Here is a 72,089-nt window from a genome sequence, read left to right as displayed (position 1 = left end):
GGTCCATAGGAATCTTAATTTAAAATTTCAAAAAAATCTTGATACTCAGGATAATGCCTCTTGAACAGATTATACTTAATTTCTAATGCACCTTCGGAAGATCTTTTTGAACATCTGTTTCAAGAAAACTTATTTTAATAAGATGAGATATTTTTCTATCTAAAATATTTAAAATCTGAATACTCTCTCTCTAGAACATTTTCTCTCTCTAGGCCAAAACTGGTAGAAAGAAGATCTTTTATATTTTTGAAGAGGGATTTGATTATAGGGGAAGATGCTGGACATCTTGAGAGGCTGGGGAGGAATCTTACATTCTCTCCCACTTGAAAAACGCGAGATGCCCTCATCTCGCAAATTGGGGGCAATCCATTCTCCCAGGTGGCATCTTCAAAAGGATAGAACTTCCATTTTACCAATAATTCTCTGAGAATTCTATTCTTGAGAATTTTTTCTCGAACATCAAGAATTTGTTCAGGTTGGAGTTCCATCTGCCCTTGGGTTGAAGAGGTTAGGATTTCATCATCAAGTACATGATTTGGGCTTGGCACATATTTCTTTAGAAGGCTTACATGAAATACATTATGAACTTTGAGATAAGGAGGCAGAAGAAGCTCGTAGGCTAAGTCACCTACTTTTTTTGTAATCAGATATGGCCCACAATATCTGGGGGATAACTTCTTATACTTCCCAAGAGATAGAGAACTTCTTTTGGGCCGTACTCTAATGAAGACCATATCTGCTTCTTCAAACTTTCTGTCTGTCCTCTTCTTATTTGCATACTGCTTCTGTTGATCCTGGGCAATTTTAATATCTTTACGAATTGACTGCATCTGCTGCTCCATGTCGTCAAGCATCTGTCTGGACATCTCGACCCTAATCAATGGGTCGGACCAAGTTAATGGAGTTAAGCAATCTTGTCCATAGAGCTTTAAAAGGGCTCATCCCGATACTTCGGTGATAAGAAGCATTGTAGGCAAACTCAACTAGGTGCACATATCTTAGCCATTTCTTGGGTTCCTTGCCACACAGCATGACCGAAGTATATCTTCGATTACTTGGTTTACCCTTTCAGTTTGACCATCGGGATGATAAGCTGTGCTGAGATCCAAGAAAGTTCCCACTGCTTCGAAAAATGCAATCCAGAACCTTGAAGTAAACTTGGGATCTCGATCACTTACTATTCTCCTGGGTAGGCCATGCAATCTAAAGATTTCTTTGAGGAACACTCTAGCCACATCCATTGCAGTGTAGGTTTTACTGGGATCAGATGGGCAACTTTGGTTAGTCTATCAACTACCATGAAAATGGAGTTGTAACCTGATTGCACTGAAGGTAATCCAGTAATAAAGTCCATACTGATACATTCCCACTTCATGTGGGGGATGTCCAATGGATGTAACTTCCCAAGCATTTTTACTCTTTCAGCTTTAACTTTGTGGCATGTTAGACATTGACGTACATCCTTTTTCAGACCAGGCCAAAAGAAGGTTTTCTTTACAGACATGTAGGTTTTGATGAAACCTGGATGTCTTGCTATAAGGCTGTCATGGGCTTCATTCAGAATTTGATCCTTGGTTCCCTCATCATTGGGAATGCATAGCCTGCGATTATAATACATAATGCCATCATCCAGGTTGTACCCTTGAACTCTGTTCAAGTCCTGAGGAGTTTTGCTTTCCTGCATAAGTAGGGTAGCAATAGGGCCAAAGAATCTATCCTGCATGATCTTCTCACTTGCTTTAATAATCAAAGGATTTGATACTACAGTAATTGCAAGCAAGGAGGCTTTTCTGCTGAGGGCATCTGCTACCACATTTTCTTTGCCTGGGCGGTACTTGATTTCAAAATCAAATTCTTGCAGGGTCTGCATCCACCTTCTTTGGCGCATGTTGAGATCCTTCAGAGTGAAGATCCACTTTAAACTCAGATGGTCTGTCATCATCAAAGTGAATCTTTTTCCCAATAGGTAATGTCTCCACAACTTTAAGGCATAGACTACTGAAAGTAATTCCAGGTCGTGGACAACATAATTCCTCTCATGCGTTCTGAGTTTTTGGGATTCATAGGCCACTGCATGACCTTCCTGCATGAGTGCACCTCCTAGGGCAAAACCACTTGCATTTGTTACTACCTCAAAGGGTAGAGAGAAATCTGGCAGCTTCAGAACGGGACTGGTTACCAAGGCGGTCTTCAGCTTATCAAAAGCACTCTGGCACCTGACAGACCACTGAAATGGGGTATTCTTTTTGAGAAGGTTAGTCAGGGGGGGAAGCTATGAGAGCATACTTTGGTATAAAAATTCTATACCAACCAATCAATCCCAAGAATCCTTTGACTTCTTTCACTGTCTTTGGTTCAGGCCAATCTATGACTGCTTGGACTTTTGCCACGACGGAATCTAGAGAAATTCCATCTTTGGATACTAGAAAGCCCAAGTATTCAACGTGGTCGGCAGAGAAAGTGCATTTGCTCTTTTTGGCAAAGAGTTGGTGCTTCCTTAGAATCTCAAGGACTTTTCGGACATGAGTCTCATGGTCAGCTACATTCTTTGAGTAAATCAGAATGTCATCAAAGAAAACTAGAACAAAATCATCCAAGTATTCTCTGAGGATATCCTGCATTAGGCAATTGAATGTGTAGCTGGGGCGTTAGTTAATCCAAACGGCATGACAGTAAATTCATAATGCCCATAGCGAGTATTGATGGGTGGCTGTTTTCGGTATATCTTGATCATTGATCCTGATCTAGTAATACCCGGATTTGAGATCTATCTTTGTGAAGATCTGGGCTCCATTTAGCCTGTCCAAAAGCTCATCAATTCTTGGGATAGGATACTTATTCTTAACTGTCAGCTAATTTAGAATTCTGTAGTCCACACAGAGTCTAAGCGTTCCATCTTTTTTTTTCTGAAAGAGAACTGGTGCACCCCAAGGTGAAACACTGGGTACAAACCCTTATTCTAATAGCTGTCTAAGCTGTTTCTTGAGTTTGATGGCTTCAGGAACTGGCCTCTTGCAAAAGCTTAAAAGGATTACCTTGATATTCTCCTAGAGTATGGAATGACTGCTAAGAACTGACGGCTAGGTCCTTGGTTTTCAATTGCAGCAAAGATCTACCCTCTTTCCTCTTCTACTACATCTGAAATTGTGACTGCTCTGGCTGCTGCAGTCTGAGGTGGAACTCTTTCTTTTTGGTTGCCCCAGTTTTGGGAAGGAGTTCTGAGGTTACTCTGGACAGAGGTAGATGGCTGAGCTAGAGTTCTTCTGGGGTTTCCCTAGCTTGGGTGAGACGGACCCTGATTAGATTGGTATGAAGGAGTTGGTCTCTGAATTCGGGATCCTTGACTTCCCTGTCCCCTTGACATGGCAGGAGATGGGCAGTCTTTCAGTTGGTGTGACCAAAACCTTGGCATCCAAAACATCGGTTCTCATTTTTGAGCTCATCCTTTTGATTTCTTGAAAGAGGTGGGGCTCCTGAGAAAGCACTCTGGGGGAAGGGTCTTCCTTCACTTCAGAATCTTCATGCATCCTGATTCGGATTTGGGCCTTGCTGCCTCTTCGGGGGGTGGAAAGTTTGAAGTACTTTCCTGGGCTTGGAATCTTTTAAAGTTAGAGGGTGCAGGCTTTGGCGGGACCTTTACTACAAAGGCTTTGGCAAAATCCTTTGCCATTCTTACTGCTTCAGCCATGGACACTGGCTTGGCATTTTTGACCAGTGTGTCCAAGGTTTGTTCATTCCCCGAGAATGAACCTGGCCATGAGTTATTCTTCATCTAGAGGTGGTGAATATTTGAGTAAGGCCTGGTGATATTCCTCGATGGTTTTGCTCTCCTGCTTTAGCTCTAAGAATTCGTTCATTTTGATTTCCAAAAATCCAGGGAGACAAAATCTCTTTCTTAGATAGGTTTTTAGGTCATTCCAGGACTGAGTATTTTTGTCCAGACGGTTAGTATCACAGTGGTTCTTCCAGGCTACCCTAGCTGTTTCCACTATTTTTAGCCGGGCAAGAGCCATTTTGCTCCGCTCATTGTAGCCTGTGACGTCAAAATATTCTTCCATGTCTTCCACCCATTTCTCTACAGCCTCGCATAGGTTCTCCCCTTCTTCTTTGAAGGGTCCTGGCTGAGTCCTATGAAGAGCCTTACGAACATCAGGGTCAAGCTTGTCATCTTCAGAGAGGGTCTGGCTGACGACCACGATTTCCTCGTCTCATGATTTTGCCAAAAATTTATATATTATTAAATTTTTATTTTGATATCATCCACGAGATCCTAAGACTTAAGAGGTTCGGAAAACAATTTCTTAAACAAGACAATGATCTTATTGGAGATCTATGACATATGTCCAATAACATTTTTTTTAATCAGATCGTCCATAAACAATCACTTATACAACAGGGAATTTTTCTCTGGAAAACATTTCTTTATTTATATAAAAGTTGCAATATGTACATAGAGCAGCTCAGCTCCAAAATCACTGCCTCAGTCGTAATCGTATAAAGAAGCGAAACTGCGAAGAAGACATACCATGGTACACACGATTCATTACACAAAGAGGTGCTGTAATTCTATTCCTAGAGATAAAGCGGCTAAGAAGTCTAAAAAATCGGCATGAAGTTCTGAAGTTCCTAGGTGAATGATCAAAGAGTTGAACATGCTGAACAAGCCCTAGTCTTATCAGAATCATGGCCAAGGAAATATTTTGCCTAAGCCTCCGACGACGCTGACTGGTATTGACATTGATGCACCGTCCTACATTGAACCACATATACCGACGTCGCTCAAGAGGATCAGGAAAGTAAAGACTCTCAAAATGGCGAGCGAGTCTCACTCTACTCATTCGGTTCGTAGAGCAGAGTTGATGAGGTGATCAAACGCAAAAGCTATCATATCCTGACTCTGAGAGAGTCCAGGAATTCTAGATAGGTTCGGGGTGTCCATCTATAAATTTCCAATTCAATTTATAAGTTTTCAATTTTTGAAGTTCATTCATATAGTATTAACAAGTAAAAAACATTTCTTTCCCAGATTTCTATTAAAAATTTAGGCAATTTTTGCTCTGATACCAACTGTGAGATCCCTCTGCCCTCTCGGCGCACCAAACTCCCGGTAGCTCACAGCAGCGGAAACGGTCCCCTCATGCATGGGGCAAGGTTTCTCACTCGGGGCCTCGCCCACCACGAATGTCGGGGCACGAGACTTAGGCTGGTGGTCACTCCGAAAATCAAAACCGGGAAAATTTCCCATGCCCGAAAAGCGGGGATGATTTCACCTTTTTGAATTTTCTTAAACAAATTTTTCTAACGAGATTAAATCTAAACTATCCTTCACCTGAATAAACCAGATAGAAGGAAACTATCACTAATATAATTTGATCATCTGAGCGATTTCCATGCTTTTTTCCTAATCAAGATCAGTCACAGCCGTTGAACCACTCAATTGAGAAAGTTATCATCAGGGAATTAACTAACTACTCCAATCCTAGCGTAATCCTAAAATTTTTCAGTTTGATTATTAAAACTCCACTGATTCCAGCCTAACCCCATCCGGCCCATGGGTTAGCCACCACCCTATCACTGGAATTGGTGGAACCAAACAAGTACTCACCCACCCATAATTTAACTTTAGCTTTAGAAAACAGATACGCACACACTCCTCTTTATAAAAATAATCCATTGACAAAACAAATATGGTCACAAATTTCATAATTCAAAATTTCCATTCAATCCCTTGTTTCACAAAAATAGTACCACTATGGGCTCTCCGTTGGGACCAACTGCAACAATGAGGTTCAGTAAAAACAGGTTACAATAATCATTTTGTCACCATACATATATATATATATATATCTTCCTCGACATACGTATGGGTGTCCTAAGCACCGCGAGCTCGTGCATCGCCTGGTTAGAATCCTCCAGGATCCTCCTTAGGTGTCCTGGCACTTCACTCAAGGACCGCTTCGTCGGCCCTCACCCATTGTACCGGAAGCACACCATTTTTCACCATACCCAGGCTGGTCAAGACCTGGGTAGGTTTTTACCGCGTGAGCTGTCCCTCGAACACTTCCCGTGTGCAACCGAACTTCCCTTAGATAAACATATATGCCAAATGCTCCCTCCACTAGCATTCTGGCGTAAGACAGTCCTTTAAGAAAACAGGGTTTCTATGCAAGTTTTCAGTTTTGATTTTGTTTGAAACCATGAATAATCTTAAATTCGTATCTCAATACTTCTAGATCCAAGTCTGAATTCCAAATAGAATTCCTTGGATTCTGTTAACTTGATCCTCAGATTAAAATCAAAAGTCTTAACTTAGTTTCAGATTCGGTGGGGGATTTGAGTACATTTTTCTTGAACTGGGCACATCCTCATTGATTGAAACTGACGAAGGAATTAGGTCTTGGTCAATAGTCTGAATCAGAGTTTGGGTCTGGAAAGGTTCTTCCTAAACTATCTTTCTTGAAAGGTAATATTTCAATTTCTCTTTTTCTAAATTTCATTCATTGAATATTTGCTTACAGATTTCTAAACTAATCATGAATTCCTAGGAAGAATAAAATAATCATTTATCTCGATCTCTAACTTCGATAGTTTATTTGAATTTTCTCATTCCCATCTTAGTGAATATGAAACGGTAGAATTTTCTCTCACATATTATCTACTTATTCATTTTTCTAATTTTTACGAAAATTAACAGAGAATTAAAGAGAACCCTTATTTAATTATAAAGATTCTATATCCATCTAAATATGCATAAAATCCAATTCTGATGAAAGTCACACTTTTATCATCATAAAAATCATTTATGTTGAAAAATCAATCTTTTATCATGAAAGAATTTCTTTTATGTATAGGTTTATGCATATAAATCATTTATGACGAGAATCACTCTTTTAATATTTAAAAAAATATCTTTTATGCATATGTTTATGCATAAAAATCATTTATGATGAAAATCACACTTTTAATATAAAAAAATATCTTTTATGCATATGTTTATGCATAAAAATCATTTATGATGAAAATCACACTTTTAATATATAAAAAAATATCTTTTATGCATAAAAATCATTTATGATAAAAGTAACACTTTTATAATTAAAAAATATTCTTTTATGTATACTTTTATGCATAGAAATTAATAATAATAAAAGTAACACTTTTATAATAAAAAAATATTCTTTTATGCATACTTTTATGCATAGAAATCAATAATGATGAAACTAACACTTTTATAATAAAAAAATATTCTTTTATGCATACTTTTATGCATAGAAATCAATAATGATAAAAGTAACACTTTTAAAATACAAAAAATATTCTTTTATGCATAGAAATCAATAATGATAAAAGTAACACTTTTATAATAAAAAATATTCTTTTATGCATATTTTTATGCATAGAAATCAATAATGATAAAAGTAACACTTTTATAATAAAAAAATATTCTTTTATACATAGAAATCAATAATGATAAAAGTAACACTTTTTATAATTAAAAAAATATTCTTTTATGCATAAAAATCAATATGATGAAAGTAACTCTTTTGTAATAAAAAAATATACTTCTATGCATTATTTTATGCATAAAAATCAATAATGAAGAAAGTAACACTTTCATAATAAAAATTTATCAATAAGTATCTTTCATAGAATTTAATTCTATTGAAAATCATTCTTTTATAAAAATTAATCAATATGCATCTTTCTATGCATGAATGAAAATGACACTTTTAGAATACTATAACGATGGGGATTACTCTTTTTGATTAATAAAAGATGAAATTTAATTCACAAATTTTTAGAAACTTTCGCCATAACCTCCTTTGTATGGCTGACCATTTTTCAAATTTTAACTCACTAAAATTAATTAGAAGTTCACCAAGAGTATTTAAATCATTCTAATGTAAACATTTTCTACTTATTTAAGAGAAACATTATGAAAAACTTGATTTTATCCAATAATCAATCATCTAGGATAAAGAATGGTTGGATTTATTAAAGAAGAGAGGGGAATGCCTTTTTTCAATGAGACATAACATCATTTCATTTAGAGAAGACAAAAATCATAAAAAACCATAAAAAAGTCATAAAATGAATAGAAAAGAGAAGAATCTCCAACTTATGAAGGAATTTGAGAGCTTTCCTTTGGCTTGATGGTTTGAGGGTTCTACTCTTGTTTGGAAACAAGAGTGGCCACCAATCTTTAGAAGAGGGAAGGTCCAAAAACTAATGAATTATGAGTAAAATTCAGAGTTTTTGGCACTTGGGAGAGGCAGGGTAACAGTGCAAAACACTATTGAGTTTCAACAAAGGGGAAGGCTTCTATTTATAGGAAAAAGTGAGCTTCTAACCAAGCCAACTGATTCTAGAATTTTTCAGATCAGTTTGGTCAATTTTTGACCATTTTTGGGTCAGTTTAGTCCACTTTTTAGATCTAGTTGAAACAGGAGAGAGGAGCAATAAAAATATATCATTATTTGGAAGTTTAAAACTCATTCAAGCATGTGAAATAGGCACCTCCTTCATGAGGGGAATTTCCCCATACTGAGGTGTCAAAAATGCATCATTTCACCTAAATATCTTTCTTTTTTAACTATTAACCTTGTCCTTAGTCAACTCTTCATCTTATGTGAGTATTTACTCATTTTTGGGGGATTTTCCTTTTATTCTTCTATTTATCTCCTCCCTACATTTGGATGAATCTTATTGGTCCATAGGAGCCTTAATTTAAAATTTCGAATCTTGACCCTCAGGATAATGCCTCTTGAACAGATTATACTTAATTTCTAATGCACCTTCTGAAGGTCTTTTTGAACTTCTGTTTCAGGAAAACTTATTTTAATAAGATGAGATATTTTTCCATCCAAAAATATTTACTCTCTCTAGAACATTTTCTCTCTCTAGGCCAAAACTAGTAGAAACAAGATCTTTTATATTTCTGAAGAGGGATTTGATTACAGGGGAAGATGCTAGACATCTTGAGAGGCTGGGGAGGAATCTTACATCCCTATACAGCCTTTGTCTGTATGGGTAGCATAGAAGGGACTGTAACACAAGGCCGTACCAACAACGGTCAACGCCTTTGAAGATGGCAAAAACAGAAACGATATATTTCCCGACGAAATGTCCTACTATGAAGAAAACCCACGAATGCCTAGTGGCTGAGATACCTCGAAGCCACTAAGGTACACGATGAGTTTTCTAAGGATTGGGGTGAGGAATTGAATAAGATATCCTTAGAGGGGAAACATAAGGAGAGAGCCATCCTTCAAGAGCCAGAAACACCTAAACTTACGAAATATGGGTGACGAAAATGAAACAAAGCTTTGGTAGAAGTCCAACGTGAGGCTAGAAAAGTCATGGCTAAAATAAAAAGTGAGAAAGAGGAAAAACCAGAGTTGCTCTCAGTACCAAACCACTTTAAAACCTACACTATTGACAAACAAAAAGTGGTCCAACTGATGGCAAAAAGGGTTAAGGAGGATGGGTTGTCCACATCATACGATGGCCCGGATGAAGTCAAGGAAGAAGTTGATATTGCGAGACCAGGGGAGGAAGCCAGACCCATATATATTGCTACGGACTTGACTTCAACTGAAGAAGATGAGCTCGTTGCCCTCCTTAAGGAATTTAAGGACTGTTTTGCCTAGAATTACAACAAGGAGATGAAGGGTGGACAACCTGAGGTAGCGCAACATACAATTCCAATCATGGAAGGATCAAGACTACCAGGCAGAAACCATACCAAATGAATCCTAAGTATGCAGCAATTGTAAAGGAGGAAATAGATAAGCTCATTACTGCAGATTTCATCTATGAGATTTCATCTATGAGATAGAACACATGGATTGGTTGTCGCCAATCATAATAGTGCCAAAAAAGAATGGGAAACTTAGGGTATATGTCGATCTTAAAAAGGTCAACACGGCTACTAGGAAAGACCATTATTCATTGCCCTATACGGAACATGTTTTGGAGAGAGTGGCTAGTGAAGAAGCTTACAACGTCTTGGATGGATTTTCAGGCTACAATCATATTAGGAATTTTTTGGACCCAAAGAGGGCCTCTTGGATTAACTTTTGATTAGGAAAGGACCAATAGGAAGAGGGCTAGGTGCACATTTTTGACTTCTTTGACCCTAGGGGGCCTAGGCTTTGGTTTGCTAATGGGGCCTAATTACTACTCTTGTCCCCCTACCTCTTGAGCCCAAACTTAGAGGTCTCCCCCTACCTCTTGAGCCCAAACTTAGAGGTCTCCCCACCTAGAATCGCGCAGATTAAAAACCCTAAAAATTAAAAAATTTTAATTTTTTCCCAAAAGTGTATTTTCCCTCTCAAACTTCCCCCTAACATACTCTAGGTTTAGAAGGCTCATTTTGAACCTCTTTCTTCCTCTTCTAAGCTCTCCATTGCTGCAAAAAATCCATACCTCTTAAGCTCTCCATTGCTGCAAAAAATCCATACCTCTTAAGCTCTCCCTCCTTGTCAAGCTCCCTCTCCCTCTTTCTTCCTTTTCTAAGCTCTCCATTGCTGCAGAAACTCCATCCCTCTCAAGCTCTCCCTCCTTCTCAAGCTCCCTCCCTCTTAATCTCCCTCCCTCTCTCTCTCTCTCAAGCTCCCTCCCTCTCCATTGCTGCAAAAACTCTATCCCTCTTTAGTCTACTCTAGGTTCAGGAAGCCTATTCTCAAACTCTAACCCTCTTTTAAGCTTTCCATTGCTGCACTGAAAACCCTGAACTTTCTCTCCTCTCCACTGTTCTATTGTAAAACAAGATTTTCTTTTCCCTTCTTCTCTTTTCTTACCACCATGGCCTCTTCCAATAATGTGAGAAGACCTAGGGAGAAGGTGGAAGAGCTTGTGCTGCATAACACAAGAGATGAGAATGGAGTTTGGGTTCCAACAAGATTCAGGGTTGGAGCTTGGGTCTACATGCAGCCAAGCTCTAAGGGACCACATCAAGTGTGTCAAATGGGGAATATGCTACATCATTGGAAGGGGCGGCTACAAGGCTTCAAGCATACTAAGAAGGAAGGAGTAGTTTGCCATAGTGCAACATGTGTATACCCTTGGAGACCTATACATTCAAGGCCAACGACCAAGGTTTCCTTCAAATTGTCAGTGTAACATAAACACAGCTTTAACAACATGCTAATATTGGATTTTTTGTTTGAAATTTTCTTATGATTATCCATTTTTTAATGTCTCTTTGCAGATATTTTTCCCTCTAATTATGTTGAGGAACAACCACTCCAAAGCCTCACTGGAGTTTTCTATACTATGCATGCATCCATTGTAGAGGCAATGTTTGTATCTCAAAGCCCAAGTGATCTTGTACACAGAACAATATCTTTCTCTTTTCTCACTCATATTTTGTAGATAAAAAACTAGGTTTATTTGGCAAGTTAGAAGAGATCCCCAATCCCCCTCTTTTAACAATCCCGAATGGCCCAAACATGATGCTTGGACCATCTTATGCTTAAAGTTTAAGATGGTAAGTGATATCAAGACATCACTCAAGTTTTCAAAAGGCATCTAGGTCAGTAGGGCTAAAATTGGTCTTGTCCTTTACATGTTTTTGTGCACATGTTCAATTCCATATGCCAATGCACTAAACAAAAACAATGTATATTTGTAAGGAGTTATGGTCTGACCTCATTCAAGGATTACTAGGAGAGGGTTGGGAGGTTAATGAGGGGTCACATCAAGGTGATGTGTACAAGTGCAATGTAGTATATTCTACAGCATCTTTCAGGTTCTTGAAGGCATGCTCTATTTTGTACATGCGTGTGCATATGTGCACGCTCTATTTTGTACATGCATGTGCACTCCCAAAGATGGACGCAAAAGCACGGGACATGGATCCCACTTCAAGCCTCAGAAGAAGAAATTATGCCTATTGAGGTAGCTGTGATGATGCAAAATGGATGGATTGAGCGAGTGGCAGCAAGCAAGCATTGGAGCCTAGCAGACTTGCGTCAACACTTTATCATCATGGGCTTTGACAATGTGGAAGAGTCAAGTTTCAAGTTGATGAGAAGAAAGGTATATTTGATTCCACTATATGTCTAGAGTTAATAACCCTTACTCTTTCTGGTTATTGTGCCACTTTCTATATTTTTACAGATTGGGACGCGTAAGGAGGGGACAACCATGGTCTCAGAATCATGGCAAATAGGGGACCTTGAATTTTCAGCAGCAACAAGGTGCATAGCCCTACCAACACATAGTAGGCATGTGGAAGAGCTTGAAGATAAACTGAGTATATGGGAAAATAGCCTCTGTTGATGCACATGAGGGGCAAGAGTTTCAGGATTGAGGTGAAGGCAATGACAAGCTTTCAAGTCAACAAGGAGATGGAGATCAACATGAAGTAAATGTCGCAAGAGGGGCAAAAAATGAAGACATTATAACAATTTTAAATTAGATGACATGCTTTTAATTTTATAGTAGGCTCTTTTTTAACCAATCTTTATTTAATTGAAATCTTAATATTTTTGCAAACTGTAATTTTTTTGTCCTAGCAGTCTAGTGTGAAAAGGCCAAACTTTAAATTTTAACTACTATAAATAGCCAAAGGTGCCTTCTTTCTCATTTTCACGCGATAGAAACCAAGCACAAGCTCACACTATCTCTTTGCATTCACATGGCTACCCACTTTGACAACTTCTGTGAGTTCCTCTCCATCACCCCGTAGGCGGGCAAGAGCAAGCTCTTTGTCATGTTCTCTCGTGAAGTCGACTTTGAAAAGTCGCTCGCCCTTGCGTCCCAACATTATGAGATGCAGATTGCATACATGGAGCAATACTTGGCTCCCCACTCCATCTCCTTTCCCCATTGCCCCAATGATCGATGGGTGCATGTTGAGCTGCTTAAGTACATTCAACAATATGCCCGCCCCTACATCCAGCGCCTTGAACGCTTCATCGACATCTGCATCCCCGCAGGAGCTTACTGTACCTTCAATAAGCAGGAGGAGGTGAAGAGGTTGGGGAAGGGCAATTTAGAAACTAGGTTCCTCTTGTGGCTCGCCACTTTTGCGTTCCTCATCAGCGACATGAGGATTCGGATGAGGAGGTAGAGATGCCTGCATTGCAGTTGACAGGGTATTTGAGGGATGACAAGGAAGTGAAGGTAGTAGGAACGAGTGCTGGTGTAGAAGAGCAACTTGCATCAGAGCACTTTCCAGAGGGTGCAAACAGCTGAACAGCCCACTATAGTAGAAGATGCGGGGCCATCTTCCCCACACGAGGAGAGCAAGGTGCTGCTAGAGCTTGAGATCAATCTCTTGAGCACCATTGTGGTGAAAGGTGAAGAATACTTATTTCGTCAATGACCTTGAAAAGATAACTGGCTTGAGAATGGATGAATTCTTGGGCATTATATGCATGCGATGTGAGGTGGACCTTGATATACGTCCAACCTCAGTCCTCACCTAGATAGTGCTATATTACCCCTTGGAGAGATAGTTGCTTTGGTCAAGGAAACTATGGTTGAGACCGCGGAGCGAGCCCTAGTTCCAAAGGAGGAATTAACAACCTTACAAGACAAGCTAGAGGTTGAAAAGGATACCCTTGCTGCTGGAGTAATGGAGGAGACCAAAGCACCAAAAAAGGTGAGGCTAAGTCCTCGATTGACCTCTCCGCCCCCACCAGCACTTTGGCAAAAGAAGACATTGAGCAAGAGGTAATAATCAACCTTTTACAACCTAGAAACATTTGTAATTATGTATAGGAAAATATTTTGATTTTTCCTTTGATTGCAGAGGGTGGTTGAAATTGACGCATTTGCTAGGAGAGGCGGCGGCAGCAGAGACCAGGCCAAGGTCCATGGACATGATGCTGCGTTGGCGCACTATCTTGGTCAACTTCTTGTGGATGGCATCGCCATTATCCACAGGGAATACACCCCTCAATCTGCCTTCACTCTCTTCTTTTTGAAAACCCTCTCTAAGGTGCTCTGTGTAGCCTCTATGGCACAGAGCACCAAATGTATAGTTTTGATTAAAAAATCCCATGCCTTCGATGTTTTTGGTTCTGGATCTAGGGGTAAGCTTCTTGCTTGTATAGGTATATCCAAAAGCATAGGCATATAGGATCCTCAAGAAATATCCCAATCACTCCTTGAGCACACTCTACCCAATAACAAGAGAAGGAAGCTCAATATTGTAAGAAAGCTTTTGTAAAGATGATGTATCACTTCTTATTATACAATACAATTTTTGCAAGCTTATTTTCATCAAGTATATCATTGTTTTTTCTAGTTTGTACCATCAATGTTTTTGTGAATGCATCCAAAATGACCCTGGGAGCCTGGGGGAGTAGTGCCAGAACAGTGCAAATTTTGAGCCTCTACTGTAGAGCCCAAATTTGCACTATTTTGGCACAGCTTATGCTTGTCTAATAGGAGGCCAAAATAATGGCTTTTTAATTCTTTTATGCTATTTAATTTATGGTAAAATTAAGAATCAATCCATAATTGGATAATGATCCAATTAGTGGTTATTCTAATCACATGAATAATACTAAACTTTATTCTTTCAAATTTATTGAGAATTATCAGTAATAGCAGCGGAGCTACAGCAAAATTTTTGAAAAATAAACACATAAATCATTTTTATTTATATTATGAAAAGAGGACTTCCTACCATATTCTAGGATTAATCATTCTAGATTAATTGAATGATTCTCATTTTAATCATGATAAAAAAATTAATTTTTATGTTTATGCATAAATAATAAATTAGGAAAAAGAGGAATTTCAAGAGTAATCCCCATGACAATGGAAATCCATGTATTCCAATGAATTAAGAGAAAAAAATTTGGAATGCTAAAATAATGTATATTTTATTTAAAAATTAAGGAAGGATTTTAGCTAAATTTATCTTTTTGCATAGATAAATTTTAAATGATGAAAGAGGAATTCCCACTATATTGGAATCCAAATATTTAAATGAGGAAAGTGTAATTCCTAGTGTAAAGGAATTAATGAAGATTTTTATATAAATTTTAAGAGAAAATTTAGTTAAAATTATCTTTTTATATAGATAAATTTAAATGATGAAAAGAGGAACTCCCACCATATTGGAATTCAACTATTTAAATGAGAAAAGTGGAATTTTTAGCTTAATGTAATTAATGGATATTTTTATGTAATTTTTTAAAGAATTTTAGAGAGATTTAATTTATGGTAAAAGAGGAATTCCCATGACAATTGGATTACACTCATTGAAATGAGAAAAAGAAGGATTCAAGTTTATTTAAAAAAAATAAGTATTGATATTTTAGTTAAAAAGATGAATTTCTATCATAATTCTACCTAATGAATTAAGGTTGAGAAATTATGTGGGAGAAGGAATATCTTTGGATATTCTAATTAGTGAAATCACCAAATTGATATTTACCCAAAATCTAGATGCCATAGTTGAGGGGAATCCTTGTAGAACTAAACCGAATGAATTTGGGATGGACAGTAAACCTAATTGTCCTTCTCTCAATCTCAATCTGTGACCAATTCCAGTTATTAAATCCAAAGAATAGACTACCGAAACTAATCTAGTTTTTCCTTGACCAAACTCACCAAGAATCTAGTTGGACCAATGGATAAAATGATGGGTAGATTACTGTCATGAGAGATCAAGGATCCTTTTTATTATGAAACTGGGAATTATGGAAAAAGGGTTTTTGAAACCGATCTCAAATTGGAATTTTACTTGCATTGGAACCTCTGTTTTTTCATTCAAAGGATTGTTTTATGCCAGAATGCTGGAGGAAGCATTTGGCTTATGTTTTTCTAAGAGGAGGTTCATTGGAACAGCTGGCGGGGAGTCACCAAGGGACGTTGCTTTCGACAAAGCCTACCGAGGTCTTGACCAGCCTCGGTACGGTTAAAATGGTGCGCTTCCGGTATGATGGGTGAGGATCGTCGAAGCGGTCCCTGAGTGAAGTGCTAGGACACCTAAGGAGGATCCTAGAGGGTTCTGACCAGGCGATGCATTTGCTCGCGGTTACGAGGACACCCATGCGTACATCGAGAAAGATTTCAGATGGATAGAAAGGAAAGATTTTTGGGAACCAAATTTTGATGCTGGATCTCATTGGTTGGCCAACTGGTCTTCAACGGAGAGTTTAGAGGATACATTTTTTAAATACAATGGACTTGGAATTTTGGAAAATGATAATAAAAAATATTATGATTTCTATTGAAGGATTGTTTTAAAGCCAGTCGAATATGTTATAAATGGCAATTTCATATTGGGTGTGTGGTATGCCGACCTTGATTTTTGCATGAATCACTAGCTAGGGGCCTAGGAACTCTTTTCCTCGGTACTCGGGCAAAAACCCAACCAAATCTTTATAAAGGATTCCCACCAATTCAGTGGTCGGCCGGGTGGTTGGCTAACCCATGGGCCGGATGGCTGGTTCGGAGGATTCCTGAGAAACAACTAGATACGATTAGCTACGTTATTTAGTTTTAAATCCTGAGAAGACCTTGTTCTGTGGGAGGGGATCATCGGCTGTGCCTCGTAAATGAGGAAAAAAGTGGTGATTCCATGTGCAAGTCTCTTCTTTATCTGACCATGTGACTTAAGTTTGGTTAGATCAGTTTATCTAGCTAAGACTTGACTCATTAGAGTAATTTCCCCGTTAGAAGAATTTTCCCAATTGGCGAAATCGCCCGTGCCTTCCGGGCAAGGGGAGTCTTTCGGGCCCGGTCTCAGAGAGGCCGCCCGAGCTAGCCTCTCATTCCGGACATTCGGGGGCGAGGCCCCGAGTGTGGACCTCGCCTACGTGGGAGGTCGATGCCGCTTCCACCGTCGACAGGAGCCCCGGAGCAAGCGGGGGACCTCATAATGAAAATCTCAAGCAGCTCTTAATCAAAGAAGTATTGGGATTACTAGATGGATTTTACATTGTGGGTAGTCGATGTAGGAGCTCTGAGGAAAAGGGTTTCATTCTTGGTGAAATTCTGAAGTGCATACCATTAAGGAAGTTGGTAAAGATAATATAATATGCTTTTAGATTATTGATGAGCGTCTGTTACTCACTCTCTATCTCTCTCTCTCTATTTGTTTGTCTTTCTCTCTCTTTGTCCCATACAATCATGTAATACACAAATAGTTATTGTTACGTTTTATTGTGTATTTGGATTAGAAAAATAGAGAGATTATAAGTTTATTATTGTTTATAGTTTTTCCGTGAGATTTGTGTAGAAGAAAGCACAAGGACAATAGCATCAAAGCTGGTGATTCGAATCCAGTTCTCTATTCAACTTGAGGTTGGTTCCTTTGTTGGCATTTTGTCTTTATCTATTTGTGTGTCTATTGTATGGTTGGCTAGATAGAGAGAGAGAGAGAGAGAGAGAGAGAGAGAGAGAGAGAGAGAGAGAGAGAGAGAGAGAGTGAGAGTGAGAGAGAGAGAGAGAGAGAGAGAGAGAGAGTGTGTGTGTGTGTGTGTGTGTGTGAGAGAGAGAGAGAGAGAGAGAGAGAGAGAGCACATTAAAACAATATTGGTGTGCTTAGCTATATAACCTTTAAAAATTCCATTTATTAGACTATTGCCTTTGAGATTGTTTACAGAGCTCTGCAGACCGTCTAGCGAATAGTTATTTTAACTTCAAAACACTCTCAAAAAAGTTCAATAAATTTATGATTTTGCCCATACATAAAATATAGAGAGACAATTATATGTATCTCTATGATAGTTTACTAGGAGGAATCTATATTTTTATAGGTAGGTTTCTAGGGTTGGTTATATATTGGCAAAGATATGAAGAGAGATTTGGTGAGCCTTAAGATATTAATTTTGAATTTAGCAAATGGAGATTCTGAATGATAACAACCACTCGCGAGATGTACTGACTGTGAAGGAATCTTCCAATGAAGAAGTAGCTTTGTCTACTCCACAAGAGTTGATGAATGTTTGAGTTACAAAACACCTTGCTAGGTCAAGGTCTCCATCCAAACAACCAAACTCTAAACATCTACAAAATATTGTAGAGATATGCGAGCGGTTTGAGAAAAATCAGGTTGCTTGTTGCAAGGAGTACTTAGAAGTCCTTTGGGATGATATCCGTGGAAGTGGTAGCCAAAGAGACATGCTAAGAGACGAGTTGTCTCATCATCTCCACCACGTCCTTGACAGTAATGGTCGGATGGAAGCTAACCAACTAGACTTGATTTATTACATGGAGAATATGCATTTTAAAATTGGGGAACGTCAAGGCTGATGTAATGGTGGGCAATGTAAAGAACAAGCATATTCTCTAAAAGATAAAGTACGTACTTGGAGGTATTGAGTCTTAAGATATCTATTAATTGACTCAATGCTATTATGAAAAAGATGAGTCATATGTTAGAAGCCTGGGTAGTTGCCTAGGGTTTTGGTTAGAGTATTGATGTTTTTACTGAAGGCACAAAGTGTATTGGGACTTGTAGAATCGGCTCCCTCTTTTGGCTATATGTATGAATTTTTCATTTTCTTAAATTCCATACTTCTCTATTATTTTTATCTCTCGCACTTTTTTATTGTATCTCAACTTCTATTTCCTCTCTCTCTCTCTCTCTCTCTCTCTCTCTCTCTCTCTCTCTCTCTCTCTCTCTCTCTCTCTTTCTGTATCTATCTATCTCTATGACTGTATATGTTATTACCCTTTATCTTTGTATGAGATGGATTGAATAATTTATGCTCACTTATTCATCTAGGAAATGGTTTGTATACATTATACTCATGTATGTATTAAAAACTTCTCTAAGAATTACAGTCTTAGAGAGCTGAGTCTATTTGGAGCAGGGTCATGTGTGATAATGGTTGTTGAAGTAGAATATTATGTTGTTGTTTGAAGTTAAGAATGTTTTAAAAGGAAGTTAGTATTCCCTATTTTGGTTTTAAAGGATATTTGAAGATGGTTAGGAGCTGTTTATACTTGAGTTTAAACCAAGTTCATCAGTCGGGTTTTGGATGCAACACGTGTGACTTACTGCGTAACCTTTCAAGGACAAGGGCTTGCATTCAAAAACAAAATGTTGCTAATTTAATGCATTACGTTAATGAAAATGAAGTTGGAACATTTGGATGGGTTGAAAATGGAGAGCAACATAGAGGAATCCATGGTGGAATCCACTCTCTCAAGAAATAGAGCAATTGCCAATGCCATGGTACTTCAAGAACCTATCAAACAATGAACATCAAAATGCACAGGCACAAAGAGATATAAAGCAAGGCTCTTTTTTATTTGATTTATGAGCCACCCATGGATGATAATTTCCATTCTATTTGTTGCGTCATTAGTGATGTGAAAGATATTAAATCCGAATGTCACTCTGTAAGGAATGCATTTTCATTTGCTCGGAATGTTAAGCACCCAGCAACTATGGTGGTGTATTTTGGAGATTGCACTCTTCACAAATTAGGAGCCTTTAATTTTAAGTGCCATTTTTGTAATGCCCTAATTTGGAAATATAAGGCATCAAGAAAGCTAAGACAATATGTTGGCAAACCCTACTGGCAAACCCTACTGTGGAAGTGGGAATGTCTCTTTGCTACCTTTGGAAAACCCACCTCCTACATTGTCTGAGTTGCTGCTTAGTAATAATAATACAAGTAAGGAATATAGAAAGAATATCCGCTCTTATAATAATTCCTTGGCATTTGTTTCACTTGGTGCTCACTTGGAAAATTAGTTCACTAGGGGGGAGGAGTATTTAATTTCGGAATCCATGGTACTACCTATCATCGTGTTGGTTCTGTAATACCTGATGAAACACATGATGCAGCTCCTCAATTTGCCCAACTATATGTGTATGATATAGAGCATGAATTAGAGAATAGACTTCATGGGATGCCTTCTTTAAATCATAATTTACTTGAGAGGTTGCAAACAATGATGTATGGATATAATCCGTATGCCTGTGCTCTTCGTACAATGAGAGAAACGTTGCAGTCAAGTCCACATGCAGATTTGAGAATGGTCATTACTGAATCGCAATCAACTTCAAATAATTAGGCTCAAAATTTGGATTAATCCTAAGCTTGGCTCTGATACCAAATTAAAATGCAAGCAAGATGATGAACTAAGGTGGATCAAATGCAAGAATCAACATCATTTAGCAAGTGATTAGATAATGATTAAGATGAGATTAGTAGCAATTAATTGATAAATTAATATAGGCATGGATACACAAAAACTAGTAAATACTCATTAGGCCAATGCCTCAATTTATAGTGTTTACATCCACAAGATGCCAAGCATCTAATCCCACACTGATTTCTCCTTGATTTGTGCCACCTCCACCTCATCCTTAATTCTCTCCATGTCTTTACTTTTCCCAAAATATCTCCACACATCCTAGATCTTCTCATGCTACCCTTTATTCTCTCCCAATAGATACCTCTTACCTTTTCACTGATACCCACTCATTTACAGACTCTCTTCTACAGCCTCTTGCTAAGGGCTATTTCCCACACACACACCCATTCACTTGTATATTTCAACAACCTTAAGTCCCTAACTCATAGTCCTTGACACTCTCTATGTGTCCAAGGCTACTACAAGTTCCCATGACCTTGATTAAAGTGCTCACACATACATCTACCACATGGCCTACATCATCGGTGACTCAGAGGTGGTTTTACTCTATTGGAGCAGGTTACATTGGGTTGTGGGGTTTCTCTCTCTTTCTCTCTCAGAAAAGATGTCCTCACTCGTCTACCTTAGGAGTCCCATGAAGTTTGCTGATGTTGATCCTTCTTCATTTGGTTTGCTATTAGCAGTCTCTAGCCATGTGTCCTGGCTTCCCATAGTTGTGGCAATTGAAGGTCCTTCCTCCTGCCCTGCCTCTTCCTCGTCCTCGTCCTTGTCCTCATCCTCGTGAGAGGCCTCATCGGCGGTGTAGAATGCTTTCTCCTCACCAGTTATTGGTTCCAATCCTTTCTTCTCTTTTGAACTTGTTCTCTTGCTCTAATGCAACCAAATCAAGGGAGCACATCAAGAATGCTGGTACTTACATGTAATCATTGTGGCATAGATCATTTGATCGCTCAATGTCCACATAATCCTAATGCACCCAAGATTACGCCATTGAATTTGGTTGAGGTCACCAACCAAGCACGAGGAACCACACCTATTGTACCCGCGAATGTAGTTACACGGTCAATGCTTCAAAATCAAAACTACATTCTTGAAGAGAGGGATACTGCATCAATCGCTCAGGCAAAGAAAAAGAAAACACGGCGAAAGAGATCGCTTAATGCCACGAGCTCCAAGCCCAGTTCAAAGACTAACATAGGGACAGGAGACCCCGTGTATATGAATGATCCCGAAGATGATTCTGATTCAATAGAAACCATGGGGACCAAAGCCACTACCTTAAGGGAGGAACCCACTCGGGAGCTCAATGAAGGAGAATCAAGCGAGTACATAAATAAGGGGAAACAGAAAGAAACTTTCTCGGCCCCACAACCAAGTCAGTTGATGCCCTCTCGACCACCCAAACTGACTGAGATTCCCCAAGACAAGCCACGTGGGCCAAAAACCCTTAAGAAAAAGATTGAAACTTACCCAAACCCAGTTGAGGAGATTGAACAAGTGCAACACTTACGGGGTTTGGTGGAAGAAACACAAAGAGAACTGGAGTCAAACCCGAGAAAAATCAAAATTCCAGACACAGTGTTTCCTACGCAAGTTCAGCCTCACAGGAACCATAAACCGTTAGCTATACCTAGTATCATTCGGGAAGAAAGTGAGGATAAGACATCAGGAAGTGGGCAAACACCCTTTTTGCTGGAAAGAATGTTTAGTGAGGGAATGCCTAACCCCATCGAAGAGGAACTGATTCTATCTTCACCGGTCCCTAGTCAAGGGGCGATGTCTCGAAAAGTATCGTTGAATGTGTCCAAGCTAATGGATTTCATGTCCTCTGAGATCAAAACCACGATCATATCCAAATTATACGGAGATCCTGAGCTATTCTTAGCTCTTCGGGCATTTCTCAATGGAGAACTAAAGGCGGGGCTACCACAATTTGCAAATATGGATAGAGCCGACACGCTTCAAGATGAGGAGGAACATTGGGATCTACAACCCAACCTAGATGAAAACTCGGTCGTGGAAATACATGTTAACAAGTTGGGACAGTACTTTGAAGGGGACGAATCTAATGCAACCCTCCCCACCATTACTACCAAGGGATTAACTCTAAAGGAAATCCTTGATGGTGGTGCTGGCATGAGCATTGTGACTAAAAACTGTTGGGAATCTATGGGAAGACCTCACCTTGAAGTCACAAACATAGTGGTTAAGATGGCAAACGGAACCATAGCTAAACCTATTGGATGTTAAGGGACCTTAAGATCAAGGTTTTGGGATACAAGGTAAGACATACCTTCATTGTAATGGATTTCTCCAAGCATCCTATGTCATATCAAATGATCTTAGGACGTCCTTTCATGAGGGAAGCACAAATGGTACATGACTGGTCGAAAAACCATGTCTACCTACAATTCCAGGACTCTGTCATTCGAGTTGATCTTGAGAATGGTCGTGCACATCCTTTAGGAAGCAAGGTTATCATTGATAATCGATCGGATACCACTATTCACTCCGCCCCATTAAGGTATTGCTATACATGCAAAAAAGAGACTGATGATGGGAAAGATTCTCCTTATATGGATGTCCTACCGGGTATGACTGAGTCGGATAACGTGGATTGGGTACACCTAGCGGCAACCATAGACACATGGGGAAATAGAGGCACAAGTTGGGTAACACCTGAGGGGCAAGATATGCCACCGTTAGTGCCAATAAACATGATAGGTGTTATGCACTTGACTCCTGATGGCGAGAAAGTGGCAAACTCCACTGACACTGAAAGTAGCAAAGACTCGGACCAATGTAACTCTGAGTCGTCCGAATCTCAAGAAGAAACTGACTCTGAGCCTGATGGGGGGGATAAATCAAATATTCACCCAAATGTGGAAGCGAAATGCTCAAGGCCTAGGACAGTGACCTCCTGCAGTTCATCCGAAAGTGAGGGGAACACAAGTGAAGATCGACCTTGGAAGTGAGTTCGAATCTGACAGAAACAAAAATCAAAAACTTGGTAAGAAGAAAACGAGACATAAGCGCCAACGCTATCGAGCTAATGTACGCACTGCAATAAACAAGGAGAGATCCACAGCAGAATGGCTTAGCTATGTAGGAGCCATTGATGCTCATCGAAGTTAGCGGATAATTGGGGACAATACCTCCAAAGTGTCATGTGGTGTATTCCGCAACCTCATGACGTCGCCCAATTAGAAATCGAAGAGAAGCCGAAACTAAGTCGTACTGCAAGAAGGCGAAAAAACCAACAGTTGGCTCAGCAACAAAAGGAAGCGGAATTGAAAGAAAAAAGCCTGGCACAACAAGAACCAGTAGACTTACACCCCACACCCGAGCATTTCAAATCATTTACCACAGGGAAACATAAAGTGGTCTACACAAAAGCCCAACGAACGCCTACCAATGGGACTAGCGATGTCTACGATGGCCCTGCGGTAGTTAAGGAAATAGACTTAGCAGATCCGAGTGAGGAGTCTAAACCAGTTTTTATTGCTCAAGACCTCACCAAGGCGGAAGAAGCTGCACTTACGAAGCCTCTTAAAGAATTTAAGGACATATTTGCTTGGACATATCATGATATGAAGGGTGTTCCACCCTCGGTGGTGCAACACACGATTCCAATGATTAGCACTGCTAAACCAGTCCAGCAACGTCCCTACCCAATGAATCCTAAGTACGCAAAGATTGTACAAGAGGAAATTGAAAAGCTTGTAAAATGTGGATTCATATACCCTATTGAGCACTCAGAATGGGTTTCTCCGATAGTCATCGTACCAAAGAAGAATGGGAAACTCAAAGTGTGCGTTGATCTCAAAAAGGTTAATGCAGCCACCAGAAGGGATCATTACCCCTTGCCATATTCTGAACATGTGCTTGAAAGAGTGGCAGGCAAGGAGGCATATAGCTTTTTAGATGGGTACTCGGGTTACAATCAGATCACAATTGCAGTCGAGGACCAAGCTAAAACAGCATTTATCACGGAGTTTGGAGTGTTTGCCTTTCGCGTCATGGCTTTTGGCTTGACCAATGCGCCTGCAACATTCCAACGATTGATAAACACAGCCTTTAAGGAATATCTAAGGGACTTCTGTGAAGCTTTCTTAGATGATCTTTGTGTTCATTCCTCTTGGGACGAGCACTTGATGTGTTTACGAAAAATATTTGAAAGGTGTAGATTATATCGCATCTCATTGAATCCTTTCAAATGCCAATTCTGGGTTAAACACGGAGTTATCTTAGGGCATATAGTGTCCAAAAATGGGATTTCCACTGACGAGAGTAAAATCAAGGTCATTCTGGAATTACCCCCACCCACCAACTATAAGGGAGTCCAACGCTTTATGGGCCACGTTGGTTATTATCGAAGATTTATTCTATTCTTCGCCGAGATAGCTCAACCATTGTATAAGCTTCTCATTGAGTTTATTTGGACCGAAGAATGTGACCGTGCCTATGAACTATTAAAGAAGGCCTTGGCGAGTGCTCCAATCTTGAGAATGCCTAACTGGGATTTACTCTTCCATGTGCATATTGATGCATCAAATTTTGCTATTGGGTGTGTGTTAACTCAACCTGGAGAACACAAACTAGACTACCCCATTAGCTTTGCCAATCGCCAGTTGAACGATGCTGAGATGAACTACACCACTACGGAGCGAGAAGGGTTGGCAATGATATATGTAGTAAGGAAATTTTGTTATTACCTCCTTGCCACCAAGTTTGTTTTCTATGTGGATCATCAAGCATTGTTGTATCTGGTAAACAAACCATGCTCCACAGGAAGAATCACACGATGGCTATTGATTCTTCTTGAGTTTGATTTCACTGTTGTTGTGAGACCTGGCAAGAAACATGTTATGGCTGATCATTTGTCTCGCATACCTAATGGTGAGGCTCCTACTACTACGGGGGTTGATGATGACTTACCGGACACTTCCCTGTTCATGGTGGAGACAATGCCTGAATGGAGTGAGAAGATTGTTAACTTTTTGGTTAATGGCTTCCCACCCAAGGAGCTACGTAAAGATGTAGCTCGAAAGCTGATCAAAGAATGCGAACCCTATTGCCTGATAGCCGGGACTCTTTATAAAAGAGGAAAGGATGACGTTCTTAGGCGTTGTGCCCGAGAGGATGAGTATCTATACATTTTGCAAGAGGCACATATGGGTGTAGCCGGTGGTCACTTCTCAGGAGACTTAACTGCGCGAAAGATCTTACAATCAGGGTATTGGTGGCCCACTATGTTCCAAGATGCATCACTCTTTGTGAAGGGTTGCGATGAATGCCAACGATACAAGAAACCCCAACGGAAAGATCAGATGCCCCTACATCCAATCAAAGTAAACCAACCATTTGAAAAGTGGGGTTTAGACTTTGTAGGTCCGATTAGCCCAGCGGCCCGAAACACACAATCTCGCTATATTATTGTGGCCACTGACTATATGACCAAATGGGCTGAAGCGAAAGCGACACGTAAGGCAGATGCGAGGACAACAGCCAAGTTCCTCTTTGAAAATATAATCACACGCTTCGGTTGTCCTTTTGAACTTGTGAGCGACAATGGTACGTATTTTATAAATGAAGTGATTAAGGAGCTCACAACAAATTTCATGATATTCCATCATAAATCTACTCCTTACTATCCGCAAGCGAATGGCCAAGCTGAGAGTACCAACAAGACTTTAATCTCTATTTTGACAAAGACAGTTGAAGCTCATCGCACGGATTGGGATCTAATGCTTAAGACAGCTTTATGGGCCTATCGTACTGTGTACAAAGTGGCTATTAATTGCACACCATTCAAAATGGTATATGGCCAAGAAGCAGTCATGCCGTGGGAATTTGTCATTCCTAGTCTTCGTGTTGCTACTCAAGAGGGTTGGGATGGTGATCCCTTAGCAGAGCGTCTGTATATCCTTGAGCGGCTAAACGAAGAAAGACAATTGGCTGTGTACAATGCCCTTGTGGAGAAGGATAGAAGGAAAAAATGGTTTGATCGCCACCTCAAGGACAAGGACATCAAGGTTGGGGATAAAGTCCTAATGTATGGAGTGCGAAACGAAAAGAAGAAGCTCAAATATGCTGGTAAGGGACCGTATAGAGTATGTGAAATTACCCCGCAAGGTACCATCAGAGTGGAGACTCTCGACGGAGTTGAAACCATTGGATTCCTTAATGGGAGTAAATTCAAAAGATACTATGACCCCCTGAGCCAAGAGGAGTTACATGCAATCCATCAAAAGAAGGCAGCTAAAGAACAAGCTGAGCTTAAAAAGATACAAGCGAGAGTCGAAGCCAAAGAACGTCAATAGCGTGCTAGGCGACAACGAGAAGCCAACTTGGGAATTACGCAAGTATTTTTCGAGGAAGCAGAGGAGGATGCACTGGAATCTGACCCGCCTCTAAGATACCCAATTGAGTTACAGAGTCCTTACGGGGAGGTGCTGTATAATGCATTATTGGATACAAGAGCTCAACACAATTTGCTATCATATGGCGTGTGGTGTCTTGGAAAACCACCTTTATCCAAGAGTGCTATCTAAGTTCAAGGTATCAACAAGAAGAAAACCCATGTCTCAGGAATTCTGCACACTCCGGTTGCCTATGACAAGGGGACCGTAATTCAAAGCTTTTTAGTTATGCCTGCTGGTACCATGGAAGGCACTGTAAACTTAGGGCGCAAATGGATGATGGCCACCAAATGCAATATCGATTGGGCAACCAGACGAGTCACGACACAAGAACCAACACTAGGTCTGATCGCTCAAAATCCCGCTCCTAAGCCATCGACTCTGGACAAAATGTTGGATAACAAAAGATCACAAAGTCCAGTGGCAAAACCATCTTTGATTGTTTTCCACCCCTCTAACGCTTCAACGCCAAGAGTGGAAACAGACAAGGTGGTATCTAAGGTTCCGCTTACTAGGCCAAAGAGTATATACAAATGGGTCCCAAAAGCTTCGTTAATAGCTACTTCCCCTGCTCAATCTCATTCAGCCACCACTGAGAAGCCTCGTAAAAGGAAAGCAGCTACCCACCCGAGAAAGGGCAATGTAACATCGCAATGGATCCCTAAAAAATTATTAGTAGCCCAAGGGTACTACGAGGGGAATGACCAGATTTGGGTCCCTAAAAGCTGAATCCCTCTACATCACCTGTAAAACCTTGCAAACCAAATGTTGCCACCCCGATGACAATTCAAGACCGTGGTAAGGGAAAGGTAACAGAGTGCTCCGCACCACTTCTTCCAGAGTTAGTTTGGATTCCCAAACAATATCGATCATTACCACCTAGCTCAGGAAGGGGGGAGCCACATGAAGCTTCTAGCTCCTCATGCCAGGCACACACTCATATAGAAGTTTCTACATGCTCTACACCTACTCTTGTCAACACCCAACAAAAAACTGATGAGTCTACATCTCCCCTTGTAATAGTATCGTCGAAAACCATTTCCTAATGAGAGCGTACACTACCATCTCTACAATTGGATGTGGCCACAAGGGTCATAAAAAGCTATCTGCCCACATCACAACGTATGACCCGCTGGACAAATTGGTTCAAGAGGCTGCAACATCATTGCAAATAATATGATCTACCCAAGGAAAGGGGGAGCATGTACTCACGCTCGACAATCTAATGCTTCCTCCTTAACTTTCTCCCCTGACCATGTAATTGCCAAATTCAAGGGGATGTATATATATAGCTTCATACATTTTAAAAAAAAAACAAAGAAAAGAAAAACAAAAAATAGTAAAAAGAGCAAGAGCACAAAAAGAGGAGAAATATCTGTATACAATCAAGAACTAGATTGACCTGTCACAAACCTACTGATGCTATATCTGTGTTTGCAGATATGGCAGATGCACGATCATCATACACTTCATCCACTCCCACCTTTGGTGAGAGGTATCATCTATACCTTTCTCAGATATTTCACATGTGCTATCCTGTTATTGAAACTGAATGGGATCATATAGATGTACTAGCCAGAGAGGAAAATGTTAAGGAATTAGAATGGCGAATTTGCCTATTGACCATGACTGACCCCTACTCCGTAGAGGACATATCCCCATTAGCCCAATGCTTTCCTTTTCTACAAGATGACTACTCCTCTACTCCGTAGAGGACATATCCCCATTAGCCCAATGCTTTCCTTTTCTACAAGATGACTATCCTCGCATGGTTACATTCTTGATGAGTTTATGTGGATGGGAAAATGAAAAGGAAATATCTGACAATGATGAATGGACGGATGAAAATCATGGCACTACTGAGGTTGACTTTATTTATTTGGATGATGCGGATAGAGGCTTAGCCTTAGGGCTAGAGCCAAGACTCTACAACATCCTCTTACCATATCCTCAGTAGTAGTGTGGTGATTGGTAGGTAGGTTAGTGTTTTCAAGTTGTTTCTAGTTTGGAGTCCTTAAACAAGTCTTGAATTTTTCACACTGATGTGCCTCTCGAGGTATAGTGCTTGTTAGTTGATTGTACATGTTAAAAAGTTTGAGGTGGGTTCGCTTTCAAGTCCTGAGACTGCCACAACATTCATCAAAATATATCTACATCAAATTGCAAGCTGTCTCATCAAATCAAGGAGATCTCCAATTTCAGGTGTAATTCTTCCATGCCCACTCTCTTTAATTTTTTACTGTTCAATTAATTGCATGAACTATAATGTATGACCACATGGAAATTGTCAATGTACTACTTAGTTTTTGAAGTTGCCTGACGTGCTAGTGTGAATCATTAATGAGTTTAACCTTATTGGATATATTCTTGAGAATGCATGCAGTCTTTAGTTAACCTTAGAATACGATTGTCTTAGGTCTAGGATCAAACCATCTTAATGTTTGACACCTGGCCATGTGTGTGTTGACCTCTAGGACATAGCTTTTACCCCTTTGTCGAAAGGATGCAAGACAAATTATAGTTCAGGAGCGAAGATCAAAAGAAATAGATTTTTTTTAAAAAAGCCTACAATAAATGGCAATACAAGTCTATGATGTGCTTTAATGTTGGCCTATCGCCTTATTGATACTTGGTAGGCGAGGAGTATTCTACTCCAGACCGATGCCTTGGTTGGTAGGGGGTAGCCTTGCCTAAGGTGAACTAATAGATTCCTGGATAATGCCTTGTGTTAAACATGGTACCAGGATCGATGTTAGTTTTGCCTTAGGAAGGTCGCCATTGTGTGTAAAAATTGTCACGTGCATTTTTTTTTTAAAGGCAAAAGGCTCCTGTAACTCTAATGTTTCTTGTGTCCCTAGACTCGTGGTATTAACTTGTTCTTAGAGTAGACACAGTGTGGTCATCTGTTTATTTATTAAGCTTGGTTATTTTCCTTGACTTAGGCCAATTATAAACTTTGATTAACCTTTGACACCTTGCTAACTCTTGATTTACTTTCAATAATTATTAAACTCCTGTTAATTTGCTACACTAGCTCATTCATGTGACCCCTTAAACTAAGTTCTCATAGCAATATCCATTGTGGTCTAACATGCTTGAATTTATACGCTTTATATCTTTTGAATTCCAGCATACTTTCACTCTACTTCCCTGTTTTGCAGACGGTCTACCACAACAACCCTATCGAGCTTCCCATACCATAGCTTCCGAGGACGGAATCTACATCAGGAAAGGGGGCATGTTAACCTATGACGGACATTGAGACGTACTATGTTTTACGTCATTAATTTAAATATTCTGAGTCATGGGCCGGGCTTGTCGGCACCATATGTTAAGGATGAAGGGATTGGGTGATCGCCGATGAGAGGCACACCTTGAATATCAGTAGGATAAGGGTTAGGGTCGGCCGGCCATGTATGGACGCCCAAGTGTGAACGGCCAAGTCACCTATAAGAGTCAAATATAACCCTAAAATCCTCATTCTCATGTGTTGTGAATACCAGAGTGCTCTTGCCTTATCTCCTTGGTTTCCTTCTCCTGCGTGTGTGTAAGAGAGAGAGAGAGAGTGAGTGAGAGAGCGATCGAGCACTGTGTAGCGGCACGGCGGCGGGGCGGAGAGGTGGTAGAGTGGCGACGGCGGCTCCTTCTTCACTGCGACACGGGAATCCTTCAAGGCGGCGGTTGAGCGGTGAGTGACACACCCTTTGCATTCTGTTTGAGCTTCCTTCCCTGGTTGTATGCTTGCAACCATTCGTGGCTCGCATACGGTGTCTGGCAAGTCCCCAGCTATGACCTGTGCAGCAAAAGCGCACAGACTTCCTTGAGGCCTGGACATGATGGTATTTACCTTAAAATTCCAAAGATCGTGACTACCCGTATATACCGAGGGTATAACTGCAGCTCTTTACTGGCAGTATATGCGAGTCCATCTAAGACCTTAAAATTATAAGAGAAAATGCTATCCAGATGATGAATTCGAATGTGGTTGATATGATTTTAAAATTCTGGTTGAGAATTGATGAGTTGAATTGGATTCTGATTGAAAAAATGATGATTCCTGAAATTTGGTTGAAAAGCGATAAGTTGAGCAAAACCACAATGAGGATGAATGGGATGAGTCCTTGTGTGTCAGATTGCTACTGTTAACACTCAACCTAGTGGATCAAGTTAAGGGATGACAAATTAAAAACCTATATAATTGAAATTCCCATGGAGGAATGTTCAGATGGAAATTTCGGTCTAATGGACCATTATTGTGTTAAGGATATAAATGATATGGTCTGAATGAATTGTTATCTGATGATGATTTCTATATAAGGGATCTCTATCCCAGGATTCTGTTGGGTTCACCAGACTATAAGGAACCCCAGAATCAGTTGGATCTTAAGGGAAAGAGTTGTCCTCTAATTTGCGAGATGAGGACATCCCGCGTTTTTTGAGTGGGGTAGGATGTAAGATTCCTCCCTCTAGCTTTTGAGGTGTGCAGGTGTAAGAACGCCCCCTTCTGATCTTATAATTATTTCCCTCTGAGATAAAAGAATGATCCTGTTTTACCTTGTTTTGGCCTGGAGAGAGAAAATGTCTAGAGGGAGGTAATTCAAAATTGAGATATTTTTGGATATAAAAATCCTCCTAGTGTCTAAAATGATTTCCCCTGAAACAGAAATTTAAAAAGATCTTTTCAATGTGCAATTGGAATTAATTAAAAAAAGGTATAAAGAACCTTAGCCTAGATTTTTAGAAATTTTTGGATTATGGTCCAATTAAGGTTCTTATGGACCAATAAGATTAATCCACATGTAGGGAGGAGATAAATTGAAGAATAAAATAAAAACCCCTAAAAAATGAGTAAATGCTCACATAAGATGAAGAGTGGACTAAGGACCAAAGAAAACAATCAAAAAACTAAATTTTGACACCTTAGTGTGTGGGGATCTCCCCTCATGAAGTAGGTGCCTTTTTCTCATCAATACCCCCAATTCTTAATCAATAAAATGAGATATTTTCATCTCTCCTCTCTCCTATTTCAAAACTAGATCCAAAAAGTAAACTAAACTGAGCCAAAAATGGTCAAAAATTGACCAAACTGATCTGGAAAATTCTAGAATCAGTTTGCTTGGTTAGAGACTCACTTTTTCCTATAAATAGAAGCCTCCCCCTTTGTAAAAGCTTAATAGTGTTTATGCACTAATTCAATTATTTTTGGCCTAATCCTCTCCAAAGTGAATTGGTGGCCACTCTTGCTTCAAACAAGAGTAGAACCCTCAATCCCTCAAGCCAAAGGAGTAGAACCCTTCAAACAAGAGTAGAACCCTCAATCCGTCAAGCCAAACAAGAGTAGAACCCTCAATCCCTCAAGCCAAAGGAGAGCTTATAAGCTCCATGTAAGCTAATTTTCTTACTTGTTTAATGAAGAATCTATGGTTTTCTTAATTTTTATGTTTTGCAGATGTTGAATTAAATTCAAATGCTATGCCTTTGATAAAAAGGCCACCCCCTTCTCCTCTTTACATTCCAACCCTTCTTAATCCTAGAAAGATTAATTAAGGGATTAATTAAACTCTTCTTATTATTTACTCTCTTGAATTTAGAAAATTGTGTAGATTAGAGTTCTATAAATCTAATTTGGGTTAATTCAAGTTAAATAAAGAATGATAAAAATGAGTAATGGTCAGCCATACAAAGGAGGTTATGGCAAAATTTTCCAAAATTTTATGGAAAAGAAAGTTTGTTTTTATGTTATTCCAAAAGAGTAATTCCCACAATTTTTGCATCTAAAAGAAATATTCTAATTACTCCATGTACATATTCACCTATGAATATGCATGGATATCACTGATATTAATTATTAAATTTGATTTCTATGCATAGATAAAGAAGCATTAAGGAATTTGTTTTTTATTACAAAAGTGTTATTCTCATTAAATTTGATTTTTATGCATAGAAAGATGCAGAAAGGAATTTTTTTTATTACAAAAGTGTTATTCTCATTAAATTTAATTTTTATGCATAGAAAGATGCATAAAGGAAATTTTCAAAATTGTGGATGAAGTGGGACACTTTTTAGTATCATAGTCAAAGGTTTTACAATATATGTAAAAGGTTTTATAATATATGTAGTATAGAAGAATAGGTGCCCTGTATGAAGTGGGACACTTTTTAGTATCATAGTCAAAGGTTTTACAATATATGTAGTATAGAAGAATAGGTGCCCTGTATGCACAATGAGGATTGGGATGGTTGTATAGTGATTGCACTCAACACAAGGCATTTCATTCCTCACTTGTAGAGGCATTAAGGATGTCTGGTTTGAAGGTTTCATCCTCTCTTAGAGATGTTGGCTTTAAGGTTTTAAGCAAGGCTGCATAGAATTCTGGGAATGTCAATTCTGAGATCGATCTTTCTTTTACCATTGCTTCACTTAGTTTAGATGAGGAACACCTCGTCGCATGATCATCTTCTATTGCTTCTTTACAACATTGATTGAATGTTTCCGGATTGGATACAATGATTAGTTTTATAAGCTGTTAATCTTCAAGCCCATCATGAAACATCTCTTCAATTGAACATCGTTTAATTTTTTCCATGACTCACAATGTGAGTCCAAGAGTTTTATCTGACGGATAAAATCTCTAATGGATTCATTTGGTTGACGCTTAATTGAATAGAGTTCTGTTGCTACACTCCACTGGTCACCTTGTCTAGAAAAGCCATGTATAAAGGCTGATTTCAAGGTTTTGAAGTTGGTCTTGATCGCTCGCGCAGGCATCAATGTGATGAACCATCGACTAGCTTTTCCATCTAAGCATAGGTCCAAAGCATGTACCTTGGTGGGACAGTTGGGATTTCCAAAGGCTTCACATCTCTGTTCAAATATTTGAATGAATTGAACATGGTTTGTTGTTCCGTCATATTTGAACATAATTTTGAAAATTTGTATGGCCGTATTTCTGTATGAGTCACTGAGGCCGTATATGAGTGCTCTTGTTGGAAGAGACTCACGGAGTGCTTGGGCTACCCTGCCTTTTAGACTAGCCAGTATGTCCAAGGTGTGGGCATCCAGGAAAGGATTGGTACTTATAGGATTTGCGAGAATGTTAGGTAAGGGACCAAAGCCTGGTGGGATCGAAGTGATAGGGGGTGTAAAACCTGATGACACGCTTGTTATAGGCATAGCCAATGGTATCGGGAGGTGCATTTACGGCATAGATCTCAATGGCTTGAAGATGTCAGCCATTAGGTTCAGTCCTTGTGTGATCCTTGGCAATCCCTCTATCGTGGCCATGTCGGAGTCCCTAAATGTTCCTTATTGAGTAAACACAGTTTTTTTTAAGCTTTTTATATTCTCCCACAGCCTCAAAAGGCTTGGCGTACTCTTCGTTGGGTTAAACAGATGTCCGTTTGTCCTAAATAGCTTAGGAGCTATACGCACGTGAACGCTCTCTGAGATAATTTTTTGGAAAAATCATATGCTAGTAACTTCCCAAATGGAAGAGGAGGTCCTAAAACCTATTTTCCATCTCTGTCTCAAGATGAAAAAAAAATCGAGAATTTTTTCCCTGTTTCGTAGCACATTTTTTAGGATGTTCCAAAAGAAAATCTGAAAAACTCTGTATAAGAAGGGAGTTGTAGTATTTTTGGAGTACTACAACTTTTTTTCCTGAGTCTTCCGTGATTTTGTCGTTTGGACCTTCAAAAAGTAGCCTGAATATGGCTCATCATCGTTTTGTAGTTTTTTGTGATTTTTGGGCTGTTTTTTACCTCGATTTTGAGGCTGCTGGTCGAAGGCTAAAATGGTCAATTTTGACTTCGGATGGCCGAGTCCAAAGTTGAAGAGTTCGATGTCAGCTTTTCGATGAGCCCTAGAGTGTCTTCATTATCGGCGGATATACAATTTAGGAGATACGGGTCTCCAAACAGGGGTGTCTTTTTTTTGGCCAACGGCCTCCTTTTCATGCCAACGGACTTCATGGGTTTTATAAATTTTGATTATTTTATTTTATTTTTTTATTTTTTTTAATGCACAATTCCCGAGGACGTGAACCTTTTGAGTGTGAACTCTCGTTCTGTGAAGTTGCAAAAAATGGTTCACGCCGTGAGCCGAATTTCACGGAACTATTAACTTCATTTTTTTGCATGCGGTTCCCGACGAGGACATGAACCTTTTGGGCATGACTCTAGTTCCGTGAAGTTATAGAAAATGGTTTACGCCGTGAACCGGACTTCACGGAACTATTAAATTTGATTTTTTTTATGCGCGGTTCTCGAGGACGTGAATCTTTTGGGCGTGAACTCTAGTTCCGTGAAGTTGCAGAAAATGGTTCACGCCATGAACCGGACTTCACAGAACTATTATTTTTATTTTATTTTTGCGTGCGGTTCCCGAGTACGTGAACCTTTTGGGTGTAAACTCTAGTTTAGTGAAATTGCAAAAAATGGTTCACGCCGTGAACCTTCACGGAACTATTAAATTTGAATTTTTTTTGTGTGCGGTTCCTGAGGACATAAACCTTTTGGGCGTGAACTCTAGTTCCGTGAAGTTGTAGAAAATGGTTCACGCCGTGAACCGGACTTCACGGAACTATTAAATTTGATTTTTATTATTTTTTTGGGAGTCTAGTGGGAAATACGAACAATTGAGCACAACATTAGATAGAGCAAGGGAATGTTTATCTTTGTGCATCAACAAATGTGTAAATTAATCTAAAATAGGGAATTAATTAGACTCTTAATTATGGTATCCTCTTTTAAGGTAAAATTAAGCAAAGAGAGTCAAATTTCTCCAATTGATGTGATTAGGTATTTTGATGCATCTAGATGTTCTCAAAACACTCAAAAACACCGACTACTCATACGATCAATTTAGACCCCAATTAACACATTTTTCTGGTTACTATCAGATCAGAGTCAAGGAAGCAGATATACCCAAGACAGCCTTCAATACCCGTTATGGCTACTATGAGTTTATTGTAATGTCATTCGGGTTAACCAATGCTCCTGCAACCTTCAACCGCCTAATGCAAGATATATTCCGTTATGGCCAATATGAGTTTACTGTAATGTCATTCGGGTTAACCAATGCTCCTGCAACCTTCAACCACCTAATGCAAGATATATTCCGTCCTTACTTGGATGAATTTGTGCTTGTGTTTTTTGATGACATCTTAATCTACTCCAAATCAATGGAAGAGCGTGAGGAGCATGTGCGTAGGGTTCTGCAATTGTTGCGCAAACATAAACTCTATGCCAAGAAGAGTAAATGTACTTTCTTTACTCATCAAATTGAGTATCTTGGGTTCATCGTCTCCAAAGATGGCATCTCAGTAGATCCCACCAAGGTCAAAGATATACTGGAGTGGCCACCCCCCCTAAATCAGTTCATGAAGTTCGTGGGTTTTTGGGAATCACAGGATGGTATAGGAATTTTATCAAAGATTATGCCTTGGTAGTTGCACCTTTTTGACGGATCTTCTTAAGAAGGATTGCAAAATAGTGTGGCTGCTGCCAATCCAACAAAACAGTTTTGATCAGCTCAAGGCCATTATTTCTTCTGCCCTAGTCTTGAAACTTACTGATTTCACCAAGGAATTTGAAGTGGTTAGTGATGCCAGTAGTCTAGCACTTGGTGGTGTCTTAGGCCAAGAAGGAAGACCATTCTCTTATACTTCACGCAAGCTGAAGCAAATTTTGCCACCCATGATTTGGAGCTCTTAGCAGTTGTTCATTACCTCAAATTATGGAGACATTATCTCTTGGGGGGCAAATTCTAGCTTCCACCACAAAAGTTTGAAGTGGATCTTCACCCAGCCTACTAACCTCAACATGTGGCAAAGGAGATGGATTGAAATTCTACAAGAATATGACTTCGACATCAAATTCTGCCCTGGGAAAGATAATGTGGTAGCAGATGCACCTAGCCGCACAAATCTTTCTTAAGTGTGATTTCAATGCCAAATGATCCCATTCTAGTCAAGGTGAAAGAAGTCTCATCTCATGATCCAGATTATCAGAGGATGGTGAAGTTAGTAGAAGAAGGGGAAAATTCAGAGAAAGAGAAGAATCTAATCAAGGGATACTCCACTCATAAAAAGGAAGCCTCTACTTCAATCATAGGCTATGTATCCCTAAGGATCCTACTTTAAAGAAACTAATCCTCCATGAAGCTCATGATAGTCCTGCTGCTGCTGTAGGACACCTAGGCTATGCAAAAACATTAAATGCAATAAGAAGGAGCCTTCATTGGGCAGGCTTGAAAAATGATGTCCTTCGATACTTGAAGCAATGTCTCTCATGTGCCAAAGGATCAAAGCTGAAAGGGTCCAGATGCCTGGGAAACTTCAACCCTTGGATATTCCCCAAATGAAGTGGAAGTGCATTAGTATGGATTTTGTCACAAGTCTCCCCACTGTACAAGGAGGATATGACTCCATTCTGGTAGTAGTGGACTTACTTACCAAAGTAGCTCACCTTATACCAGCAAAGAAGACCTTCAAAGCTTCTGAATTTGCTCGAATATTCATCAAGGAAGTCTTTAAACTTCATGGTCTCCCAATGAGGATAGTAAGTGATCAGGATTTTGACTTCACTTCAAAGTTCTCGCTGTAATTATTTCAAGCCTTGGTGGGCACTCAACTTTGCTTTAGCATAGCTTATCATCCAGAGACTGATGGCCAGACTGAGAGAGCCAATCAGGTAATTGAAGACATTCTCAAAGCATATTGTGGACGGGAACCAAGAAGATGGATTCAACACCTTTCTCTGGTAGAATTTGCCTACAATACTCTTATCATCAGAGCATAGGAATGTCACCATTCAAAGCACTCTATGGGCAAGAATGCTTATCTCCTCTAAATTTCTCTGATTCAACCATAAGAGTTGAGGCATCCAGGAAAATGCTCGAAGAGATGGAGGAACAGACCAAGGCAATCCAAAAGGATATTAAAGCTGCTTAAGATCGACAAAAGCATTATGCTGACACCAAGAGGTCTGAAAGGATCTTCAAGGAAGGGGACAAAGTTCTTCTATGAGTGCGACCCAAACGAAGTTCTCTATCACTTAGGAAATATAAGAAGCTCAGCCCTAGGTATTGTGGTCCCTATACATTTATCAAGTGTCTAGGTAAAAGTGCCTATAAACTCCAGCTCTCCCGGCCCATATGAAAGTCCACAATGTATTTCATGTAAGTTTGTTAAAACCTTATGTACCCAGTCTCGACCATATTCTTGATGATGAACAAGTTGTAATCCCTACTCAAGGAGTCCTTAAATTACAGCCCAGTAGGACCATGGATTCTAGAGAAAGGCAACTCCGAAATAGAACTCTTGTAGAACATCTAGTACAGTGGAAAGATTACCCTGAAGAGGATGCAACTTGCGAAGATGAAGCTACACTCTTAAAGGATTATCCCCAATTCATGACGAGATAAGGTGTCATGTGCATGAATGTGCCATGAACATTTCTCAGAGATTCTCCAGCAGAGGTAACCAGAAAAAGACCATTAGAGCTTGGATTATGGAGCGTAGGGTGCAGATTGGCTAGGGCAGACTTGGAGAGAACCAGAGGATGCTGTCGGCTGACCTACAAGACCTGTCGGCTGCATGGTGGAGGGCAAGCGCTTCAGCGTTGGTTTTATTTGGTCCAGTCGCCTGCCTGGCTGACTGTTGGTCGACCAGTGCTTCATATTTCCCAAGGGCCTATAAAAGGCACCCAAGGCTTGTTATTGTAACCATTCAATCCTCTAGGGATCAGGTCTTAGGGGTCCAAGTAGGGACAAGATTTAGGGTGTTTACCACCTTTTATGAAGGTAGCCTAGGGCTGTAGCAAAGTACCCTTTTTGTACTATATGAAATATACTGAATTTCCAGCATATCTCTCTCTCTCTCTACTCTCTCTCTATATCTGCGTTTTGCATCAGCATGTTGCCAAGAGTGTTTAGGGCTGAAGGAAGACTCTCAGAGCTTCCGCATGTTACATGAGGACATCTCAATTTCTTTAAGGGGGGAAGGATGTAACATACCCATCTTCATTAATAAAGAAATGTCCATGTAATAGATGAATTTATGATTTTTTACGGTATAAAAGTCAATGATTTTGTTAAATGAGCCATTTTTACTTAGAATCTTCAAATTTCGAGCCCAAATTTGGAATCTGTGTGTGATTTTAACCTATTATAGGATTTTACAGCATCCAAAAACGGACATATCAAGCTTATACCCGAATTTTGGTTATTTTTAGTTTAAAAACGACGACCTTTAAACCGTAATAAATGCATGACCGGGCGTCTAATTGACAAACGGTCTGCACCCCAACGGCCAGGTGAATATCCCGAGAAAAAAAAAATCAAACTTTAATCACCTTCAAAAATTCACTGACAACGTTAATGCTCGACACAATCTACCTCTCTCGATGTTAATGAGGCCACTTTGGCGCAAAGTTCAATGTACATTCTCCCTCTCTTGATGACGAATTCAAAAAGTTCAAACCAAGGTTACTCTTTGCACTCGATGATGATGTCGGTAATGCTCTATACAATCTCTCTTTTTGGATATGTGTTTAATATGATACCAATGTATAATTTATTAATTTTAATATAATATTATATGTTTATATATATATAATACATATAATTTTATTTATACATTATTTTCATATAATAAATATTTATAATTATATATGCATATATTTATAAATATAAATTTATCATATAATAGAAATATTCATTTTAAATATTTAAATAATAAACTATAAATATAAATATATATTTATATAATAAATATTTTTCTTTATTCTAATAAATATGTATATAAATGTATAATAAATATAAAGTATATTTATTATATTTGTGAAAAGTATATAAATTTACATATGTATTATGTGTTTATCATATAATATATATATATTTATATATTTATTATATTTTTATAATAAGTATATATGAATATATATGTATTATATAATAAATATTTTTTTAATTTATCGTAAATATTTATTATATAATAAATATTTATGATATAATTTTGTATAATAAACATATAGTATAGCGCCTCTCCCATGTGCCGCCTTGGAGGCGTTGCAACTCCCTTCACCCCCCCTACACGATCACCAACCGCCAGCCTCCCTTTTGCTCCTTGCCTCCTCATCCTCCCATTTGTTCTTTGCCTCCTTTGCCTTCAGTGCCTACACCCTCCGCCTTGCCTTTTTTGCTTGCAACCCTCCGCCTTCCTCTCCTCGCCTGTAGAAGACAGTTGAAATAAAAATGTACACAATAAAGCATGGGCTTTTATCTCTTAGTCGAATTTAAGGCAAAGTCCAAAGCCTAAAATCTCAAGTTCTCTCATAATCTTGGAAACCTTTAATGCGTATAAAATCATAAGAGGGCACCGGGGCAATCGTCAAGATGGAGCCAGTCGTCTCATGAGTGTAGAGGATACGACACGTCTATGGCTGCTTTAAATGCACATAATATATATCAACCCCACTCAGTATATATATATATATATTATATTATATTATATCAGCCCCTCAATACTTCCGCTCGACACTGGACGGAGGTGCACACTTCATGTCTTCCCCTCCTCTATGCATGCCACGTGGCTTATCTCTTCTCTTTCCGTTTTGGGCTTCAATGGCTGTGCAGGGCTTCAAATGAAGCCCTACAATATTCTAAAGGCTTCAACCATGAAGCCCAATTTTTCATGCAAGGCTTCAAATTGAAGCCCTCCTAAATCACCAAGGCTTCAAAAAAATATAGTATATAAATTATAATATATATACTATATAGTATATATATATAATACTATAGAGTATATATATATAGAGAGAGAGAGATTATGAATCCCAAAATTTTGTATAAGGTTGCAATTTGAAGCCCATTTGTGGACTCCAAAGCTTCTTTTTTTTTTTCCATGAAGCCTTACATTAGGCATCAAATTTAAGGCCTAGGATGTATCTACCTAGGATGATTTGCCTGATTGTGAGGGACTAGATTTTTGTGAAGCTGGGAGCTGAGATTTTTGTGAAGCTGGGAGCTGAGATTTTTGTAGGTTGGGGTAGCGACTTTACATTGTTTTGACCTTTCTCGGTTTAAGTGGCGGAGAACGATTTGCCCAAAAAAACAAAAAAAGGGCCAAAATGATGGTGGCCGCGTATCGTAGCCATCCAATCTAGATGTTATGAAACCCTGGTATACCAATGAGAAGGTGCCACGCGCTCAAACATTTACTTCTCTTTTTTTTTTCCCAATAATTTGCATGCAGCCCTCTTGTTGCAGTACAGCTTCCGGTAGAGGTCGCCTAGGCTCTTGTAGCTTTGTGTTTCTTTTTTCTTAATGTTTTTTTGAGCTTTGCAAGAGGCTCATCGCTGGTGAGCTTCTCTGGGAAGCTGCCCTTGTTTCTTTAGCTCTTTAGGCATGGCTTCCATCCGGGTAGTTGTGGCTCCCCCTTCCCACCTCTGCTGCCCCTCCTCCGTCTCTCAACACAGACCGCGTTCCTTCAACAGCACCCACTACCTCAATTCTCTGCCGGGTAAGTTACCTCTAAACTGCTCTCTGTGCACTTCATAGCAACTCTGCAGCGTTGAAGTCGCCTTTGAAAGCAATGTACCATCCGCAATTGCAATTACACCTTTGCCGCTTCAATTGCCTTTTAAGTTCTTCTGCCATCGCAGGTGTGGCTCGATCTTACGAGGGCTTGCGCCAAGCTAACCATGTCGACAATCTTAGCAGCTTGGTAAGCTCTTTTCGCCTGTCCTTTGTTGTAGTTTTTGAACTCCTCGGCTCGTCACCTAAGGTCTTATGCATTCTCAGCAGGAAAATCTCGCCTCCAAAGTATGTAAGAGCTCAAGCCGAGCATCCCGACAGGTTTGATTTTCTATTCGTTTCTAGCTTATTTTTTCCTCTTCCTGAAGAGCCGTCGCATTGTAGTCAATGGATGCCAGTCTAATTAGTAACTTTTTTCCTGAATGTGCCAATTGGGTTGACCCCCTTCACAGGTCACCTTTGCCATCCTCAGCAATGGCTTGTTCACTCAGACTCGCCCGGATGTGCGGCGGGTGACCCCTAATGGAAGAAATCCCAGTGCCACCATCGTCAAGGTTGTGTATGTGGTGTTGGAAGCACAGTACCAATCTGCCCTTTCAGCTGCCGTTACAAACATCAACAGGACCAACAAGTTTGTCAATTTTGAGCTTGTTGGCTATCTCTTAGAAGAGTTGAGGGACAACAGCAACTATGAGATGTTCAGGAAGGACATGGCTGATGCCAACATCTTCATAGGATCGCTAATTTTTGTGGAGGAGCTCGCACAGAAGGTGAAGACAGTGGTTGAAGTAGAGAAGGAGCGGCTGGATGCCATCCTTGTGTTTCCTTCGATGCCTGAGGTGATGAGATTAAATAAACTTGGCACTTTCGACATGTCCCAGCTGGGACAATCCAAGAAGAGCTCACTTTTTAAGGTCTTGAAGAAGAATGGGAGAGGCCCAAATTTTGAGGAAAACATGCTCAAGGTTGTCCGCACTCTTCCCAAGTTGTTGAAGCTCCTGCCTCTTGACAGAGCTCAGGATGCGAGGCGGTATGTGATGAGCCTTCAGTTCTGGCTGGGAGGATCATCCAGCAACCTGGAGAACTTCCTCAAGATGATTGCTAGTGCCTATGTTCCTGCACTGCAGAAGACTGACATTGAGTTCGATGACCCCGTCAGCTTCCTTGATGTCGGTATCTGGCATCCCATGGCCCCTCGGATGTTTGATGATGTTGGTGAGTACCTGAACTGGTATGGTACTAGGAGAGACGCTAATGCCAAGCTGAAAAGCCCAGATGCACCTGTCATTGGACTCATCTGTCAGCGAAGCCACATTGTCACGGGTGACGATAGTCACTATGTTGCAGTTGTGATGGAGCTCGAGGCCAGAGGAGCAAAAGTGGTACCGATCTTCTCCGGAGGATTGGACTTCTCTTCACCTGTCCAAAGGTTCTTCTGCGACCCTGGGACTAAGAGGCCATTGGTTCAATCTGTTGTTTCCCTTACCGGGTTTGCCCTTGTTGGAGGTCCAGCTAGCCAAGATCATCCCCGCGCAATTGAGGCCCTGCGTAGCCTTGGGGTGCCCTATCTAGTGGCTCTTCCACTGGTGTTCCAGTCCACGGAGGATTGGCTTGATAGCACATTAGGTTTACATCCTATACAGGTGGCATTGCAGGTTGCTCTACCTGAGCTTGATGGAGGTCTTGAACCTATTATTTTCTCCGGTCGTGATAGTAGAACAGGTATACAGCACTTTTAACTCTAGTACTGCTTGGTCTCTCAGTTTGGATGGGATTGTGAGGCGCATGATCTTCTTGCAAAAATGATCACTTCATGCAGGAAAGTCTCATGCTTTGCACAAGCGTGTAGAGCAGCTCTGTACCAGAGCTATCAGGTGGGCCGAACTTAAGAGGAAAACCAAGGTATCATATGCTCTCTTTGCTTTGAATGTGATGGTGCTTGCTAAGAATGTGGAATTTAGATGAACTCACATTGCTTTCTCGTGTTTCAGGCTGAGAAGAAGTTTGCTATAACAGTGTTTAGTTTTCCTCCCGACAAAGGGAATGTCGGCTCTGCTGCCTACCTCAATGTCTTTGCTTCTATATTCAGTGTACTTCGGGACTTGAAGAGTGATGGTTATAATGTGGATGGCCTACCTGAAACCGCAGAAGCTCTCATAGAGGATATAATCCATGACAAGGAAGCTAAATTTAATAGTCCGGACCTGAATATCGCCTACAGAATGCCCGTTCGTGAATATGAAAGGCTTACCCCATACTCCAATGCCCTTGAGGAGAACTGGGGCAAAGCACCTGGTAACCTGAATTCTGATGGCCAGAATCTTCTCATCTATGGAAAGCAGTACGGTAACGTCTTCATTGGCGTCCAGCCTACCTTTGGGTACGAGGGAGACCCTATGAGGCTGCTGTTTGCGAAGTCTGCCAGCCCTCACCATGGCTTCGCTGCATATTACACCTTCCTAGAAAAGATATTTGGGGCTGATGCCCTTCTCCACTTTGGCACACATGGCTCCCTGGAGTTCATGCCTGGCAAGCAGGTTGGTATGAGCGATGTCTGCTACCCTGATAGCTTGATTGGGAATATTCCCAACATCTATTACTATGCTGCCAATAACCCATCCGAAGCTACCATTGCAAAGAGGAGGAGTTATGCTAATACCATCAGTTATCTTACCCCTCCTGCAGAGAACGCGGGGCTATACAAGGGCTTGAAGCAGCTCAGTGAACTGATATCTTCGTACCAGTCCTTGAAAGATTCTGGCAGGGGTGAGCAGATTGTGAGCAGCATCATTAGCACTGCTAAACAGTGTAATCTAGACAAAGATGTTGAACTGCCTGACGAAGGGGTGCAGCTGAGTGCAGAGGAGAGGGATGGGATAGTAGGAAAGGTGTATGGTAAGATCATGGAGATTGAGTCTAGATTGCTACCCTGTGGTCTCCATATTATTGGTGAGCCACCAACTGCTATGGAAGCAGTGGCCACCCTCGTGAACATAGCTGCTTTGGACAGGCCAGATGACGGGATCTACAGCCTTCCGACTATTCTGGCCGAGTCTCTGAATAGGAACATGGAAGAAATTTACAGGAACAACAACAGTGGGGTTCTGGAAGATGTGCAACTCTCAAGGGAGATCACGGATGTGTGTCGTGCTGCCATCACTGCCTTTGTCGAGGAGACTACCAACAAGAAGGGTCAGGTTGTGAATGTTGTGGATAAGCTGGGTTCTCTCTTTGCTATTCCAAAGAAGGCCCCTTGGGTTTCTGTGCTTCAAAACACAAGGTTCAAGGATGCCAACAGAGAGAAGATGAGAACACTCTTTGAGTTTTTGGGTGAGTGCTTGAAGCAAGTTGTAGCTAATTATGAAGTTTCAAGCTTGAAGAATGCATTGGAAGGGAAGTATGTGGAGCCTGGTCCCGGTGGTGACCCCATCAGGAACCCGAAAGTTTTACCTACAGGGAAGAACATACATGCACTTGACCCACAGGCTATTCCTACTGTGGCTGCCATGCAGTGTGCCAAGACAGTGGTGGATAGGCTGTTGGAAAGGCAGAAGGTGGAAGCTGGAGGCAGCTACCCTGAAACGATCGCCCTTGTCTTGTGGGGCACTGACAACATCAAGACATATGGGGAGTCACTTGCCCAAGTCCTCTGGTTGTTGGGAGTGGAGCCCAGGCCTGATGCTCTTGGTCGCGTCAACAAGGTAGAGCCTGTCTCCCTGGAACAATTAGGCCGGCCTCGAGTGGATGTTGTAGTGAACTGTTCGGGGGTTTTCAGGGATCTCTTCATCAATCAGGTACTCTTAACTTGTCTAGCTCATATCCAGTACTACTATTTTTTTTCTCTCGACTTCCTCCTGGCATAGTGGCCTTTTAACTATGACCCAAAATGGGCTGCATCCAGGGATTAAACCCTGTGCCTGATGGTCAGTAGGCTGGGTGGATACTTTTCGGGCTATTTCTTTGGAGTTCCATGTGATCTTTTGATCTTCTCTCATGCATGTAGAAATGTCATGTGGGAATGTGTTGTGCAGATGAACCTGCTTGATCGGGCTGTCAAAATAGTTGCTGAGTTAGATGAGCCTGTTGAGATGAATTTTGTAAGGAAGCATGCTCTGGAGCAGTCAGCAAAACTTGGGGTCTCTCTCAGGGATGCCGCCACCAGGATATTCTCCAATGCATCAGGCTCATATTCTGCCAACATAAGTCTGGCAGTGGAGAATTCCTCCTGGGAGGGCGAGCAGCAGCTCCAGGAGATGTATTTGAAGCGCAAATCATTCGCCTTCAACTCGGATGCCCCAGGCAGTGGGATGCAGGAGAATAGGCAAGTGTTTGAGATGGCCCTGGCAACAGCAGATGCCACATTCCAGAACCTCGATTCATCAGAGATCTCGCTCACAGATGTGAGCCACTATTTTGACTCTGATCCTACAAAGCTTGTGCAAGGGCTGAGACAGGACAAGAAGAAGGTGAGTGCCTACATAGCAGACACCACAACAGCGAATGCACAAGTGAGGACTCTGTCGGAGACCATGAGGCTTGATGCTAGGACCAAGATGCTGAACCCCAAGTGGTACGAGGGCATGCTGAGGAGTGGGTACGAGGGTGTGAGGGAGATTGAGAAGAGGCTCACAAACACCATGGGATGGAGTGCCACCTCAGGCCAAGTGGACAACTGGGTCTACGAAGAAGCCAACTCCACATTCATCACCGATGAGGCTATGCAGAAAAGGCTTCTGGACACTAACCCCAACTCTTTCCGGAAGCTTGTACAGACCTTCCTGGAAGCCAATGGGCGGGGATATTGGGAGACCTCTGAGGAGAACCTGGATAAGCTCAGGCAGCTATATGCTGAGGTTGAAGACAAAATAGAAGGGATAGACAGATTGTGAGTACTTCTCTGACTCCCCCGCATGGTCTAGATATTGACAGGCCTTCAATTCCTTCATTTAACAAAAATGCCAACTGCCCAAAGAAGCAGAGCTCCATCCCCTTCACCTTTCCAGAGCAGAGCTCCATCCCCTTCAGCTTTCCAGAGTAGGCTCTCAGGTTCTCTCTCTCTCTCTCTCTCTCTCTCTCTTCACAGCCTGTTGCAAACTTTATGTATTGAAGAGCGCACTGTGGACTGTTGTTCTTTTCCAAGTGTTGCCAGTTTTTCTTCCTAAAAATAAATTGATTCTTAGGATATACATTTTTCAGGGAGTATCATCCAATGCTCACAACTTTAATATCAAACGGCAATTCATCGGGCCCTAAATAATTTATTACCCCCCTCATCCGTTTTCAAAAAAATTAAGTTAATGAAGGCCGAATATGCGTGTCATCTCTGGTGTGTAGGAAGGTTTAAAATGTGATTAGAGTGAAAACTTTGATATTATTCCTAAAATAGGCAGCTTGGCATTTGTCCATCTAGTGCACTCTCTCTCTCTCTCTCTCTCTCTCACGTGGCTCTGAGGCTAATCCATTTCCTGATGCTCGCTGAGCTGGAACAGAGTTGCTCTCTCTCTCTCTCTCTCTCTCTCTCTCTCCTCTTCTCTTGCATCATAGCTCCCTTCCGTCTAGGGATAGTTGTAATTAATATTGGCTAAAATCCCGACTAATTATTTATGCATGGTTATGGTTTTGTTAATATGTGAAAGTAAATAAAATAATTCCTCCAAAATGGTTCCACGGATAACTAGGATGCTTGGGTGGCCTTATCGGCATGTACAAGTGCAATGAACACATGTAGTATGTAGTACATAGTTGGCAACATCACACTCAAAACACTATTGCTCATATAACATCTCCACGTTAGACCACTTGAAAGAGTTTGGCTTCTTCAAAGTCTTAATTTTTGCAGGACGTCTTTTTCTTAGGTGTGTCTTTCCCAAGTCAACTAAAGCAAATGTTTGGTGTTTTTAATTGACATATCTTGAAGAAAAAGTTCAAAATTAACAAGCATATAATCGTGCAATTTTACTTATAATATCTTGGAGTGTCAAACGAACATAAATCTGTAATTATACTTGAAAAGAGTGCTAGAGGTACATCCGCTATCGATGAGTCGCACATGTACACTTATGATTGATGGACATCTTGAAGTACCTCACAAAAAGGATAGTTACAAATTGGTTAGCACATCTAAATCTAAGGCACACTTCATTGTCAAGTCATATGAATTTTGTGCTTGTTTATGTGAGTGGAAAAAAAATGGCAGAGAGTTGGTGCAATCCTTCCCAAAATTTTATAAACATAAAAGAACGTACCTTTCCCTCGTTTTCCAAATAACACTCTCAATATCGAAAGTGAACCAAAGATATACCTTCAGTGTTGAAAGTGACCATTAGTTTGTTCGAATATAAAAGAGAGAAAAAGAAGAAACCTTTATCAATCTGTGATAATGAAGTCGATGATACGATGAGTTCAATTTGTATTGTTTCACGATCGTTGATTAATATAAACCTATAATTGCTACCGATGTGCATGAGTTATCTTCAACCTCGTAACCAAAGTTGCAATAAGCAAAAAACATCCAAATCAGGAACAAAATTAAGATGCAGGGAAAGCTTCTCCTGCAAGTGGCTATCGAGACAACTTGATCAAATAGCTAAGCATAACAATATCTTTTAAATAACGTGAAAAACCTCTCTCTAATTGTAGAATTACTTCACTACATGGCTTTCTTTAGTGTGCGTTTGTTTTTTTTAAAACTTTGAGTGTTTTATTTTTTATTGTTGCCATGTGGCCAGCTATGGATGCTTGCTTTTCTACAAGCATCTTAGGCTACCCAAGGTAAAGAGGGCACGCTTGAGAAGCTTCTTTCTTGGGATATCGTCTCTTGGAGTGCATTGATCGCCTCTGGCACTATGGGTACGTATGCCCAGTGTGCATGAATGAGTCGATTGACTTAATAGTTTATTTGATTGGTGGCACCTGCGGTTATGGCTATGGGACCAACACGGCGGCATTGAGCATGTGACGTTGTTTAACTACGCAAAGCGTGCTTCAAAATAAAGTGGTGGGACAACGTGCAGTGGTGTTTGCGGGAAGTCCCTCTATCATGGTGATGGCCACCAACTTTTGCCCGCCCCCAACTACGCACTCCCCAACAATGCTGGAGGATGATGCAACCCTCCCTTGAAGCACTTCGACATGGCCAAGAAGTTGGCCATCGCTCGGGCGAGCATCGTGCCGGTGCTGTACAGACAGTAATTCTTCGCAGATTGCAATCTCATATTATTAGATTGAAAGAAGGGGTCATGTGACTTACTTGTTGGAGAAAGGGTCGTGTGACTTCTTGAGCTCAAGGTGAGCTTTGCCCTCGAGTGGGGAGAGCCGTGCTTCTCTCGCTCTTGTTGTTACATTGATGTTGATCTTTTTCCTATTATGAGAGGTGCAATTGCTCGCCACAAAGTACGGAGTGTAAATCCTCTTGTGTGAGCCAATTGCTATTCTATGCCTAACTGCTCAAGTGAAGAGAAAAGAAAAATAATAAGTAGGAGGAGAAATGTTGATTAGAGCAAACCATACCCAATCCATAATCCTAATCAAATCCACACAAGCCAGATTAGAGTTAAAAGAGAAAGTAATGAGAATACCAAACTCAAATGGGGATCGTGTGTTAAAACTCGAATGGGGATCATGTGTTATAAATATGAGAAGTTGGCCTAAAAGCTTCATAAGCCTTTTCTCATTAGATTGCTAGTGAGTAAGTGACATGAGGCTAATTAAGTGACATGAAGCTTCATAAGCCTTTTCTCATTAGATTGCTAGTGAGTAAGTGACATGAGGCTAAAAGCTTCATAAGCCTTTTCTCATTAGATTGCTAGTGAGTAAGTGACATGAGAAGTTGGCCTAAAAGCTTCATAAGCCTTTTCTCATTAGATTGCTAGTGAGTAAGTGACATGAGGCACCCATGGCTAATTAAAAGGCTTCTAGCCTTTCTAGATGTCTTCCTCTTGAAGTACAAGACTTAGGAGCATTTTAACGTCAAATGACGGGAATTACAATATAAGTAAAGGTGTGTTGCTGGGTGGATGCCCAACACATACGATTTAACATGTTAATATATCACAATCAAGTGATAACATGAACAAGTATCAATACATACTAGACATTTACACGATAAACATTGATAGCATAATATATCTCTGTATTACTGTAAAAGTTCTCTTTGTCCATTGATGGTTTTCCATTTCATTGTTTGTGAGCTTGTGCTTTGCGTTATATGATAATCCGAATAGATACTTGAAGCGATAATCAGAATAGATACAAAGCTTTCGCTTTGCATTATATGATAATTAGAATAGATACAAAGTGATACATACGATTTCAATATGTCCATTTGATATCTAAGTGCGACAAAAATGACTAAGGTAACTAAGGTTTTAATACTACATGGATAATACTATGGATTAACGCTTGGCACACCCGGTGGAACAAAGGTGAGATCTACATGAGAATCCTAAGGATAAGTGATAATTTATCCGGATGGACTAACTTCTTGAGTAGAATATCATAATCTAGTCCTTCCGTGCGCATGTCGGAAGAATTGCACATCAATAACTTGTGCATCAAGATATGTATTAGAAAATTTTTGAACTCGTCAATTAAGATAAGCTTGAAAAGATTATTGGCCTCTAGCAATAGCAACAATCAGTTCTGCATCTGCATCTTCTTCTTTAGCTCTCCGTGGAATGTTTGATTGCCTTGGCCCCCAAAGAGTTAGAATACTCTTCATTGTTGTGTCCTGGCTAGATTCCGATGGGATCTGGATGGATTCTCCAGTTCTGGAATAGATTGATGAAGTTGTTAAAGGGGTGGGTGTTGATCCAGTGGAAGGATTGCTAGTGGCTCTCCTCTGCCCCCATAATAATGAACAATTAGCTGTATTCTGTTTCATTCTTCAGGAAATTATACCTGATTTTGTTTGAGAAGTTCATTTGCATGCTGAATATATGTTGAACATTTTTCAAGTTGCCTTTCAGATGTTTGTATTGTCTTTGCATTAAAATCGGATTGATCTTTCACCACATTATTTATGCTTTGTAAATTATCTAATCTTGTTGAAAATTATGTTTCCATTCATTTCATTCTTTCTTCATATTCATCCAACTTCTTGGTTACAACATTAAGCTCTTCTGAAGATTTAATCCTCTTTTGGAATTATTGAATGAGATCTCCATCCTTTTTCTATTGCTCAATCATTTCTTCTTGATTTTTCTCTAGCTTCTGGTTAGCTACTTGAAGAGCTAGCTTCTCACCACTAAGCTCTTTTACTCTATTTGAGTAAACTAAAGCAAGCTCACATACAATCTCTAAATCTTTTAAATGCTTCAGACTTCTATTTCATCAACAAGCTCGGTGCCAGCACGGATTGGATGTGTGAAGGGAATCTAGCTAGATGGCGTTCATCCAAAGGGACTTCAAAAAACAAGGAGAGGATACCCGAACACAGAAAAGTAAAATAGGGGAGGATATCCCGAGCTAGAAAAATGAAAAGAAGGTGAAGCTTGGGGGTGATAAGCCAAATGTTGAGTATGATTTGTGGGAAGATCTTAAGGACATGAGCTTAACACGACATTGGATCAGTTGCTATGTCTAGTGCCTAATTACTGAACACAGTTGATCCAGAAGCTTGTGGATACAAACCAAGTTACTAATAGAGCACAACCCAGTAAGGAAAAGAACACAAAAGAGAAAGAGGGGCCAGACTTGGATTGGGATGTGGCGGTTGTAGACGTTATAGTTCAGATATATGGTAATACCATCAAGGGAGTGATCCTTCATGGTGGGTCAAAAGTAAACATTATTTGAGATGCTACCCATAGTAGGGAATTGGGAATTAAGGATCGGGAGCTGGAGCTGGCCCCATTTCAAATCAAATGGATGACTAGTGAAGAGTGAAACCTGGTGGTTTAATCCAAAGTACATATATTCAAATAGCAAGATGTGATTTCTCAATAGCCTTTATTATGTTAAAGATGGAGGGGATCTTTGGATCTTACCAAGTGTTGTTGGGAAGATCTTGGTTGCGGGTGGCAAGCAAAAATTAAGCATAACTAGGCAATTGATATCAGAATTACAATTCAGAACAAAAAAAAAAGGTCTGGGTACAGGTGGCATCCAGAGATATACTGCAGTAGTCAATCCGCTTGATATGTGCTAAAGGCTTGAATTGGTAAGAGGGGATAGATATTGATGAGGAAGAGATTCTCACTTAGATTTCGAATCTAGTCTCATTGTTTGAGGTGGATGTGGACATAGATTGTATCTCTGTATACCCCAACTGGAGATCTACATACATCACAAAGGCTCCAAGCTAACCTCTTGGATGAAGTAGGCGTGCCGGAAGAATTCAAGGCTCTAGTGGCAGAGGAAGCACATGAGAGGGAAATCAAGCACACCCGAGGAAGGTGATCTAGAAGACATGAATTTGGGAGATGGGAGGGATCCATGGTATGAGTGAGTAGTCGATTAGATCTAGAATTCAAAAAGAAACTCCATGAGTTATTAAAATCATATGTGGATGTGTTTTGCCTGGAGTTACAAAAGATATGAAGGGGGTAGGTCCTCAATTTTATTAACATCATATTAAGCTTAACAAAGATGCTATTCCAGTCAAGCAGTAGAGATACCGGATGAACCCTAAGTATGTAAAATAGGTCAAGGAAGAGATTGATAAACTCTTAAAGGTAGGATATATTTATTCAGTGAATAAGGTGACTTGGATATCACCCATAGTAATGTATCCCGATATTTGACTAGTCAAAAGTCTCTTTGATAAGGCTAGATTAGTCATCATAGATGCTAATGGCAATGTCATTTGGGAAAGGAATCCGGTGCCACAACTTGTATGAGTTATTGGCTTTTATAGTCCGAGCTGATGTGTGGATAAGGAAACTATGGCATGAGAGATTTGGACACTTGAGCTTTGTAGCCTTGAAAGAGATGCAAAGGTTTGGAATTATGGCACATCTACTAGAATTTTCAGAGATGTCAGATGTGTGTGTAGCTTGTATGATGGGCAAGCAGCATCGGCATACATTTCCACATGATGAAAGAAAGAATCGTGCAATGGCTCATGTAGAGCTTGTACATGTTGATCTCTGTGGTAAAATACCAACCACTACATTGGGTGGTTCTTCCTACTTCTTGTTATTGATTATCGATGACTTTAGGAAGAAGATCTGGGTATATTTTCGTTGGGATAAGGAAGATTTTAGAAATTTCAAAGTATGGCATAACTTGGTAGAGAATGAGACATAAAAGAGGTTGAAGAAGTTTTGAACAGATCAAGGAGGAGAACTCACATCAAGTGAGTTCAATGCCTACTACAAGGAGCACGGGATCAAGAGTGATTTGATACTTGCTCATACTTTGCAAACAAAATGGTTTTGTAGAGTGCAAGAATCGCATAGTGGTAGAGATGGTGCAGAGTATACTCAAAGGCCTTTAAAGGATTACAAAATTCTTTTTGGGCTAAGGCAGTTAACACTATAGTGCATATCCTTAATAGAAGTTACACAAAGGCAATGAAGGGCTTAATAGGAGTTACATCAAGGCACTGAAGGGAATGACACCTTAAGAAGCTTCCTCAAGTAAGAAATACTCAGTTGTATATTTCAGGACATTTGGTTGCGACTATTTTGTGCATGTTCCAGACTCATTCAGGAACCAAGTGGGATTCCAAGAGCAGAAATTGTATCTTCTTGGGGTACAGTATGGGGTCAAAGGGTTATCAACTAGATCGACCTGGAGGCAAAGAAAATAATTATCAACCATGATGTGGTTTTCGAGGAACAATCTCAATAGGTGGAGGAGAGGGCTCCATCCACATTATCCTTCAATGAAGAAGTAGCCTAGCAGACACAACCACTAGTTACAATACCAATTCCACAAGACATGAATTCATTAGATGATGAAGAAGAGAAGCCTAGAACACCTCATAAGAAGCCATAGCTGGCATGCTGTTCACAGATTTAACAGAATAGAAGAGCAAAAAAGGGCCTCCACTCACATTGCCAATATGGCCTTGATGGTGGCTGAGATAATGAAAGTACAGGAGCCAACCAGCTTGGAGGAAGCATTAGCAAATCCAAACTAAAGGGGAGCCATGGAGTCAGAGTTTGACTTAATTTTGAGAAACCACACTTGGAAATGAGCATCGTCTTACAAAATGGAAGGTTATTGGCACCAAGTGGGTTTGGAAGGCCAAGTACAAGTCTGATAGTACATTGGATAAGTACAAGTCAAGGCTCGTGGTGGGCGAAGGGTTTTGCATAGGTCGAAAGGTGCGAATTTCAAAAAACATTTGCCTCCATAGCTAGATTGACCACCACTATTCATACATTACTTGCCTTGGCCGCTCATGGGAAGTGACCAGTATTGCAAATGGATGTGAAGTCATGGGTTTTGCACAAGCTGAAGGGTGTGACTTTTAGGAGACATTAGCTTCCGTAGCTAAATTGACCACTATTCATATAGTACTTGCCTTGGCTGCTCATGGGAAGTGGCTAGTATTACAAATGGATGTGAAGTCATCATTTGGCCATCTCAAGGAGGAGGTCTATGTGGTGCAGCCACCCAGGTTTGAGATATTTGTTTTAGAAAACAAATTGTGCAAACTCCAAAAGGCATTATACGAGCTAAAATAGGCCCCTTGGGCATGGTACCAATAGATAGATGCTTTCTTTGTAAAGTATTAGTCTTTCTAAATGGCCATCTCAAGAAGGAGGTTTATGTGGCATAGCCACCCAAGTTTGAGATACTCGTAAAAAAAAACAGAGCGCAGACTTCGGAAGGTATCGTACAGGTTGAAACAAGCCCCTTGAGCATGGTACTAATGGATAAATGCTTTCTTTGTAAGTGTTAGTCTTTCTACATTCTCATTACATGATGATGATCATTATCCTATATGTGGATGACCTCATTATGACAGGGAACTATGGAGAGAAGATTTGACACACAGACACATGAGATGTTGAGTTCAAAGTTTGATATGATATACTTTGGGGTATTTGTCTACTACTAGCAAGAGTGAGATGGAATCTTCATTTCTCAGCAAAATTCTGAAAGCATTTGGTATGGTTGAGTGCAAGCTAGTGATTACACCCATGGAGGTGTTGAGATATCGAGCTCGTCTAGTGAGGCGGTGGGCAAGACACTGATGACCCGCCTGGGGGATAGGCCCCACACTTACACCACTGGCATGGTTGGTGAGATCATGGGTGATATGCGGCCAGTGGGATGACAGGCTGTGTGACAGCCATTCTAGAGACTGGCATAGTTATAGCGCCAGCTCATTTAGTTGGGTTCACACTATAGAGAACCCTTGTATGTATTTGGTTGAGTACCTTTCATATGGTGTGTACTCTTATCTTTGTATATGGTGTGTTGAGTGTTGAGTGAAGAAGAAGATTTTCAGCCTCTCACCTTGTGTATTCTCTATTAGGGTTTTGTGAGTGTGTGTGTGTGCTTGCAAGAGCTCAAGCTCTCTTCCCCCCTGCATCTTTTCATGGTATCAGAGCCTAGTTCATGCTAAGGGCTGAGCTACAAGCAAGAGAACCACAGGAAGCGGTACGAGGGTAAGAGCTTCAACTACTCTTCCCTATTTGTGTTGGTGACTACACCCTTGTCGGGAGCTCTACGGGAGGCACCGGCAAACGATCTCTGATTGAAGAGCTTTCTTAGCGGGAGTAAAGCTATAGGGGAACTATATTGTCCTATTGGACGCTATTTTGTGGGCCGAAAACGCGTTTTGGGTGCATCTGGACCTCCGTTTTTCAGAAAGCATGCGATTTCGAGCACTGCGGGTAAGTCATCGATTCTCTGCAGAACTCTGTTTTAAGAATTGCAGGAAGATAAATTGACTGTGCAGACACACTGCGGGGCGGGTGCTGCAAAGAGGTCAACAGTTGCCATTGGGTGTATGTATGCACATTGAAGTCACTGGTTGTGACATTTGAGAGTACTACAGTACCGCTTTTGTGCATGAAAAACCAGAGTGCTGTTTCTGGTAAATTTGTGTATCTGGCAAGATGTCAAATGATGGCATAACCCAGATTGTGGCTGAGAAGCTTGACAAGAATAACTTCCATGCTTGGAGGTCCAGGTTGACGAATTTCCTGATGGGAAAGGGCTATTGGGACTACATAGAAGGTGAGCATGAAGAGGCACCAGAAATACTGGACATAAATGCGACTGCTGCAGATGTGAAAGAGTTTAAAGACTGGAACCAAGGAGCCAGAAAAGTAATGTATTGGCTCTCCATTAGTATACAGGACACCATGATTGGGCATATTCAGGATGCCAACTGGGACACCTTGGTTAAACTCTATGAAACAAATACCAAGGCATGCAAGATACAGTTGAAGAACGAACTTCATACTGTGGAGAAAAAGAGCATGTCTGTGAATGACTATGCATTGAAGATAAAGGGTATTGTGGAATCCCTTGCATCTATTGGTGTGTCAGTAGATGATGATGATAAGGTGGAAGTCTGTCTACGTGGTCTCGGACCACAATACAAGGCATTCGAGACGTCTTCAGACTCGGGAAAACATTCCCAACTTTACATATTTGGTGTCTATGATTGCTGATTATAAAAGAGAAGAGCTTGGGTGAAGACCAACAGTCTTCACAAAAAAAACAAAAACAGTTCAGAGCAACAGGCCTTCTACACAAGTTCAGGAAGAGGACGAGGTAGAGGAGGCCGTGGATGCGGTCAAGGAGGTGGCCGAACAGGTAATTAGAATTATGGCCAGCAGCAGCAGCAACAACAGTCCCAAAATACACAACAACAACATCAACAACACACAGGTGGAAGAGGCAAATTCAGAGGCAGGGGGAGTCAAAGAGGCCGTGGAAATTGGCAAAGGCAGTATAATGATGCACGTGAATGCTATTATTGTGGTAAGCCTGGACATGTGCAGGCAGAATGTTATAAGAAGCAGGCCAACATGCAAAATGGGAAAGTGCAGCAGAACAACTATGCATCCTCAAGCAGAAACAATGAGGATAATGAAAGGTTGTTTGTTATGCAGCATGTCGTGAATGCCATGTCTGAAAATGTTGAAGCAGTACAAAAAGATGATGTATGGTATGTGGATTCAGGTGCTTCGAACCGCGTGACAAGTCATGGGGGAGTGGTTCAAGGAGATGAAAAACCTTGAAAGACCAGGTTTTGTGGAAACAGGGGATGACACTGCTCATCCAATTGCCCATGTTGGAGATGTGCCATTGTCTATGCAGGATGGCAAAGTGAAGTACCTTGCAAATGTACTTCATGTACCGAACATAACAAAGAATCTGGTTTTAATTGGCCAGATGATTGAGCAGGGTTTGCAGGTTCGGTTTAACCCTGATGGTTGTTATGTTGAAGACTTTAAAGACAAGTGCAGGTTGGTTGCAAAAGGCAATAGTGTGGGCAGAATGTTTACGTTGCATGTAGACATGCCTGAAATGAGTGCTGCGATGTTTGCAAATGGTTCTAGAATTGTTGCAGACACACATATTTGGCATAAAAGAATTGGACATGTGAATGTGCAGCGAATGAAGTCTATGCAGACTAAAGGAATTGTGACAGGGCTGCCAAAATTTAAAGTGGAAGGTATGCAGAGAATATGTGAAGCATGCCAGTTTGGGAAGCAAACAAAGCATGTATTTCCACGTAATAGATATGTGAGCAGAAATGCACTAGATGTTGTGCATTCAGATGTATGGGGTCCTACGAAGACCATGTCTATGGGAGGCTGCAGATATTATGTGACATTTATTAATGACCACACAAGGAAAGTGTGGGTATATTGTGAGGTGTTCACTCACTTTCAGAATTTCAGAGTTTTGGTTGAAAAGCAAACATGGAAATATGTAAAGTGCCTAAGGTCAGATGGAGGGGGAGAGTACTTCTCCAATGAGTTCTCTGAATTTTTGAAGAAGAATGGTATTCGGGGAGACAGTTTACATGCAGATACACTCCGCAGCAAAATGGAGTTGCTGAGCGAAAAAACAGGCACATTGCTGAGATTGCACGAGCATTGATGGAAGAGAAAAATATGCCGCATAGCTATTGGGCTGAGGCTGTTTCTACAACAGTATACATCATGAACAGGACTCCAACTGTAGCCATACATGATGTAACTCCAGAGGAGAGGTTTACTGGCAAAAAACCTGATTTGTCTCATGTGAAAGTTTTTGGATGCACTGCATATGTGCATGTGCCAGATGAGCTGAGAACTAAGCTGGATCCAAAAGCTGAAAAATGTGTGTTTATTGGATACTCCCTTGAGCAAAAGGGATACAGGTGTTATAACCTTGCTACACGTGAGTTGAGGGTAAGCAAGGATGTTGTCTTTGATGAGATGAGCAGCTGGTATGCTGTTGGAAAAGAAGCTGTTGGGGCTGATGTGAGTGGAAGTGTGGTTGCACAGAATGCAGGTCAGCAATCACAGTCTTTGAGTGGACTAGGAGAGTCCTCATCTAGTGGACCAGGAGAGTCCTCATCTAGTGGGTCTGTTGATAGACCATGGAGTGGCAGGCTACGTCATAATACCAGTCCTGCAAATGTGATTAGTACATCATGTAAAGGAAAAGAGAAAGTGGTTGAGCCCCTTGGTATGCCTGACATTTCTGCAGGGCATTCTCATGTTGATGGAGAGTCTAGTGGCTCAGATCTGAGCCTTGATGAGGAGCTTGGGATCCCAGCTATGAGACCACCTGGTGTAAAGAAGGCTATGGGAGCCATGAATGAAAAGCTGCGAAGATCTGGGAGTGTGAAAAATCTTGTGCACAGATTTACCTATGATGGTTATGTGGCACATCACTATGCATATATGGCAAAGGTTGTGCAGGTTGTTGAGCCCACATGCATTGATGAGGCTATTGGAAATGTGTGTTGGGAGAAAGCTATGGATGAGGAGATGAATGCACTATATGGAAATGAAACTTGGGACTTAGTGAAATTGCCTAAAGGCAAGAAAGCCATTGGATGCAAGTGGGTGTACAAAGTAAAACATAACAGTGATGGAAGCATAAACAGGTACAAGGCTAGATTGGTAGCCAAAGGATATGCGCAGACATATGGCATTGATTATGAGAAAACTTTCAGCCCAATTGCCATGATGGCAACAGTGAGAGTTGTGATAGCAGTGGCTGCGTCAAAGCAATGGTCTTTACATCAGATGGATGTAAAGAATGCATTCTTGCATGGGGATTTGCAAGAAGAGGTGTATATGTTGCAGCCACCTGGTTATGAGGATGTGGGTCACCCCGAGCATGTTTGCAGGTTGAAGAAAGCCTTGTATGGCTTAAAACAAGCACCAAGAGCATGGTTTGACAAGATTTTTGAATATCTTATCACTATTGGCTTTCATGTAGCCAATGCAGATTTCTCGCTGTATGTGAGACATGGTGATAGAGGGGTTGTGCTTGTTGTCATCTATGTAGATGACTTGATCATTACGGGGGACCATGATGCAGAGATCTTTGATGTAAAGATCTTGCTTAGACAGAAGTTTGAGATGAAGGATCTGGGGGAACTCAGATATTTCTTGGGCATTGAGGTGATTAGGTCACCACATGGTATTGGATTACTGCAGAGACAGTATGGCTTGGACATGTTGTCCAAGTATGGTATGACAGGCTGTAAGCCTATCTCAGTGCCATTGGATCAGAATGGCAAGTTGAGTGCAGATTCAGGAGAGATTTTGGAGGATCCTACTATGTATAGGCACATAGTAGGAAGCTTGATCTATATGACGATCACTAGACCAGATTTGAGCTATGTTGTTGGGTTGGTGAGTCAGTTTATGTAGGTTCCACGGAAACCGCATTTGGATGCATTGAGATGCATACTGAGGTATGCGAGGTCTACTTTGCATTGTGGACTATTCTATGAGACTAGGACAGAGATATGTGTACATGGGTACACAGATGCTGATTGGGCTGGTAGTATCTTAGATAGAAGATCTACAAGTGGATTCATATTTTCTTTGGGGAGTGCTGCTGTGCTTCACATTAGATTCTTGTTGCCACTTGTCGACAACCCATCTCATCAAATGGATCCCTAGCTCGTTTAGCCTCTACAACCCTGACTAGTCTCACACAAGAGTTACAACGATAGAAAAAACGTACATGTACATAAAAATAATAAAACTTAAAGCGAAGGAGAACATTAGCAATCTAAAATGTCTCAACTCATAGGGGAGCTAAAGACACCTTTTGCCTATATCTTCACAACAACAATGAAAAATCCAAATTATCCATGCATCATCAAAGGGAGTGTGCAGTTCACTTTGTCAGTCGTCTACTTACTCCCCTAGATCCCCCTCACTTATTTCTTATTAACTAATCCATATCTTTACTATCCAATGAGATACTAGTAATTAAGTGTTTCATTCTAGTTTACTATACTCAAACTCCTTAAAATAGGATAGAAAAGCTGCAAAGGGAGCATGAATTCACGTTGTTGGTTGTGTACTCACTCCTCTAGTTCCCCGTCACTTATTTCATTATTAATTAACTCCATATCTTTACTATCCAATGTGATACTAGCAATTAAGTGTTTCATTCTAGTTTATTGTACTCAAACTCCTTAAAAGAGGATAGAAAAGCCACAAAGGTAAATGAAAATAAAAAGAAAATATGAGTACAATAAGGGCCACAAATCAAAGAGGGTAATCTCCTAGGCCTACACTAGGAGCGGACTAGATGAACATTTTATCACATGTATTCTACTAACTCCTACTAACAGAGCCATCATACATATCTTTTGAATGTAGCAATCTTCACTTCAAGTTTGACAACTTCTCCACTTCCCTTGTCCAACTTCTTGAATTGATCTCACGAGAACGTAATAGAGATTAGGAAGGGAAGTATGTTAACTACTTTTGGTTAACATGGTTCTTCATATCAACAACATCCATAGACATTACAATGAGCATCTTGTTAACCCATAGTATTACCCATATAGTAGTAAAACCATACCTTAGTCATTATTTCTACACTACGATATACAGAACCATATGTGTCCCTTTGTATCTTTTCTGATTATCATATAGTGCAAAGCTCAAGCTCACAATGTAATGGAAAATCATCAATAGTTAGAGGGAGATTTTACGCAGAGATATGCTATACCATCATTGTTTATCTTATATGTCTAGCATATATTGATATTTTTTTATGTTATCACTTGATTGTAGTCTATTAACATGTTACTGTATGTGTTGGTCATCCACAATACTTTTGGCAAGATCCTGCTACGTTTGATTCTCCTGTATTTCTCTCGGATTTGCTTTAGAATGTTATTCTATTATTGTGGACTTGTCGTTGGGTTGAGGGATTACATCTCCCAACCAAATGCACAATCGTCCTCACAAAGGTCTTTTGGGGATCGAAAACGTTGAATTAATTCACCGCAATGTGGCCCCTTCACATAATCCTCTAGTCGACACATATGTTTTATCATATATGAATTATTATCTAGCTAACTTATCAGGTATTTAATTAGCCAGTTATTGGGGTATTGTTGATTGTATCAAATTCCATTCTATCTAGTTTTTTAATAGGTTGGGTGATTATTAATTTCATCTCACTACCATTCTGAGTCCCATGTGGTTTGAGGATTTCCGTCTGTTTCTTCTATTGTTGAGTGGAATGCCTGTAATTTTTGATTCACGTACCATGCAAGAGTTTAACTATCTAGAAACCCTTTGGAATGAGCAAGGTTGTGACCATTAAAAGGTGATGGAGCGCATGACTAACCATGGTCGATGTTACAAAGCTCGTCTGGAGTGTGCCTGGCAAAGACCGTCTAAGAAGGGAGGCCCAAATGGGGGGATGCAGAGGACATGTGGGAGAAGACATTCACTAAGCATGATTCTAACTACTAAAGGCGATGGAGCACATGATTGACAACAACGACTGATGTTATGAAGCTCGTCTAGAGTGTGCCCACTGAGTTGACTGACAAAGTTCATCCAAGAAGACAGGCCCAGATGGGGATGTAGAGGACATGTGGGAGAAGACCTTCACACTACGGAGGATTTTGACAATCAATCAAGGACCCGAGATGGGGTTGTATGGGCACAAAATCTATTAATTTATGGCCTTCTTTTTGCGAGTCTTGGTAATGAATGCTAGACCTTGGGTTCCTCTTAGCCTCGACACTGCAGCACCATCGAGTGTCCCCCCTCAAGTATCCAAAGTTCACCGAAAAGGAGGAGGATCCAAATACCCATGTCATCATGATTCATCAACTTTGAGAATATCTAGCTTGCCAATGGCATGCTGCCCACACTGTCTCTAATATCACAAAGCAAAATGCCTTCAGTGGCACCTTTGATGGCTAGGCATCCAATTGGCATGCTCAATACAACCCCAATCATTTTTCACTTTTGAGGACCTATGACATGCCTGCCTTCATTGCTTCCTTGGTGGACAACAAGACAAGACGTCCTCACAAGTTTTGGATAAGATGCATCATCTACAGTAGAAGAGTTTACTACCAGTGGAAGATTATGCAGCTAAGTTCCGCACTCTCTGGAGGAGGGTAGATAACGCGCATTTACCACCAACTAAAGCCTTACTGGGGGAGTGGTTTACATAAAAAGTTAAAATCAGTTTGTCACCTCGGTGGACCTCATTAGTGGAGGCTACCAGGCGTTTGAACATAGTTTGATAGAAAAGACTCCTAATAAGGGAAAGTACAAGTAGAATGAGATTCCTTGAATTCAAACTAGGAAATGGGCACACTTTGGATGAAGACTTGGATGTGCATTCAGATTTAGATTCAAAGCACCTAAATTAGAAGAAGAAAAGTCGAAAGCTGGATAAGAATATTAAAGATCGACTGTTTGGCAGTATTGGCAAAGTTCACCGAAGTGTAGGAGGAGCTGGATCTAGAGTCTAATCGGATTTTTGGTGCACCAAGTTCTCCAATCAAGGCCTTACCAGGGAAGATTGTAAGTTAACCCCATACTATGTAATATGTCAAACCACTACTCATGTCGGTGTAATAGTCAAGTTCATCATCACTCATTACGGGCGAGGTAGACCATGAGGAATACCCAAAGGCACTTTGCAATGCTATTATTGTAATGCTCCAGGGCACCAAAAGTCAGAATGTTCAGTTTGGTAGTGCCATTAATTAGAGCTACAACAGAATCATGTAGAGGGGTCTATGTTGAAGGCCTCAGTAATTAATATGGTCTAGGTTGAGTCGTTACCAGGTGGAAGATAAACTTAACTAGAAGAAGAAAAGTCGAAAGCTAGATAAGAATATTAAGGATCGACTATTGGCAGTATTGGCAAAGTTCATTGAAGTGTAGGAGGAGCTGGATCTAGAGTCTAATCGGATTTTTGGTGCACCAAGTTCTCCAATCAAGGCCTTACCAGGGAAGATTGTAAGTTAACCCCATACTATGTAATATGTCAAACCACTACTCATGTCGGTGTAATAGTCAAGTTCATCATCACTCATTACGGGGGCGAGGTAGACCATGAGGAATACCCAAAGGCACTTTTTAATGTTATTATTTGTAATGCTCTAGGGCACCAAAAGTCAGAATGTTCAGTTTGGTAGTGCCATTAATTAGAACTACAACAGAATCATGTAGAGGGGTCTATGTTGAAGGCCTCAGTAATTAATATGGTCCAGGTTGAGTTGTTACCGGTGGAAGATAGTCCACCATAGGTGTATTAGTGGTCATAGAGTCTCAAGGGAGTCGAGAATTGCCAAGGATGAAGGAGAAGCTTATGGATTGGGTAGAACAATGGTGTGTCAAGGATGAAGGAGAATGTTATGGATTGGGTAGAACAATGAAGGAGAAGCTTATGGATTGGGTAGAACAATGGTGTGTCCATGACCAAGTTGCCAAATTAGTGCAACAAGCACAAGGGATGGTCTGGAACAATCAATAGGTTCCTTCACAGGCAAAGGAGGCTGTGAATGGTCCGGTGGTTGTCTTAGTGTAACCTTCAGACTGTTCAGCAACACCACTAGGGCCTCCAAATCTTAGTGGTTGTCTTAGTGTAGCCTAGTGTTTGTGTTAGTGTAACCTTCAAACTATTCAGCAGCACCACTAGGGCCTCCGAATCCATCAGATCTACCTTCTAGATTTGAGATTATCAGAGAATCTGGTCACTAGGTTGGTGCAAGTAAAATCTGGAACTAGTCCATATAGCCATTATATAAATCATGCCAAGAGTTGTGTATAACGAGCTTCATAAGTATCCACCTCTGGGTTGATAACTCATAAACTTTTGTATGCTCTTTTGATTCCATTGTTAACTAATATGCACTTGAGCTATGTCTTCCCAAGAAGTAGCCTCTATCTGATGCACGTGAAACAAAGGTTACTAATAAATTGTATTTGTTCGAGCTCTACAACATTCTACTTCTTTTGTACTTCCTACTTTCCAAAAGCTCCCCTTGAAACTTGTCTTTGCACTTGGTGCAAATCTTGTTGCGTGGCCTCGAGAGACTAGCTTATGATGCGATTTTGAGTTTCGAGAGAAACCAATTAGTTTCAGATAGTTGGAAGTTCTACCAACTTGGCCTATGTGTTCTAGAGTTGAATATGCATGCTTGGGTCTATGCCTTGAGATCTACACAGGGCAATGTAGGAAATAGGCTGATTTCAACACATCCAAGTTACCTTCTTTAGGAAAAAATATTGATGAAGAAGACATCATGGGAATTTCACTTGCATGACTGGAACCTTCTCAAGTTATTTCAATGATGTTTCTAGGGACGATGTTTCTACTGTTGTCCTTGGTGCTTTCGTTGCCCCTTCACTCACTACCTTCTCTACCTACTATTGCTCTCTTCTGTCGGGCTGCCTCATTTTCATCGATGTGTCCAATCCCACTCTTCTTCTTCTTCTTCACAAATTGGAGATTAGGGTTAATTCTGAGGCAATAGTCTATGTGGGGGAATGGACCCTTGGCTTGTGTTTGTCGCAAACCATTTACCAGCTTCAACAATTTGACACCATCAATTGTTAAAAGCTCGGATGTTCCAGATCCAATCCTTCTGGATATCTAGAATGGACCCATCCTTGAGAATAAGACTAGGTCACCAATATCAAAAATCCAGTACTTAGAATTCTGATCCACCCAAAGCTTTCTCTGACACTGTGGATGGCATGGACGTGCAGATACTCTACAACCACTTCTTATCTAGAGCAAGTAATTGTTGAAGTCTATTTGCTTTGGAATCTTTTTAGGATAATTGCCACTCGTAAGCTTGGCAATACAAATTCCATGGGAACTACTATCTTTAGATTATACATCATGGAAAACAGAGTCTGCCCGGTTGTTTTGCAAACTTATAAGTAGTTCATAATGCGGAATAATGCAGCTTCCGATCCCAATATGTCCAATTTTGATTCACCATTTTCTTTAGAATCTATTTACAAGATCTTGTTAGTCCTACAGATAGTACACTATAGACTTATGATTATCATGTGTTTTTGTGTCAACTTTTGTATTACTACATTTAAAAAAATGGCCACCTTGGTCACTGACCAATTCTATTGGACTTCCAAACCTTGTCATGATCAGGTCATAGAGAAATTTGGCCCCTGAATTGGTTTTATTATCCCTCAAAGCTATGGCTTAGTATAGTAATCAGTTGCCACTAACATATACTTGTTGCCAACCGATGAACAAGAGGTCTAAATGGCCCAACAAAATCCAGACCCCATTTTTGAAAGGGTTCCAAATGTAATATTGGAGTGTGAGGCATCTGATCTGTCGTATTTGGCTTGACAAGTCTTTGACAACATCACACTCACGAGAAAACTTTGAAGCATCCTTTAACATCATGGGCCACCATAATCATGCTTGAAAGATCTTTTCGCTTGTAACTTCTCCAGAAAAATGGCCGCCACTTACATCTTGACGGGTCTCCATTAATACTGGTTGGTGCTCATGTGATTGCACACACCGGCAAACAATCTGATTGATGCACATTTTATATAATTGTCCAACAATCACCAAAAATGTTTTTTTATGGAGTGCTAATCTCTTATGGTTGGTGACCCCGGTTCATTCCTTCCAGAAAACCCCCTTCTACTCTAGAAAAACAAGCATCTCATCCTACCAATACAAGGGAACATATATTTGAAACAAATTCACATTTGATAAACTGATCCGGTATTCCATTTGGTGGCCCCCCAATCTCAATTCTGGATAAGAAATCCATCCACTACATGCTCATCAGCCATCAATGGGAAATGAATAGTGAAGCTGGTTTGAAATAAAGGAGCGTTTGGAAGATCATCCTCGACTTCCATTGTTGGTGAGTTCATATCAGAGCTTGCTTTAGCTTATGGAACGGTTCCTCACATTCCTCTATCCATACAAAACATACCACCAAGGCATAAAGAGGTCTTACAATTTTTGTATACATGAATATAAATCTTCTATAATACCCTGTGGACCCCATAAACCTTCGGACAAATTTTGGGCTTTCTGGTCTCTTGAGTTCTATAATAACTCGAATCTTTCCGTCATCGATTGTGATTTGATTTTTGGACATCAAATATCCTAGGATTCTCCCATGCCTAACTATGAATTTACACTTATTTGGGTTCATGCACAGCCTATAATACTGTGACACAAAGTTGGGGTTTTGACTTCGGTCACTTCTTAGAATCAAAACACACTTGTATGAAACCTCACAGCCTCCTCACCTCCCTTTCTCTCCCTAGGCTAAGATAAAGATATACACATCAAAGGTGAGATCATAATTCATGGAAGGAAATATGAAAGGCTCAGGAGAAGTAAGAATTTCTGCCAGTCTTGCAGCTCCAAACAAGAGGGCAATTCTTTGTTGGAAGAAAATCTTCCGACTCAGGATTATGTGAACGGAAACATACGGGGAATGTTGGTAAGGTTCATCCGTTCTCGAATTGGACAATTTGGACGGAACATATTAAAGTAAAAGAATATAGCAATCACTTACAAGAGGATAAGGCAAATGGGATTGGCCTTTTGGCCAAAAGTCTATAAAAATAGAGATACACAGATAATTACAGTTTTAAATCCATATAGACTATGCATAAAAGAATTACATACATGCGTAGAGCTTGAAGAGAGCTTCATGCCTATATAAAAACTTTCAAAAACGGGCAACCGAGCGAAAAGTTATGAGCATTTTACTACAAGACTATAAAACTGCCAAAATTCGCCTAAAGTTAGCAACTTTTGGAGAAATTCTGATCATCAATGAAGTAAAGGATTAAGAAATTAGTTATATGAGTGAAAAGAGAATATAAAGAGCTTCCTAGCCATATGATCAATTTTAGAAACCAATACCCGAGTGGATGAGTAATTACCAGTTGAAATTTGAGTATTGGACCACAAAAACTGCACTTCCCTCTCTTTGCATGAAACCTCAAATTTTCACATAGCCTCTTGCCTCTCATCTCCTTCATGATTCAAGCTAGAGGGTAAGGGTTAATATTGCTCAGTGGACAATCGTAAAGATTTACCTATGGTCCCCAAAGTCTTTTCACATGCTCATTACCGCTAAAACCATTGGTACCTCCAAAGGAGGGCGGCAATAAGACAAGGGCTACCTTGAGAAGTCACAGGCCCGCCAAGATAATAACTCCTTATCCCACTTATCATGAATCATCAAAGAGGTCCAATATTGGGCTGAGCATGAGGAGCTAATGCTAAATGAGACATTCACATATAAAGAGAGTGTTTGAATAAGGGTTTGAAGATAAGAGAATGGCAATGACACAAAATGCTCAATTGAGGAGGCTCATTCATTGATTTGAAAGGGAGAGGAGGGCTTCTTTTATAGGTGGAGAATCACCCTCTCTTCCATTGTTACAAATTACAACATCAAAATCTTCAACTCTTCAGTGACATAAGGATAGATGTCACCATCAAAATCTTCAACTCTTCAGTGACATAAGGATAGATGTCACCATCAATTGTCCTCTTAGGCTAAGTCTTCTATTGATTATTAAATTGAAGTCTTTTTAACTTTGAAAGTGTGATGAGATAATAGCCAAGTCTAAGTGGCATGTAGGTGGAGATCCCACTTATACATGGCGGAATTCTCCTCTTCCATGTAGGCATTCTAGAAGAATCTTTCCCAATTATGCACCTACACACACTCCTCCACATGCCTTCCACACTCCCCAACTTGTAGCCTTATGGTGAATACTATATTAATAATACAATTAGAATCCATGTGAGCATGAAGGTCCACTTTTATTTTCCACATCACTAGCCTATCTACCATACCAAAGTATTTATCAAGCATACTTGTGGCATTTACAATGTGTGCACCCTAAATCAAGAAAAACCATTATATTTGAAGATAGAATGCTGTTGCCAAGGCGTCGCATCACCACGCCGTTATTCCATTGTGGGCACCGCAATCTTCTTGGACAATCTTCCACCTTATTACCATTGAGAAACCATCAAAATATGCACAAAATTGAAAATGAAAGATATCAATTTTTCATGTCACAATACTAGCATCTCTTTAACACTTACCACCATAGGTGAGGGATATGCTCTCTTCTCAACTTTGAGTTCATATAAAGGTCATTAATGAAGAGCTCTAAATTTATTTATAGGAAATCCTTGTGTGCGGGTGGTGGACATCAATTCATTGAGCTGGCACATTTGTAAGTCCAAATAGCATTGCCTTGTATGTAAAGGTCTCGTCCTCTACTATAGCAAGGGTAGTCTTATGTTCGCCATTTGGATTTACAGATACTTGTTTCTATCTCGAAATCCATCTAAGAAGTTGTAAGCTTCATTTTTCTACTACCCTTTTAAGTAGTTGTTCAGTTTAAGACAATGGGTAATGATATCTCACTGTGGCCATAACGTGGCCACATTTACCTTTTTCAAGTTCACGCATATGCAAATCTTGCCATTTTTTGGTACTATGACCACATGTGATACCCATTTTTTGGTACTATGACCACATGTGATACCCAATATGTGTGCTCAATCTCGTATACCTTGATGGTTTTGTAATAGGTTTCATCATTGTACATGTAAGGATTTTGTTTAATCGACCTTGCACCATCCCTAGTGAAATCATATGCTGGTAGACTTCTTGACATCTAAGTAAATCCAAGTGAATACATTTCGAATGATTCTTTGAGTAAGTCCATTAATTTAATCTCCTCCTCAGGGGTTAAGTTAGTAGATATCCATACCTTTTTGGACTCTTTCCCTTTGGTAGTGCTAGGTCTATTTGTTTTGGTGTCTTCTAATCCATCATAAGATACCCTTGTTTCTTTGGTTTCTCTCTTTTAGGGTTGGTGCACACACCTTTATATTCTAAATCTTGTAGTTCCTGTAATGTGAGGAGACTTGTCTCTAGTCCTCTTCTTGTTCTATATCATTGGAACTCGCTCCTTATGATTCTTCCCTGGTTCATCCTCTTGTCTTCTTGTTGGTCTATATCATTGGAACATGTTTCTTATGATTTGTGCTTGGTTCCTCCCTCATGTATAGCTTTTTTTCATGTCTTCTTTGTCCATACTTGGAAGTCTTTTTGGAGTTGATTGAGGCTAAATCTATGTGATTTTCTTTTGTTAAAGTTTTTGCATTTCATGATCTATTTTCAAAACATTATGACTTGGTTTCTTCATTATATCCTTCCAATTATGGAACAAAACTCCTCAATAGATCTCAAGGGTTTGACATAACATAAATAATGTTTCTCATCCTCCTTGAGGCTAGGCATGTCTCTCGTTTTGAAATGCATTGGATTTTTTAGCTTCCTTAAAAGACTTCTCTATTTCTGAGGAGTTCCTTGAGGAGTACCTGGTGTTCTGACACCTCCTTTTTCTCTTCATCATCATCTACTAACACTAAGACATAGATGGGATCAAAGCTTTCCCTAAAGCATATGAATGGTATGACTTTGCATTTCCTAGGAGTTGTTTCTTCATGGATTTCAATTTGTTCAAATCCTTTTGGTTTTGCCAGTACGAATGATATGGTTTTGATAGGAACAATGTCATTACCATCTCGCCACATAACTAAGTTCCCATGGTTGTAGGACATGTATCAATTATAGCCAATAAATGCATCTAGTTTTCCTCCTCTTTAGGATCTGTGGGGCAACGACGAATTTATGAAAGTTTTCTCATCTTTCTCACACCTTTTACAACTATGCTCATTCATATGACATAAGTTTAAGCTCTCAGAGTGTATTGTCGTAGCCCTCTTGCTCTTCCTATTAGGATTGTAGTTGTGGTCACACCTTCCAATTTGATTGGAAAAGTGGCATTCATATTATCTCCTTCAAAGTATTTACCTACGTCATTGATTGGGACACTTTTTTATATCTTCAATGGAGTTTTCTCGGTGTCACTCACTCGCAACTCCTACTAATAGATTAGGTTGACTTTTCATCCATTGGTGGACCTTATTCCAGGCTTCTAGTTTTCATTTTAAGTATTCATCCATAGAGAGTCTTATGGGTAGGGATGATTTCTCTCAAGGATCTCATTCCTTTTTTTAAGTTTTTGCCTTATTAAAGGCATGTTGGTTATGGTAATTTACTCTTCTTTTGTTGTCATGACACCCATGCCCACTTTGACTCATTTCCCTCGGTGTTTTCCCTTAGTGTTTTTTCTCCTATCTAGATTCTTCGAGACCAAGCTGCCTCTTGTGAATCTCTTGTTCCCTCAAGATATGGTCATGTGGCGCTCTCAAATTCCATGCATCTTTTGGCTCTAAAGGTAGGTTTCCTCTTTGGTTCTAATCTCATTTAGCACTTTCTTATTTTTCCATTGTTATATCAAGAGTGGTCCTTTGATTATTGATCTTTTTTATTCCTAGCTCGAGACACTACCCTCATGAGATGCTTCTAGAAATGGCTCTAGAGGTCTTTATGTAGAAACCTTTTAAAGGGACATCATGATAGGTCCTATGGGACTCCTAGAAGACCCTCTATTTCTAGTTGGGCCCATAGTCCTATGCTTCACATAACCTTGAGATCTCCTCTCTTGAGTTAGGGTATCCTTGTAGAAGACCATATTAGGGAGTTTGGAAAATCCCATTACTTTGGGAAATTTCTTTTCAATCTACTTTTTGGTGTATCTCAAGCATACGAATTCCAAATTTTTTGGGAGAATGTGGATTTAGAACCTACTTTTCAAGAGATTTCCAACGATATGTTACATGAAGGGGTTTTGACAAAATCTTAAAAGGATTCACCATGCCCCCCATTTTTTGATCTTGCAAAATGGGAATTGGGATTTTTCCAAACTCCCTAATATGGTCTTGTAGCTTTTTGGAAAGGCGTTTCTCATGTTTTGGTCTTGGTTTGTACTACCCTTCCACACAAACTTTTTTGCCATTTCTAGGAGTTTGTATGTCCTATTCATCAGGGTTGATCCATCACTAATTTCCATCCTTGCTTCCTCATCCAAAGTGATTTGAATAGGAGAATCCATATCCAAAGGGATTTGAATAGGAGGTTCTAGAACACCTTCGATCTCAATAAATCGTGGATTATCCCTTGGATTCCTGGTTTGTTTGCACCTCTCATCCATATGGGCTTGTGACGCTCTCTGGGCTTTCTCCCGCCCGAGTTCTTCTATTATATCCTCCTTGAGAATTGGTCCATCAGGGTTTCTCATTCCTCGTTCTTCTTCTAAGGGTGATTTAAGTGGAGGAATTTGGAACATCCTCAATCTCAAAATAATGTGATACATCCCTAGGGTCTTTGTCTTTGGCCTTGTTTTCCTTCTTAGTTCAAGTGGTTCTGTTGTAAGCTCATTTGGTACTACTTGTGCCTTCCCTTTGTTTATAATTTATAATTTTTATTTTTCCTTTTTTACTTTTAGGTATTTTTGAAGTAGAATCAGTTATGGATAGAGTTTCTTGATCTTTCAATTGCTTGGCTTGGGCCCTTGTCTCATAATCTTCAATGGGACTTCCTTTTTGGCATCCAAAGATGTCAAACATGATACACTCTGGCATGTGATAATGTACTCATTTGGTGGTTTATTACTTTTGGATTATCTCTCATTGGGAAATCAATTGTTCTATAAGGGCCTTGGCATTTGAAGAAGGCTAAGGGTGTGCCTTGGTGCACTGATATCCCTCGTTCTGTAAGCTTTGATGCTATTTACATTAAGGTGGTTAACTAGAGCATTAAATGTCAAGGTTAGGCCATGTGATGTTCACCCCTTTGGTGGGCTTCCAAATCGTTAAGTTTGGGTAATCAACTAGAATTCATGTGTGTTAGGAGGTTCATCAATAATTGGCTCATAGTCTCATAGGAGTGGTTTCTTAAGGGGCTAGTAGAGGAGCTAACACTAGGGGTGGAATCTCCATGTTCCTAAAGGGGCTCCTAATAATAATTAGGTTCCTATGTAGAGCAATTATAAAGACATTTTATTAATTCAAAACCTAAGCAAGAAGGCTTATTTAAGGTTAACATATGTGGCAAATGCTAAGAATCGTGCTAAGCCTAGTGTTAATCACATATTAACCATATGCTTAAGGAGGCTCATAGTAATCATCTCACGAAAGTCCATAATGTTAAGAATCTAAGAATTGTGCTAAGCTTAGTGCTGATCACATATTAACCATACGCTTAAGAAGGCTCATACTAATCAAGAAACTCCATAATGCTAATTGCACACTAATGATAGGTGGACAAGATAGGCACACTCAACACCTTGTATTTGCAATATGTTATGAATCATACAATGAAAGGCTTTTAATATAGATGGCCTCTAGCCCAATCTCCTTTACACATCATCATGCCATGTGGCAATACCTTTCCCACATTCTTTTATGTGGTTCTCACCATTCACACAATATCTCATGTGGCCTTCTTATGTATCCACAACTCTCAAGATAATATCTTGCACACATAACCAAATAATCCAAGCTTTATTTTACATTGCACATTTCAACACCCCTCCCCTCAATGTAAAATAATGGTGTGTGAACTATCCATTTCTCCAACCAATTTGACCAACTCACCGCACAACCTCAAACAATTTGGCATTGCCAATATCAACACTCCCCCTCAATGCAAATTGGAATGTTCAACAAGT

The 72,089-nt window shown here is 40.2% G+C and overlaps 1 protein-coding gene across 2 annotated transcripts; it reads left to right on the top strand.

Annotated features, from left to right (window-relative positions):
- Positions 1–40,774: 40,774 nt before the first annotated feature.
- Positions 40,775–46,231, top strand: LOC147641427 (magnesium-chelatase subunit ChlH, chloroplastic-like). 2 transcript variants are annotated; one of them, XM_086821285.1, is made up of 7 exons: positions 40,775–41,029; positions 41,172–41,233; positions 41,311–41,364; positions 41,496–42,765; positions 42,863–42,945; positions 43,035–44,837; positions 45,075–46,231. In XM_086821285.1, the coding sequence occupies exons 1-7, from the start codon at positions 40,915–40,917 to the stop codon at positions 45,930–45,932; spliced, it is 4,245 nt and encodes a 1,414-aa protein (XP_086677411.1). In that variant the 5' UTR covers positions 40,775–40,914; the 3' UTR covers positions 45,933–46,231. The 2 variants fall into 2 exon arrangements, with proteins under 2 accessions (XP_086677411.1, XP_086677418.1); XM_086821292.1 differs by having other exon boundaries at positions 40,777–41,029; positions 41,314–41,364.
- Positions 46,232–72,089: the final 25,858 nt, after the last annotated feature.

The sequence above is a fragment of the Cibotium barometz genome, chromosome 2, assembly GCF_041138505.1.
Source record: "Cibotium barometz isolate CiBa-2024 chromosome 2, ASM4113850v1, whole genome shotgun sequence".
Taxonomy (NCBI): Eukaryota; Viridiplantae; Streptophyta; class Polypodiopsida; order Cyatheales; family Cibotiaceae; genus Cibotium; species Cibotium barometz.
The sequence above is the reverse complement of the archived record's forward strand: the minus strand, read 5'-3'. Positions and strand labels throughout refer to the sequence as shown.

Bases quoted from the DNA above. Each gene is read 5' to 3' on its own strand.
- LOC147641427 (XM_086821285.1), top strand. From the start codon at position 40,915: ATGGCTTCCATCCGGGTAGTTGTGGCTCCCCCTTCCCACCTCTGCTGC. The intron at 42,766-42,862 runs GTATACAGCACT...CACTTCATGCAG, and splicing joins CGGTCGTGATAGTAGAACAG to GAAAGTCTCATGCTTTGCAC. The intron at 42,946-43,034 runs GTATCATATGCT...CTCGTGTTTCAG, and splicing joins AACTTAAGAGGAAAACCAAG to GCTGAGAAGAAGTTTGCTAT.